Source organism: Zingiber officinale, chromosome 1A (assembly GCF_018446385.1).
Source record: "Zingiber officinale cultivar Zhangliang chromosome 1A, Zo_v1.1, whole genome shotgun sequence".
NCBI classification, from domain to species: domain Eukaryota; kingdom Viridiplantae; phylum Streptophyta; class Magnoliopsida; order Zingiberales; family Zingiberaceae; genus Zingiber; species Zingiber officinale.
The window spans coordinates 28,774,692-28,846,780 of record NC_055987.1 but is presented as its reverse complement, the minus strand read 5'-3'; the positions used below and the strand labels follow the sequence as shown (position 1 = coordinate 28,846,780).

General features: G+C 39.4%; 2 protein-coding genes, 1 long non-coding RNA gene and 1 other non-coding gene across 4 annotated transcripts; 2 read left to right on the top strand and 2 right to left on the bottom strand.

The window, feature by feature from the left end:
• Positions 1-19,597: 19,597 nt before the first annotated feature.
• Positions 19,598-21,162, bottom strand: LOC122022019. Its single transcript, XR_006122774.1, has 2 exons — positions 20,278-21,162; positions 19,598-20,153 (listed from the first exon to the last, which is right to left on the bottom strand). It is a non-coding gene; the product is annotated as an uncharacterized LOC122022019 (long non-coding RNA).
• A 3,130-nt stretch (positions 21,163-24,292) lies between these two features.
• Positions 24,293-31,839, top strand: LOC122022003 (nifU-like protein 2, chloroplastic). The gene is made up of 4 exons (XM_042580186.1): positions 24,293-24,496; positions 24,567-24,645; positions 30,474-30,784; positions 31,478-31,839. The coding sequence occupies exons 1-4, from the start codon at positions 24,395-24,397 to the stop codon at positions 31,667-31,669; spliced, it is 684 nt and encodes a 227-aa protein (XP_042436120.1). The 5' UTR covers positions 24,293-24,394; the 3' UTR covers positions 31,670-31,839.
• Positions 31,840-32,467: 628 nt separating this feature from the next.
• On the top strand, positions 32,468-32,540 carry TRNAR-UCU. The gene has a single exon. It is a non-coding gene; the product is annotated as a tRNA-Arg (tRNA).
• Positions 32,541-33,252: 712 nt separating this feature from the next.
• LOC122021989 (protein LIKE COV 1-like) lies at positions 33,253-39,611 on the bottom strand. The gene is made up of 7 exons (XM_042580185.1): positions 39,381-39,611; positions 38,526-38,578; positions 35,757-35,866; positions 34,558-34,725; positions 34,397-34,494; positions 33,774-33,900; positions 33,253-33,666 (listed from the first exon to the last, which is right to left on the bottom strand). The coding sequence occupies exons 1-7, from the start codon at positions 39,531-39,533 to the stop codon at positions 33,566-33,568; spliced, it is 810 nt and encodes a 269-aa protein (XP_042436119.1). The 5' UTR covers positions 39,534-39,611; the 3' UTR covers positions 33,253-33,565.
• Positions 39,612-72,089: the final 32,478 nt, after the last annotated feature.

The following is a 72,089-nucleotide window of genomic DNA, read 5'->3' as shown; positions in this document are numbered from 1 at the left end:
TCTCGAAAAAAAAAAATGAAACATGCCAAGTTTTGAGGATAAATTTGATCTTTAAGTGGCATGAATTAATCTAGAGTTCAAGAAGTGTCAAAATTAGGATTTTGGCATTTTGGGGCAATCTAGGATTAAATTTGAAGTTAGCCAAGTGGTTAAGGATACTTAGATAGGTAATCTAGGTATATTTATTTATGCTAAATCTTGCCTTGATTGTTTGCTCTCACAAGTCATGACATCATGTTTAGTTTTATTATCATTTGAAATGTCATGATAATGCTTAGGCTAGTTGTTATGTCATGTTTATTTAAGTTTCATACTTTATGCCATGACATCATGACATTGGCACATGTTTTCATTTATGATACCATTTTATGCCATGTCATCATCTCTTGCATTAATAATCAATTGAATTGATTTAAGGATGAAAAACACATTTTGATATTGAGATCAAATTTGTGTTTAGAAAATGCATGAGACCTTAGTCTAAGATACCTAAACCCATATCTCACATCAAAATTACCATGGATGTGTTTGATACACTTTAGATGTGTGTGAGATATTAGGATCATGAATTAGGATCAAGGTGCATAGTTCTTGTACCTAGATGAGCCTAATTCAAGAAATGGAGGATCATAGGGAAAGCTTGTGTACAAGTCATGTACATTTAGCCCTAAGATTATGGTCCTAAATTAAAAGGGTTTAAAATCATTTCAAAATTGATTTGAAAAATCTTGATGAAGCCATTCTAGTGATAGCATTCATCATTGAACATTGTGATATAAAGTTTACTTAACTTTGAACTATTTCAAAGTCTTTTGAACTTTGTATCAAGATTGAAAAATGGAATCTATTTTCATAGAAAACTATTTTTCCTTGATAGTATATGTTATGAGGAGTGTATAATCAAAATTTCATAATTTTTGGAATTTTCTGGAATTTGTTGTGAGTTTCTGAATTTCGGGAGAAGGAAATCAGAACTCGAATCTGTCCAAAGTTGGATCGGTCACTGGACCGATCCAGGGAAGGCTGGATCGGTCTGGGGACCGATCCAGAGGGGTCCTGATCGGTCCGGTGCGTGCCAGTTTCTGAATTTCAGCTGTGGTCTGAAATTTCAGCTGTGGGAGTTGAGTTTCGGGTTTCTAAAGGTTTGAAACTCTCCAAGACATTGTTGGTGCAATGGTCAAGGGGGAGTTGACCTTTAGGGGGAGTCTTAACTAATTGTCAAGGGGGGTTGACTTTTAGGGGGAGTTTTTACTCCTTAAGACTTTTGAGGATTAGTGATATGGGATTGTCACTAAGTTGAGTGTTGACTTTAGTATCAAGGGGAAAGTTAAGGGTTTCAATGAAAGGTATGGGACTTTCATTAGGAAGAAACTCTTGACCTTGATTCCCTCTTTTGATGTGTGTCAAAAGGGGAGAGATGTCCCAAGGGAGAGTGTAGGTTTTGGAAGAATGTTCAAGGAAGAACATTGGAAAACCTAAGTTAGGTTATCGGGTTAACCTAACTTGATTTTGGATTTTGTCAAACATCAAAAAGGGGAGATTGTTGGTGCAACCTTAGGTTAAGGTTGACCTGGTTGACTGACTCGAGTTGACTGACTTGAGTTGTGTTTTGATGTTTGACGTTCGTGGAAGAGTTGTATTCTTGATGTTTGACAAGAATAGGTGTTTGGGAGATTGTAGGTGCAACCTTAGGTCAAGGTTGACTGATTGGAAAAGTCCAAGAAGGGAGCTTGGCACGCGAAAAGTCCAAGTATGGAGACTTGACCTGGAAAAGTCCAAACGGAGACTTGGCGGGAAAAGACCAGCGGTAGCTTGGCGGAAAGTCCAAGTATGGAGACTTGGCAGGAGAAGTCCAAGCAGAGTTGGCGAGAAAAGTCCAGTGAGTGAAGCTGAGCCCTAGTGAGTGAAGGTGGAAGTCCAGTGAGTGAAACTGGGAGTGAAACCGGTGAAAATCCTAGTGAGTGAAGCTAGGTGAAAGTGGAAGTCCCGTGAGTGAAGCCGAGCGGTGGGAAAGTCCTAACTGGGATGTTAGGCAGTGTGGAAAGTCCAGTAAGTGAAGCGAGGCGGTGGGAAAGTCCTAACTGGGATGTTAGGCGGTTGGAAAGTCTGGTGAGTGAGCAGAGGCAGTGAGAAAGTCCTAACTGGGATGTTAGGCAGTGTGGAAATCCTGGTGAGTGAAGCTAGGTGAAAGTCCTGGTGAGTGAAGCCGGGCAAGGGAAAATCCAGATGGATCAAGGGTGATCGGACATCTGGTGTTGAGAAGGTCAAGTAGGTCAAGGGAGTGACCGGATACTTGACACGAAGAGAAAAGTCCAAGTGGGTCAAAGGGATTGACCGGACACTTGGTGGGGAGTCTTAGCAGGTCAAGGGAGTGACCGGAGGCTAAGCATGATGTACCAACAGGTCAAGGTTGACCGGATGTTGGTTTGGAAGGCTTGAGACTTGGTTTGGGCGAAAACCAAGCTCTGGATCGATCAGTGGATCGATCCAGTGATACACTGGGTATCCGGATCGGTCTGGTGACCGATCAGTAACCACACAGTGAGCTTCTGTGTGTTATCTGATCGGACTGGAGACCGATCAGTGATCGATCAGTAGCATACAGTGAAGTTCCTGATCGGTCTGCAGACCGATCAGGAGACGATCAGAAGGAGACGATCAGAAGGAGGGAAAGGCCCTGATCGGTCATGGGACCGATCAGGGAAGGACCTAATCGGTCACCATGACCGATCAGGGAAGGTCCTGATCGGTCCTGTGACCGATCAGGACCCTTGTGGACCGATCAGGATGAAGCCTGTTCGGTCCACATCCTAGCTGTTGCGTAGCAACGGCTAGTTTCTGTTGTGTCTTCTTCGCAGGTTATAAAAGGGGTTGAGGAGCTACTGTTTACTTCTTCTTGGCTACTAGAACTTCTGTTCTTCTGCTGCTGAAGCTTCTGCTTCAACTGAGCTTTGATTGAGCTCGCCTCCGAAGCTTCGCGTGAGCTTCCAGTCGTCGACTAGCTGCTGCATTTGGGTTGTGAAGTTGCTGCTTCACCTCCAGTCGACAAGAAAGCAAGCAATTGGTAGAGTGCTATTGTATTCATATTGTATTGCTTTTCTTACTGTTCTTGTACTCTTTGTTTGCTGTTGCAAACGTTTGTGGCGAGGTTTCTCCACCCACAAGGAGTATATTGTATTAGCCGGTTCTCCGGGGGCTCATCCACCGACGGATTGACTGGACTCGTCCACCTTACGGACACGCCGAGGAGTAGGAGCCCTAATCTCCGAACCTCGTTACATCCTTGTGTTAAGGTTTGGTTTTCTTCTCTTTCGTTTCTTTGTATTTTCCGTTGCGCTAACACGTTTTGTAGAAAGAAACGACGATTTGGAGTCGGCTATTCACACCCCCTCTCTAGCCTCCGTACGAAGGATCCTAACACTTAGCCGGTTATCTATTGCAAGAGAGAACCGGCAACTTTCTACAAGTGTTTGACAATTGAGGGAAAAGAATTGGTGAACCATTTACATTCAAGAAATCTTACAAAGAAACCTAAGCTCCTAGAATCTCCTTTATCATAACCCAAAACATTAAACTCTTGTTTGTTGATATTTAATATTAGATTTGTTTACCCTTACTTTGCATTTGAAACGATTGGATAGTTGTTTAGCTAATTCGCATTGAGACATTTCTAGTGCTTATTCCAGTCCCTGTGGATACGATAATCTTTTATATTACTTGCGACATTTCCGTACACTTGCGGAGCGTAACAGCCGCTCGCCCGAGAAGATCAAGAGAAGGTTAGCTTCGTTACAGCCGACGGCACGTACTGCTACAATGTGATGTCGTTTGGACTGAAGAACGCGGGAGCAACTTGTTAGGATCGACGGTCGAGGCTAGAGAGGGGGGGGTGTGAATAGCCGACCCCAAATTCGCGTTTCTTCCTACAATTTTAGTTAGCGCAGCGGAAATACAATGTAGAAATGAAAGTGGAGAAGATCAAACCTCAAACACGATGATGTAACGAGGTTCGGAGATGATACTCCTACTCCTCGGCGTGTCCGTAAGGTGGACGAAGCTTATCAATCCGTCGGTGGATGAGACCCCGGATAACCGGCTAATATGAACTCCTTCTGGGTGGAGAAACCTTGTTACAATCTCTCTTGCAACAGCAAGAATGGAGTACAACAAATAGAGAAAGAAAACAAGAACAATATAAATGTAAAAACACTTTGCTTGCCTTCTCGTCGACTGGAGTTCGATGAAGCAGCAACTTCACGATGTCAACAGCAGCTGATCAGCAAACCAGCCGAGGGAAGCTCACACGAAGCTTCAGAAACACAGAGCTCAGCCAAGCTCAGATCGCAGTGAGAAGGAAGAAGAAGAAGCACTGTAGCTACCCTCGACCTGTTATATAACCTGCGAAGAAGAAGACACATAAACTAGTCGTTGTGTCGCAACGGCTATGGCCTGGACCGATCAGGCTCCATCTTGATCGGTCCATACCTTCTCTGATCGGTCTTGGGGATCGATCAGGACCTATGCTGATCGGTCCCCAGACCGATCAGCACGCTTCACAGAGAGTTGCCGAACTCTCTGATCGGTCTGTGGACCGATTAGGACTCAGGTGGATCGGTCCACAGACCGATCCCCCTCTTTCTTCTCCCGATCTTCTTGGGATGCTGGATCGGTCACCGGGACCGATCGGGTAATCACTGAAACACCTTTGTTTGGTTCTTGATCGGTCACCGGACGATCGATCAACAACGTATCCGGATCGGTCACGGGCCGATCCGGGTTTAAACTCCGGCCCTAAACCCTACCTAGTCACGAGAACTAGCTACCGAGGCCCTCTCGGACCTAGTCAGGAGGCAGCTACGGCCCTCTCACTTCATCCGGTCCGAGCGAGCTCACGAGGCCCTCTCGACCTGAGTCGAAGAACGAGCTCACGAGCCCTCTCCGACTTGTCGGTCCGGAGAGCGAGCTCAGGGCCCTCTCGGCCTAGTCAGGAGAGAGCTACGAGCCCTCTCCGACCGTCCGGTCCGAGCGAGCTCCAGGCCTCTCGACCTAGTCCGGAGAGCGAGCTCGAGCCCTCTCCAGGCTTTCACGTCCGGTCCGGAGCGAGCTCACGAGCCTCTCGGACACTAGTCGAGCAGGCTCCAGCCCTCTCGACCTAGTCCGGAGAACAGTGCCGAGCCCTCTCGGACGCTTATGCAGTCGAGAGCAGCTCCCGAGCTCTCTCGACCTAGTCCGGAGAGCATGCAGGAGCCCTCTCCAGGCTTCCATGCCAAGCTCCTGCTTGGACTTTTCGTGCAAGTCTCCATACTTGGACTTTTCCGTGCCAAGCTCCTGCTTGGACTTTTCGTGCCAAGTCTCCATACTTGGACTTTTCCGTGCAGTCTCCATACTTGGACTTTCTGAATCAGGTCAACTCAAGTCGGGTCAACCAGGTCAACCTTGACCGAAGGTTGCACCCACAATCTCCCAAGTTTGTATTCTTGTCAAACATCAAGATACAACTTTTCTATTCTCGTCAAACATCAAAATACAACTCGAGTCAGGTCAACTCGAGTCGGGTCAACCAGGTCAACCTTGACCTAAGGTTGCACCAACAATCTCCCCCTTTTTGATGTTTGACAAAAATCATAATCAAGTTAGGTTAACCCGATAACCTAACTTAGGTTTTCCAATAGTTTGCCAATGCTCTTCCTTGAGCATTCTCCCCAAACTCCAATGTTCTTCCTTGAACATTTTCTAAACATTCTCCCCCTTTTTGACACACATCAAAAAGAGTGAATCAAGGTCAAGAGTTTCTTCCTAATGAAAGTCTCATACCTTTCATTGAAACCCTTAATTTCCCCCTTGATACTAAACACAACAATCAACATAGTGATAATCTCATATCACTCATCCTCAGAAATCGAGTAAAAACTCCCCCTAAAAGTCAACTCCCGCTTGACCAATAGGTAAAACTCCCCCTAAAGGTCAACTCCCCCTTGACCATTGCACCAACAATGTCAACAATGTCAACAATGTCTTGGAGAGTTTCAATCCTTTAGAAATCTAAAATACAAGCTGAAATTTCAGACAATCAGTCGAAAATCAGCATTTTGGCACGCTCTGATCGGTCACCAGACCGATCAGAACTCCTCTGGATTGGTCACCAGACCGATCAGACTTCCCTGGATTGGTCCAGTGACCGATCCACACTACTCTGGACCGATCAGGCTCTTCTCTGATCGGTCCACCACTCTCTGATAAGAGTTCTGAATTTTTTCCTCCCGAAATTCAGAAACCCCTAAAAAATTACAGAAAATTCTAAAAATTGTAAAATTTTGAGGATACATTCCTCATAACATATACTATCATGGAAAAATAGTTTTCTATGAAAATAACTTCCATTTTCAAATCTTGATACAAAGTTTAAAAACTTTGAAATAGTTCAAGTTTACCTCAACTTTGTATCAACTTGCTCAATGATGAATGCTATCACTAGAAAATCTTTATCAAGGTTTTTCAAATCAATTTTGAAATGATTTTAAACCATTCAATTTAGGACCACAATCTTAGGGCTAAATGTACATGACTTGTACACAAGCTTTCCCTATGATCCTCCATTTTGAATTAGGCTCATCTAGGTACAAGAACTATGCACCTTGATCCTAACTCATGATCCTAATATCTCACACACATCTAAGGTGTATCAAACACATCCAAGTCAATTTTGATGTGAGATATAGTTTAGGTCATCTTAATCTAAGTTCTCATACATTTTCTAAACAACAATTTGATTTCCATGCCAAATTATGTTTTTGTCCTTAAATCAAATTAATTGATTATAAATGCAAAAGATGATGACATGGCATATAATGATATCATAAGTAAAAACATGTGCCAATGTCATGATGTCATGGCATAAAGTATGAAACTTAAATAAGGCATGACATATAGCTAACCTAAGTATTATCATGACATTTCAAATGATAATAAATTAAATATGATGTCATGACATGACATATGGCAAACAATATATGGCAAATAACATATAAAGGTATAGAAAATACCTAATTCTAGCTTTAGTTGTCATTTTTGATAATTTTGATCATTTTGCCATAAATTCTATATTCCTAAGTGTAATAGATCTAAAATCATATACTAAAGATTTTTAGATCACTATGTGCCAATTAGATTGACCCTAGAAAATTCCTCAAGTGTGGTTGGCACATCCTAATTCCCTTAGGAATAATTTCTTAATCTCATTTTCAAGGCTTGATTACACCTTGAACATTCCTAAAGTGCCACCTTTTTCCATGATTAGGTTAACTACCTATTCAATTAAGGTTGGCACACCCTAATTCATCTAGCGTGATGGAATCACGCTCCTAGGAACCCAATACCTATTTGAGCTCATTGGGTTCACTAAATATTCACTAGGGATGACTTCCCTAGCAACCCTCCTAATGACCCTCCTATGCTTTAAAGCCTTGGTCATTTGAGACTCATCAAGATCAACTCTAGGGGTGACTCCCCTTGTGACCTTGGTGATAGTCTTCCTAGCCCTAGGTCTTGTTCCATAATCGAATGGAACATTATGGTAAGTGGGCTTGACCACTTGAGACTTAGGTTTGTGACTCAAACCTCTCATGTCCTTGGGCTTTTGTTTTTGACCCTTAGACCCTAGAGTTGACTTCTCTAAATTCTTAAGGGTCTTTTCTAAGGTGTCAAGTCTTGACCTCAAGACTTGATTTTCCTTCTCTAATACCTCAAGTTTTAATTTGTCATTTTTCTTTGAGGTATTCCTAGGCATATGTCTAGTTGTTTTGGGATTTCTACCTAGGTTCTCCTTAGCCTTAGATGAGTTAATTCTAGGGTTAGCATTTCTAGAATTATCCTTACCTAGGCTAACATGTTTGGCACCTAAGCACATGTATTGATTTCTATTGTTATCATGCCTATCTTCATTGGCAATTGCAATAAAGCTACTAGCATGTTTCTTATGAGAATTGCAATAATGTGCCTTAAAAGATACCTTAGGGTTTGCCTTAGCTCCCCCCATAGATGTGCTTGGTCTCTTGTCCTTGTGAGGTTGCCTCCCCCTCGGACATTGGCTCCTATAATGTCCCCTTTGCTTGCATTGGAAGCACACCACGTGCTCCTTGCCCTTGCGTATCGGGACTCCGGCTTCCTTGACCTTTGGCGCCGGTGGAGTCTTCCTAATCCTCTTTGGACATTTACTCTTGTAATGCCCAAATTCCCTACACTCAAAGCACATTATATGTAATTTACTTGAAAGTAAATTGCTTGAGTTACCTAGGGTTGAGGATGGTTGTATGCTTTCTTCTTCATCCCTTCCGGAAGTAGAGGCTTCTTCTTCTTGCTCCAATCTTGAAGAAGAATTCTCCTCCTCCTCTTCCTTAGATGTTGAGTAGCCCTCAACTTCTAATTCCTTTCCTCCATGATTTGAGCTACTTGGCTCACTTGACTCCTCTTCATGACTTGAAGTGGAGCTCTCCTCATGGAACTTAGCCAAGTTGTTCCACAACTCCTTGGCATCGTTGTATCCACCTAACTTACACAAGATATCATTAGGTAATGAAAATTCAAGGATTTTCGTTACCTCGTCGTTGATTGTGGATTTGTGGATTTGTTCCTTTATCCACTTCTTCTTCTCGAGAGGTTCTCCCTTTTTATCCACCAGAGGAGTAAAACCTACTCGTACACAATTCCAATTCACTAGGTTAGTCATAAGAAAATACTTCATTCTTACCTTCCAATACGCGAAGTCGTCGCGATCGTAGAAGGGTGGAATCGTGATGTCTTCTCCAAGTAGATCCATTCTCTAGCTTGTACTCCCCCGGGTGTTAATCCGACGAAGAGCAACCTTGCTCTGATACCACTTGTTAGGATCGACGGTCGAGGCTAGAGAGGGGGGGTGTGAATAGCCGATCCCAAATTCGCGTTTCTTCCTACAATTTTAGTTAGTGCAGCGAAAATACGATGTAGAAATGAAAGTGGAGAAGATCAAACCTCAAACACGATGATGCAACGAGGTTCGGAGATGATACTCCAACTCCTCGGCGTGTCCGTAAGGTGGACGAAGCCTATCAATCCGTCGGTGTATGAGACCCCGGATAACCGACTAATATGAACTCCTTCTGGGTGGAGAAACCTCGCCACAATCTCTCTTGCAACAGCAAGAATGGAGTACAACAAATAGAGAAAGAAAACAAGAACAATATAAATGTAAAAACACTTTGCTTGCCTTCTCGTCGACTGGAGTTCGATGAAGCAGCAACTTCACGATGTTAACAGCTGATCAGCAAACCAGCCGAGGGAAGCTCACACGAAGCTTCAGAAACACAGAGCTCAACCAAGCTCAGATCGCAGTGAGAAGGAAGAAGAAGAAGCACTGTAGCTACCCTCGACCTGTTATATAACCTGCGAAGAAGAAGACACATAAACTAGCCGTTGTGCATGCGGCTGGGCACTGGACGATCGGGCTCCATCCGATCGGTCGGACCTCTGATCGGTCTTGGGGACCGATCGGGACCTATCTTGATCGGTCCCGGACCGATCAGCACGCTCCGAGAGTTGCGAACTCTCGTCGGTCTGTGGACGATCGAGACTCAGTGGATCGGTCCCGGGCCGATCCCCTCTTCTTCTCCCGATCTTCTTCGGCACGATGATTCGATCGGTCACCGACCGTCGGGTAATTCCTGAAACACATTTGTTGATTCCGATCGGTCACCGGCCGTCGATCAACGTATCCGGATCGGTCACGGGACCGATCCGAGTTTAGACTCGCCCTAAACCTCCACGGTCCCGAGAACTAGCTAAGCCCTCTCGGACCTAGTCCGGAGAACGAGCTACGAGCTCTCTCATGTCGGTCGAGCGAGCTCACAGGCCCTCTCGGCCTGAGTGCGGAGAACGAGCTACCGAGCCTCTCCGGCTTCATCAGGTCGAGCGAGCTCAGGGCCCTCTCGGCCTAGTCAGAAGAACGAGCTACAGAGCCCTCTCGGACTTCGTCCGGTCCGGAGAACGAGCTACAGGCCTCTCGGCCTAGTCCGAGAAGCAGCTACCGAGCCCTCTCTTAGTCGGTCCAGGAGAGCAGGCTCCGGAGCCCTCTCGCCTGGTCAGGAGAGCGAGCTACCGAGCCTCTCCGACTTCCACGTCCGGTCCAGAGAGCGAGCTACAGAGCCCTCTCGACTGTGCGGTCAGAGAGCAGCTCAGCCCTCTCTGACCTAGTCCGGAGAACGAGCTGTCGAGCCCTCTCCGACTTCCCATGCCAAGCTCCCTGCTTGGACTTTTCCGTGCCATGTCTCCATGCTTGGACTTTTCCGTGCCAAGTCTCCATACTTGGACTTTTCCCGTGCCAAGTCTCCATACTTGGACTTTACCGAATCAGGTCAACTCAAGTCGGGTCAACCAGGTCAACCTTGACCGAAGGTTGCACCCACAATCTCCCAAGTTTGTATTCTTGTCAAACATCAAGATACAACTTTTCTATTCTCGTCAAACATCAAAGTACAACTCGAGTCAGGTCAACTCGAGTCGGGTCAACCAGGTCAACCTTGACCTAAGGTTGCACCAACACAACTTACCATCGCTTGATGAACAAAGTGTTCAAGGAGTAGATCGGACGCAATTTGGAAGTATACGTGGACGATATCCTCATCAAGATCGTCCGATCGGCTGATCTCTTTAAAGACATGGAGGAGACTTTCCGATCGGCTGATCTCTTTAAAGACATGGAGGAGTATGAGGCCCTTATAGTTGGCTTACAGGCCGCCCGGCATGTGGGGGCGGGCCGGGTGACGCTGCATTCAGATTCTCAGTTGGCCGCTCAGCAGCTCTTCGGCCGCTCAGAGTTGGTCTCCAATGAGCGTGAACCGACCGACTCTCCTCCTTAATTGCTGGGCTGCTTCCCGATCGGATGGTGTTACCCCCGACCGAAGAAATTTAATGATTGTTGTCCTCCAATCGCTTGGAAACTCGAGGCCCTCCATCCGGTCGACGTGTGCCCCCAAAGATACTTGTTCAATTGGCTGCTGGATGACGACCGACGTTATTGAACTTGCTAGTTTGGCTAACTCATCTGCCGCCTGGTTTTCCACTCAGGGTATCTTCTGGATGGGTAAGAAGGTGGGTATAGTACTCTATAATTAAGAGGCTACGATAGGGACCGAGAGGATGAATTGGTTTTTGTCTCCCGATAAAATTAAGCATCCCGTGTTCGCCCCGAACACACAACTTAATTTTATCAATAATAATTCATTCCACTAGAGAATTATTATTGAACTACCACACCAATCCCAAATTACATTTTTGGGCTCCTTCTTATTATGAGTGTGTTACTCTCCCTGTGTTTAAGATAACAAATGTCCACTAATTAAGTAAGTTACTGACAACTCACTTAATTAATATCTAGCTCCAAGAGTAGTACCACTCAACTTCATCGTCATGTCGGACTAGGTCCACCTGCAGGGTTTAACATGACAATCCTTATGAGCTCCTCTTGAGGACATTATCAACCTAGTATCTCTAGGACACAGTTTCCTTCTATAATCAACAACACACACTATAAGTGATACCATTTCCCAACTTATCGGGCTTATTGATTCATCGAACTAAATCTCACCCATTGATAAATTAAAGAAATAAATATCAAATATATGTGCTTGTTATTATATTAGGATTAAGAGCACACACTTCCATAATAACTGAGGTCTTTGTTCCTTTATAAAGTCAGTATAAAAGAAACGACCTCAAATGGTCCTACTCAATACACTCTGAGTGTACTAGTGTAATTATATAGTCAAGATAAACTAATACCTAATTACACTACGACCTTCTAATGGTTTGTTCCTTTCCATTTTGGTCATGAACTGCCATTTATAATTTATAAGGAACCAATAACATGATCTTTTGTGTGTGACACCACACACCATGTTATCTATAATATAAATTAATTGAGCAACTACATTTATCATAAATGTAGACATTTGACCAATGTGATTCTTATTTCTAGATAAATATTTATACCAAAAGCTAGGCTTTTAGTATACACTCTAACAATCTCCCACTTATACTAAAAGACTAAGCTGCCATATATGCTGCCATACATCTGATTCCCAACCCTTCAACATGCCCATCAAAAGCTCTTGCCTTAAGGACCTTAGTGAAAGGATCTATAGGTCATCACCTGATGCAATCTAGGCAGCAACAACTTCTCCTCGTTTATACGATTTCTCGTATTAGGTGGTATTTGCGCTCTATTGTGTTTACTTGCCTTATAGACTTATGGTTTCTTCGAGTTTGCTACTACACCAACATTATTACAATAAATTGTAACAATCTTTGGACAAACCAGAAATCATATCTAAGTCTATCTTGAGGTTATTGAGTCATTCAGCTTTTATGGCTACCTCAGAGGCTTGCCATATACTAAGCTTCTATGGTGGAGTCCAGAAAAACACCTATGTTTATCACTCTTCCATAGTTATGACTTTACCTCCTAAAGTAAACACAAAACCCCGAGGTTGACTTATTATTATCCCTATCCGATTAGAAGCCAAAATCCATGCAACCCACTAGGACCAAATTAACTGCCTTGTAAGCTAGCATATAATCTCTAGTGCCTCTAAGGTACTTCAATATATGCTTTACTGCAGTCCACTGTCCTTGTCCAAGGTTACTTTGATATCTGCTAACTATGCCCTTGGCAAAACATATTTCAGATCTCGTGCATAGCATATATTAGGCTTCCGATAGCCAAAGTATAAAAAACTGTCTTTATTTCCTTTATCTCCTTTGATGTCTACAGAGACATATCTTTAGATAAAGTTACTCCATCCTAAAAAAGTAAGAAATCTTTCTTGGAGTTTTGTATGCTTAAAACGAGCAAGGATTTTTCCGATGTATAAAGCTTGGAATAAGTAAAATATTCTTTTCTTGCGATCCTTTATTACTTTGATCTCAAGAATATATACATTCTCCCAAGTCCTTTATATCGAATTGTTTGGACAACCATACCCTTACTTCTGACAACATTTTGATATTGTTTCCAACTACCAAAAATGTTATCTACGTATAGTACAAGAAATATCACCACGCTTCCATCACACCTTTTGTATACACAAGACTTATCCAGTTACTAAATGAATCCAAAGGTCTGGATTACTTTGATAAACTGGATGTTCCAAGACCTTGAAGCTTTGTATCAGTCCATAGACTGATTGATCTTACACACAAGATGCTCTTAGCCCTTTGCAATGAACCCTTCTGGTTGCTTTATATGGATGCTTTCTTCAAGACTTCCATTAAGGAATGCTGTCTTGACATCCACTTACCAAATAGATAAAAGAATCCGGATAGACTTAAGCATGGCTACCGGTGAAAAGTTTCCTTTTCATCTAGCCTTGCTTTGAAAGTTTCTACCTTCTGTCATCCCTCTTTTCCTATTATAGACCTTTTATACCCAAGGCTTTTACACCATTTGGTGGTTCTACAAGCTTCAGTTTTATTAGAATACATATATTCTAATTCATTATTCATTACTCTTTACCAAGATATTGCATCTTTATCTTGGAGGTGCTTATGTCCGGAGATCGGTTCATGTCCTCCGGGATCGAGTCCAAAACTCTCCCAAAACATGAATCTTTTTAGGTTGCCTAACAACCCTCCCACTATGACAAGGCACTTTCTGCAATTGTGTATCATTTGTGATACGTGTTGCAGTTTCCTTGTGGTATCTCATCTTGTACAATTGGTACTAGATTAGACATGTCTTTTATTATTTCCTTAAGAACAAGTTTTCTTATGGGCACATGGTTTATTACATAGTCCTTTTCTAAAAATCGGTCACTGATGCTAACAATGACCTTCTGATTTTTAAGACTATAAACCTACTTTCATTTCTCTAGGATAACCCACAAACAAGTGAATTCCTGTCCAACTTATCATTGTCTCTCTTCTGCATATATGCTGGACTACCCGAATCCGAACATGCTACGAAATAGGCTTACGCCTATTCAGCAATTCTATATGAGTAGAGAGTTCTGTCTTTGGAAGGTACTATATTCACTTCCGTTTCCAGAGTATATCCTTAAAATGATTTTGGTAATAATCTAAATAACTCATTCAATCTACTTATTTCCATAAGAGTCCTATACCTTCCTTTATCTTACACCATTCTGTTGGGGTGTACCAAGTGCAGTTAGTTGGGATTGAATCCCTACTTCTGATAAGTGACTCCTAAATTCTCCAAGAGGTACTTGCCACTACGATCTTACCATAGTGACTTTTACTTTAACATTTCTCCGCATCAGCCTTGTACTCTTTGAACTAATCAAAGTACTTAGTCTTGCGGTACATTAAGTAAATTTATTTGTATCTTGAATAGTTGTCTATAAAATAGACGAAATATTCAATACTACCTCTTGCTTGGATAGTCATAGGATCACACAAATTAGAATGAACCAATTCCAACATATCTTTGGCTCCATATCCCTTGGACTTAAAAGCTTCTTGGTTATTTTCCTTCCAAGTAAGACTCGCAGGTTGGAAAGATTTCCACTACTAATGAACCCAAAAGTTCATCAGCTACCAATGAATCCTACTCAAGTATAACCTAGCTTTAGATGCCAAAGATATAATTGGTTCATTTCTAAAGGTTGCTTTCTCTTAAAATTAGAAGATGTGTTACTAATTTCCATTTGTTGCATCGTGGGAGTTATTGGATTATAAATTGTCAACCATCATACCAGAATAGATAACTTCCCTATTTTTCTTGATAACAAATTTGTTATCAAAATAGACACAATATCTATAATAGTTTAGAAACTGAAATCAGGTTCTTTCTAAACTTGGTACGTAAAGACAATTACTTAAAATCCATATTTTATTCTTATCGAAAGATAAACATCTCCCACTGCAACAGCTACCACTTTTACAGTAGTGCCCATGTGGACGGTGATTTACCTTTCATTTAGTTGTCGGGTTTCCTGGAACCCTGCAATGAATTGCAGACATGATTAATGGCATCTTGTATCTACACTCTAGGTTCTGGTAGATAACACCACTAGACATGTTTCAACTAATGAATTAAATACACCTAAATTGTTCTTAGTTCTAAGAAGGCAGTCTACATTAATGTCCAAGTCCTATTTCCAATCATTACAATTGGGACTACTAAGTCTTTTCTATAGTATGACTACTAGGGATTGACAAACATCCTAAGAATCACAAAATATTTGGTCAAGATCAACTCCTTAAAATCTCAATGAATTTTATGTATACAAAATCAAAGAGGAGATTTTATTAATTTTATTATTATCTCGTCAATTTTACTTTATGGCGAATAAAATTAATAGTTGATCTATCTTTGATCAAATATTTGGTCAAAACTTTAATTTAAAATAACATTGATTCCTCAAACAATATTATTTAAATTCACCAACACCTCAAACACCGTGAATTTTGCATGCCACGTTAGTGTGGACGTATACAAATTCATCATTTATAAGAGGAGGGTTTTACCCATTGATTATCTTGTCAATATAACTTTTTGACAAATAAAATTACCTCAAACACCATGAATCTTGTATGCCACGTTAGTGTGGACGTATACAAATTCAAACATTTGTAAGAGGGGTTTATTAATTTTATTATATTGCCAATCTAGTTTTATGACAAATCAATAGTTGGTTTCCCTTTGGTCACACAAGTGATAGTAGTGACTCCGTTGGGGAGGATACTATTAAATGTGTCTAAGTGTATACCATTACTTGACACTAAGTCCATTAATAAGATTATGCCCCTTCCGTTGGGGAAGATCACATGTTCTTAATTAACTTCCTATAGTCATCCAAAATGGAAGTCTATCAGTGATCCACAAACAAGCTCATCCGTTATGGAGGAAGGCACTCGAGCCAGCAAGCTTGTTTGCATCACTTACAAACCAGATAATGGAGACCATGGGATTTACTTAAAATCCCTCTCCACTTAGTTATTTATAAATGAGGAATTTTAACTATGCTAGCCTACTAAATATGTAAACCAACATGCACACACACGATATAAAAGCAATAAATAGAAAATCTAATTTTCAACTATTATGGCTTTTATCTCTAGTTATCCTCCGTGTGTTGTCATCCCAATTTGCTGCCATATTTGGCCACCGGGTCTAGTAGTCGCATCCATCTTGCTCCTAGTTCATTGCGCCTCTGGTCCTTAGAAGGTTCCGCTTTGCAAGATTCGATTCATGACATAAATAAATTTTACATTTTGATTCTATATTCCATAAAAGGAATGTACATGTATCTAGATCAAAATAAAATCTAATAAAACTAAATACAGCTCTGCTGTATTTATAATACAATCATGCACACACGTATAAATGCCCTTGACATGTCCAAGGGTCGATCACACACATAATAACTAAAAGTCATAATAGTTGGATCCTGCGTCCACAAAGTTAGCACATACTATTATCACGCTTAAATTATGTATGACATGTGCGTAATTAAACTAATACCAAATACACAGAGAAAACCCTAGCTCGATACCAATTGTTGGTTCTACTCGGAAAACCTAGAGGTTCCACTGTACAAAAATTTTGTACAGAGGTCTGAACCTTTTCTAGCTACCATGTGTTCTTTTAAATTAAATTTTGGATCGCTGGAACTTAACACGTTTGATCCAAAACTTAATCTATTTGTTCTTTAGGTTTTGACTTGGATCTCCTGCGGAACTTAACACGTTCGACCCAAATCACCTTAAGTTATTAATTCCATTAAATATTAATTTCCATAATTGGTTCCCAGTACTGACGTGGCGAGGCACACGACCTTCTTGGATATGGGAGCAACACCACCGACTAGACAAAACCTTTTATAGAAAGCTAATATTTAATTTTCTAAAATAACTTTAGGTTAACCGAAAAGAACAATCAAATCACAAAGAAAAGAAAAAACAAAAGAACACAACATCGAAAAACATATTCGAAATTCTAGAATCGTAAGCCTCTTGTATTTGGTATTATTTCCATAAATAACTAGTATGATGCGGAAAGAAAAATTACTAGTTATACCTTGTAGAAAAACCTCTTGATCTTCTACCGTATTCCTCTTCTAACCTCGGACGTTGTGTGGGCAACGATCTTCCGAGATGAGAACCACCTAGCACCTTCTTCTTCCTTACAAGTTTCGGCAATCAAAACTTCTCCTAGGATGAAGAGGTTCGGCCACCACCACCATGCTCCAAGGGATGCTAGAAACAAAGCTTTCTTTCTCTCCTTCTTCTTCTTCTTCTCTAAACTTGATCCGGCCACCATATGAGTCTCCACAAGAAGGATGAGATTCGGCCATCAAAGAGAAGAAAGGAGGAGAGGATGGCCGGCCACACCAAGGAAGAAAAAGAGAGAGGAAAAATAATAGAGTTGTTGGCCATGAAGGCACCTCTACCCTCTCTTTTATAATCCTTGGCCTTGGCAAATAAGGAAATTTAAATAAAAATTTCCTTAATTATTTTGCCATTGATAAGGAAAACTTATTTAATTAAAAATAATTTGTTCTCATCAACAATGTGGCCTTTAAACCAAACAAAGGAAATTTAATTCAATCAAGAATTAAAACTTTCTTAATTTGTTTCGAAATTTTATAAAAATTTCTCTAATAATTTTCCTTCATGATGGTCAATAAAAAGGAAATTTTATAAATTAAAATATTTCTTTTAAATATGTGGATAAAAGAAAGTTATCTTTAAAATTAAAATCTCTTTATCTAAATAAGGAAAGATATCTAATCTTTTCTTAATCTTTGTAGAAGCTTTATAAAAGAGATATTTAATTTTTAAACTCTCTTTTAAATTATGAACATGATTAAAAGGAAAGTTTTTACCAAAATTAAAATCAACCTTTTAATCTACAAATAAGGAAAGAAATTTAACTCTTCTCTTAATCTTTTGTAGAATCTTATAAAAGGAAAGATTTAAATTTTTAAACTCTCTTTTAAATTATGTTATCCACATAAGAAAATTTTAAAAAATAAAATTCCTTTTTATTTTAATAGGGTCAACCACCTAAGCTTGAGTTCAAGCTAGGGTCGGCCACATGAATTCACCCATGAACCAAAACATGGCCGGCCCTAGCTTGGTCGACCCCCTATATGATGGGTAAGAAGGTGGGTATAGTACTCTATAATTAAGAGGATACGATAGGGACCGAGAGGAGGAATTAGTTTTGGTCTCCCGATAAAATTAAGCATCCCGTGTTCGCCCCGAACACACAACTTAATTTTATCAATAATAATTCATTCCACTAGAGAATTATTATTGACACCAATCCCAATTACATTTTGGGCTCCTTTATTATGAGTGTGTTAGTCTCCTGTGTTTAAGATAACAAATGTCCACTAATTAAGTAAATTCTTGACAACTCACTTAATTAATATCTAGCTCAAGAGTAGTACTACTCAACTTCATTGTCTAAGTCCACCTGCAGGGTTTAACATGACAATCCTTATGAGCTCCTCTTGAGGACATTATCAACCTAGTATCTCTAGGACACAGTTTCCTTCTATAATCAACAACACACACTATAAGTGATACCATTTCCCAACTTATCGGGCTTATTGATTCATCGAACTAAATCTCACCCATTGATAAATTAAAGAAATAAATATCAAATATATGTGCTTGTTATTATATTAGGATTAAGAGCACACACTTCCATAATAACCGAGGTCTTTGTTCCTTTATAAAGTCAGTACAAAAGAAACGACCTCAAATGGTCCTACTCAATACACTCTGAGTGTACTAGTGTAATTATATAGTCAAGATAAACTAATACCTAATTACACTACGACCTTCTAATGGTTTGTTCCTTTCCATTTTGGTCGCAAGCTACTGTTTATAATTTATAAGGAACCAATAACATGATCTTTTGTGTGTGACACCACACACCATGTTATCTATAATATAAATTAATTGAGCAACTACATTTATCATAAATGTAGACATTTGACCAATGTGATTCTTATTTCTAGATAAATGTTTATACCAAAAGCTAGGCTTTTAGATAAATGTTATACACTCTACATTGCCTGACTTGAGCGTCGGAGGGTCGTCACCGGGAACCCTTTCCCCGCCCGACTTCCTTGCAGGTTCGCCGGAGGTCCGTACAACCGGTCGAAGATCTACGTCAGTAATTCGGAGAGCACCACGTGCCCAGTGTCCGTTGATTCAGCGTTCGGACAGGATCAGGGAGAAAGAAGCATAATAGAAATGTAATAAGCGGGATCAACTCCTAAGTCATAGGGGATATCCTATTATATTAGGGTCTAAGAGTCTAAATATTATAATATTATTTGTATTTGTTAAATTATATACTCTTTTTAAACTAACAAACACTTTCACTTCACCCTGGAATCTTATTTTTTTTTAAACCCAACTTTTTTTTAAAAAAAATATATCCTTTTCCTCCCTTAGGGTCTGTTTACTTGGGATGATGGATTCAAAAACTAAAGAATGTTTTCTGTACAGAAAACTTTCTGTTGTTTATTTCATGCAAACGGATGGACTATTAATCGTTTCCCTTGTTTACTTACTTTGAAATAGTCGAAGGATGGATTTATGAATCCATCCATCGATTGAATTGTTAACAAATTTTTATCCACCCAAAATCGGGCGGAACACCATTCTTTCCTTCTCGTCATCTCTCACGTCCTGTCCTCAACCTCGCGAGTCGCCGATAGTCCTACGCAATTGGCCAAAACACAGGTCTCCTCACGGCCACTCGCGAATAACGACGTCCCCTCATGACCGCTCGGTTTACTAGCAGCGTCTCCTCACGACTTTGCTCACGCCAAACCATTTCTCACTACTTGGGTTGTACCGCTTCTACCTCCGCCATAGGTTCTCAGATTGGGATTCCGGATTCCGGTTATCTGCCTCACCAACCATCCTTCGCTCTGTGTCTTCGTCACGGCGGTTCATGACCAAGAGGAAGGATTCCTGGAGCTAGGCAGTGCAACACACAAGCAGCTGAGATGGTTGTGGCTCTTGACGTCGGCAGTAATACAGGGGAAGTGGCAGTGGAAGGTGTGGGAACACTCCGCCTTAAACACCGGCGTCCCCTAGCTCACCTTCGGGCTTTGCGAACAAATCCGGCAACGACTCTACTAAAAGAACAAGCTGCAAACTTTAGTATGAGAACAAAAACCTGTAAAACGAAAAAGCTATCCAATGAAATCTCAAAGCCAAAAGCCAGGAATTAGATCGATTTAAAGAAAAAAAAGGAACCTTGGAGAAGTTCTTGAAGAGGGCAAATTTAGAAGGGGATCTCGGAGACAAAGGTGTAGAGAAGGCCTTTCTATGAAACAGAGCAGTGTTGCGACTCCGACGGTAGTACCGGCTGCAATGACTGGGGCTCGCGAAGCTCTGGCGCTAACACAAGCCGCGGCGTGGACGGATTACTGTGCCTTTTGCCGTCGGATAAAAATCCAAGCTTGGCACAACTCCTCGAACTAGGTACAGGACCGAGCGTGACAACCCTCTCGGTTGCTATGGCTTCCGCCACCTCTCGCCGGGCCACCGTGCAAAAAGCTCTCCGCCCCTCTAGTTCCCATACCTCTCCTCCTCTTCTGCACTTTTCTTCTTCTCCACTACACCTTAATTATTATTGTCCAGTATCTCCCTTCTCTAACCTTCTAGTCCCCCTTGGAATACCTCTACCAGATCTGTCATCGCTATACAACAACACTTTTTATTTCTTTTGCTTCTTCATTTCTTCCGTTCTCTTCCTTCTCTTCTCTCTTCCTTCCCTATTCCCTAGGGATTCTCTTCTTTCTTTGTCCTTTTCCCTCCCCTTCCCCTAGAGATTTTTTTCTTTAGCTGATTCCTTTCCCTCGTTGATCCGTCTCTCTGAGTAAACTGACCCTTATAGTCACTAGTAATTCCACGCTCTTTCCCCTCTCTTATCGTAATCTGACGCTCTTTCCCTCTCTTATTGACGATCCTGCACCTTTCCCTCCTTCGTCAATGATCACACTCCCTTTTCCTCTCTCGCCCGCGATTCAACTATCAAAGGATTTCTTTCTCCTCCCTCGCTGAGAATCTCACTTCCTTACATTTTTTTATAGGAATAGAAAATAAGGATTCTTGTCCATTAGACACAAATTAACTGTCCTCTTCTTCGATAGCAATAGGAAGCAAGGGGTTCTTATCCATTCAATGCAAAAGCATCAGTTAGTCCTCTTCTGAGATCAGATTCTCTGGTTTATATGTTTCAGGGATGATCCTTTAGTATAGATTGGTGAAATGAATGATCCTCATTTATAAAATAGATGGAGATATTCATCCCCATCAATTCACATCAAAGGACCATCCTCTAGATTACAAAAAGTGATCGAGAGGATCCGAACAATCTCTTCCTCTATCAAAAACTTTAATAATTTAAGAAAATTAAGGAAGCAAAATTCATTCTCATACTTCTTAACATCCCCTTTCCATTTTAATATCTTCACCCAATTATAAGTTATTTGATTTTTACTATAGTTTATTATTTTTATTGATATTTGTAACTAAATCATTTATTTAATAAGATTCTAAATACGTGGGAAACTTCTGTGTATAGTTTGATCATCCTAAGATTAATTAGTTTGAAGAATTAGATATATAATATCAACTAAAAATATAAAATAAATATTTATTATTCTTTAATATTTGAGAATAATCTCTTACATAGTTTTTAAAATTTATATTTTTCTATAGGCTCATCTGTATGGATGCTCATTCTAATTAGTTTAAATAAAAGTTAATATATATTTATTATTTTATTATATTTGTGCAGGTAAGTAACAGTATTGATTCGGCGGTAAGAACAGGGACTTCCTCTCTGAGAGAAGTCAACGCCACGTACAGTCAAAGGGCCGAACGGTCGACCGGAGAAGGGGGAGCCCGGTCGGCCGGACGGGGTCTCATCAGAGTCAGGTACCCGGCGAAGAGCCAGGGTTCCGGCGCTCTGGTTGAAGAGAGGCATATGGCCGAGCGAATAGCCCACTCGGCTGAAGGCATAAGATAGTAATGCTACGAACAGTCTCCACAGAGCACACTACCAGGAATATCCTAAGTGGACCAGCACGTGTGACCGGCCGGACGCAAGGAGACTGCCGAGCTGTCGGACACTCGGCATAGAGTAAGAAGAGAACAGGACGAGGAAACATCCTTTGACAGCGGATATGGCCCACGAGCGAACCATACGTAGGATCTTATGACATGGTTCCGCTGTCCCATCAGAGACGTGCTTGGACTGTAGCAGTAAGGTGTCAGACAAGCTTTCTGACGAACCCTTACTGAGGTATGGGCTGGGGACACGTATTCACCTCGGTATGTGTGCATGAGCTTCTTCCCAGCTCTGTATAAGGAGCCTCACACTTCACCGGAGGTACGCATTCTTTGATATTCGGAGCCACTTCTTGGTTGTCCACTTGCCTGACTTGAGCGTCGGAGGATCGTCGCCGGGAACCCCTTCCCGGCCCGATTTCTTTACAGGTTCGCCGAATGTCCGTACGATCGGTCGGGGATCCACGCCAGCAACGCGGAGAGCACCACGTGCCCAGCGTCCGTTGATTCAGCGTTCGGACAAGATCAAGTATCAAATTTTAAAATGTCATCAAATTGAAACAAAATAATAAAACTTTATTTACACTTAATAATATCTAAAAAATAATAATTTAATAATTTTATTTGAAAAGATTTATTATCAAAATTTAAATATATTAATAATTTTACATTAAAAAATTAAATTTTTATATAAAAATTTATCTTTTAAAAACTGATATTTTTTTCGGACCTCTATAATGATTGAGACGTATGATAATAAGTACTTGAATACGATTTTAGTAAAATTAAGGTAGGGTAAATTTTTTAATGTGACTGGACCCATCGCTCTGCGGTCTCATACATGAGAAACCCCCGAAGAGATTTTTTGAGGAGCCTCAGTATCACGTATCTGAAGGATAAAGAGTTGATAAGAGCACTCGAACCGAACTAGGGGTGCTCTGGTTATGACGTTGTTACCCCTAGTTGATAAAGAGTTGTAGTAAAACAATCGAACTAGGGGTGCTCTGGTTATGACGTTGTTACTCATTGACTGAGGTGTCAGGTTCGAGCTCCCACCTGTGCATGCTCTTATCAATTTAAGTCCCTATTTTGGGCACTATTGACTGAGGTGTCGCGTTCGAATCCTCTTATCAACTCTTTAAAAAAGTTTACCCTACCTTAGTTTTCCTCTAAATGGGAGCGCAATCAAAGGATACTGGATGATTGGTTGCCGCGTGTGCTTCCTGATTTATTCGGATCGGACTGATCATATAATTAATGAGGTTAACTGATATTATTATTTTTTTTTACTACCATTTTAGTTTCATATTTTTTTTTAATCTGTTATGATATTAACACTTCTCGTTGTAACCATTTAACTTTATTCTTTATATTTAAAATTTATTTTTAAAATTTTATTTTATAAAATCTATTCATTAACGGCTTTCAACATATTCATACCCACGTGTTAACATCAATAAGAATGTTCTGATAAAATTAAAAAAAATTGAATACGCGACTTTTACTCGTGTTTTTTTAACCAGGAATGAATTACGGTTTCTCTGTAGGTTCATTTTCTTAAAGGCCATTGGCAGTAGACAGATGATCGAACTGAATGCCATGATTCGATTGTAAGTATAGTATGGACGATCCTTTAGTCCATAAAAGATAGACCGACGATTCGATCTCGAAATATGGATGATGTTAAAATTTATTTAATTTGAATTTTCTTTCAAATATCTTTTCTTCTTGTATCCTACTCGTCGTCCCTAGTTCATTTTCGGCGACTTCCTATGATCTACTCAGTCAGAACTATACTCTAGGAAATGTGAATATAGGGGATCACAATCAACATAATCGGTGTCAAAATTTGATCAGATCTTAGCAGGATTTTCTTTATCATCGATTTGATCTTCTGTTTAAATTTAGCTGAATTCTGACGTCGATCATATTCGACATGGATCTTCCAGGATATAATTCTAATTAGACCGGTAGGCTATAGGGAACGAATGGGATACATAGACCGACATAGACCGGGGATATTTGGAAGAGGATCCGGTCTCTCGTTCATCAAAATGCCGTACTTTTGTTCTTTTTTATCTTGCTTTAGTTAAACTGCCTTTACGTGGCTACGGGTCAACACCAACATGTGGTTGCGGTCCGACCGGCGGAGGCTCCTTTATTATCAATTTTAACTAGTTTATATTTTTGCTATTTTATTCATTCTGCCAAAACAAAACGTTCTCGATTCCTCTCTTGTCTCTCTTTCAAGTAAACGGACGTCAGAAGTTCGGAGGAGTTAGGATTCCTGTTTGCTATGATCCGAACCTTGGTGTTGACGAATCCCTCACCTTGCATGGAAGCCGCATGCTCTTCCGCTGCCGCCTCTTTCTTACCGCTCTGTCTTCGCTTCTCCAAGGTATTATTTTTCGTGTTTAGGTTTGGTTTGGCAGCCCTGATATATGGGATTTGATTGGTTTTATTTACAGGAGTTGGGCCTCGTGCGAACTGGGATTCCGCTGAGGAGTTCCTCTTGCCGGTCGATTTCTAGATCTAGGAGGACAATCGGTGAGCTTTCGATGCCTTTCGTCTTCGTTCTGGCGGATGATTTGCGTTTCTTGGGTTTCTATTGTATAATCATCATTCAAGATTTAATTTTGTGGGGGGAAGTATCTGATTCCTCGGGGGAAAGAAGGCATGGGTGCTCGGAAGGGATTGAGTACCGAATTTATGATGCGATATGTTTTTGGAAGAGACTTATTAACTTATTGACATAACGTAGTTTTTTTTTTATCTCGCATACACATCAAATTGATCCAATATTTCTGGTTAACATAGATAGTGACTTTTGGTTCTTTGCATCAATTCTTTCTTTAACATGATAAAGCTGTCACTAGGGTGCAAATGAATTACAGCTAGTGTTGCGATTTCTGTAGTTTGTATGAATGCTAATTTTCTTAGAAGCGGCTTACTTAGAGACAAATTAGTAGAAGATAAGAATATGCATTTTCCAGAAGTGTAATTCCACATGGCTTCTTTTCTAGTAGCATTTTTCTTTCAAATTAGTCTTTTTGTACAACGTCAACATAGTTTCGAGCTAATCTAGATTACTATTCAATGAAGGACATTAAATTGGAAATGGAAAATTGTCAAATGAATCTTGTATGAGAAAATGTTTGTCCCCGTGGATGATAATCTAATGGTAGTTGGATGATGAGATAAAGTCAACAACAGAATTTCTTCACTTTATCAAAGGCAATAGGTTGGATAGGTAACAATGATTTTGATCTTTTTTTATGTACAAATAGAAGTCAAAATTGTCAATGTTGAGCTAGGATGTCTTGATTTAAAATAATTTCACCACAATTCAGGTAAGATTATTAGATTAGGTTAGCAACTTGAGATACAAGAACATTTCAGTGAAAGGTCTAGAATTAGTGGATGGCCGTGGTTAGGATAAAAATTAGCATCACGGATCACATCCAAGTCCTTATCTTTTCTATATTAATACCAGATGAAAGCTTCCAGAGTCTTGTATGATTATCATTTCACCCTAACACAAAAAGGAAAATTTTACAAGAGCATGGTATGATTGTTGTACTTAGCGAATCAGAGTGTTGGGCTATTAAGGCAATAATTACCCAAAGTTACTATAGAAAATATGAGGATGCTAAGAGGAATATGTGGAGTTACAAGAAAGAATAGAATAGTATTTATATTTAAGAGTGAGTAATTGTAGCTCTAATATATATAATTAAATGAGAGAAAATAAGTTGAGATGATATAAAGAAGTTCAAAGACCTCTCGTAGATTCTATATATAGAAGAGTTGAATCTAGTGTAGAGGTAGTGTGAAGTCCAAAAATAGGTCAATGTAACAAACATGATTATTAATTTGAATGTTACTAGGGATATAGGCTTTTATAAACTTGGTAGAAGGCTATTGTAGTTAAACCCAAATAGGTGAAACAAACATAACATGTGGATGATGATCTACATTTTGAAGCTAAACCCATGTGCTTTTAACAAATATGAGACGGAGAATCTTTCAGAATGTTGTGAATAATTGATTAATTTCATCCTAGTGAATTGATAAAAGGAGACTATAATGGGGTTATTGGAAAAAAAAGAATTAAAAATAGTACCTTCTAAGAACAATTAGGTGTAACGTCATCAGATGAAAAAAAATGATACGGTAGGATGGTTTTAGCATGTTAAAGAGGTCAATCATTATAATCAAACCATGTATAAAGACAATCAATAGGCTATAATTTGATAAGTTGACTTGATTAAAATTGAAGGTATGTGGATAAAGGGAACTATACAAAAATTTGATTAATAAATCAAGTGTTTTAAAAGATCTATTTATTACGAGTAACATAGTGTTGCATAGACTTCATTGGAAGGATATTCATGCGTTCAACCACAAATAGTTGAGGCTAATAGTACTTTGATAATGATGATACTATCAAAGTATTAGTATTTGTTGTTTCACCTAGAAGGTATTCTACACACAATAAAATTGTCACTCCATGTTAAGATTGTTGAATACTTTCAAAGATTCTTTTAATTGTAGGGATTATGATTGATTTAGATTAGCTTGATTATGGGGATTGTGATTAATTGTAATTAATGATTGATAGATATACCATAATTATAGGATTCTCTTTCCCTCCTTATGCATATAAATTCCTATAAATACTTACATGTAAGTGTGTGATGAGAAATATATGATCTCTTTCTCTTTTACATGGTATCAGAGCAGGGTTCTCCTTCATCTAATTTTTCTGCCGTCCCCTATTGTTGCTTCCTCTTGTTGCTGTCACCTCCTACTACTGCCATTGCTTTTGGCGTCGACATCCTTTTTTTGCCGATTTCGGTGCTGATGTACTTTTCTGTCGATTTCGGCTCTGATGCCTTGTGTTGTTGATTTCTACACCGATGTCCTTTTCTGCCTCGGGCTCTTCGTGTGATCATGGGCCGTCCTGACACCAGTTTTCCTTATCTTCCGATACTTCAGCTATGGCTACTTGCGGTTGTGGGTTCTTTTGGGGTCGTAATAGTAGTCGTAGTTGTGGTCGTGGAAATGATACCACCAGGAGTAGTCATTTGTATGTTCATTGTGGCCGTTCCAACCATGCCTCCGAGAAGTGTTGGACGAAGCAGACATTGGCAGTCATGATGATATGATCTCGGTTTCTCGTACTGATTATGAGAAATTGGTTAGCTCTTCTGCTAGCATTCCCTCTGCCACTGCGTTTGTTGTGTCTCGTGATAAGTCTTAGATGCTGGATTCCAGTGCGTCTGCTTATATTTCTGGTAACAAGTCTGTTTTCTCTTTCTCTTTTGTTTCCTCATCTTTATTCCTTGTCTGTCTAGCCAATGGTGCCTATTCTTTAATTACGGGAAGAGGTGTTGTCAGGTCCACTGCAAATCCCACTCTTTGATAATATTCACTTTGCACCTAAATTTCCAGTTAGTTTACAGTCCATAAGCCAGCTAACAAAAGCTCACAATTGTTCTGTATCTTTTTATCCATCCTATTGTATTATTCAGGACCTACACACGAAAAGGATAATTGGTGGACATGAGAATAATGGCCTATAATATCTCGATTTGGTTACACCTGTAAGTTCCCTGTCACTCGCAACAACTATGTCTTCTTATCAGTGTCTTGGTCACCCATCGTCTTCCGCTCTCAAAAGTTTAGATCCCGTTCTATCTGTTGATTTCCAGTGTGAATTCCAGAGTTGATAAACGTGTTCTTTTGCTTTTGAACTTGTTCATTGTGATGTTTGGGAACCTAGTAGAGTTGAGTCGAGAGGAGGTTTTCAGTATTTTATAATTTGTTGACGATTATTCTAGCATGACTTAGTTATATTTACTCAAACATAAGAGTGAGGTTTAGGTGTTAATATCATTTTATAACGAAATAAAAACTCAATATTCTGCATTCTTCGTACCGATAATGCACTTGAGTTCACTCAGAAGATAGTGTCTACATTATGTAATTCTCATGGCATAATTTATCAAACCTCTTGTTTATACACTTCTCAACAAAATGGAGTTGCTGAACACAAACACTATCATATTTTAGACATAGCTCGTATTCCTCTTTGTCACATGCATGTTCCTAAGTTTTTGTAGAGTAATCACAGCTTGCTTTCTTATAAATAGGATGTCTTCTACTGAGTTATATGGCATATCCCATTCTCTTATCTTCACCCCTGTTTCACCTCACACATTCAGTTGTGTTTGTTTTGTTCACAATTTTACTCCTATCTTGGATAAATTGTTGCCTCACTCTATTAAATGCATCCTGCTTGGATATTCTCACACATAAAAAAGATACCGTTGTCTTGACCCACTAACAAAACGCAGTTACACCTATGCTGGTGTTACATCATGATACATTAGCATCTCCTCAATTACCGATTCCACTATACATGTCTCCCACTACATATGCTTTTGTCTCCTGAACCGTTGCAAGTGTACACGAGGCGTGCTCGGCCAGAACTAGATTCATGTCCCTCATCTCCTCTTCTTGCAGATCCCGATGCTCGCCCCTCCAATATTGATCTGTCAATTGCTCTTCGTAAAGATATTCGGTCTTGCACTATTCATCCTTTGCCTAATCATATTTTGTTTGATTACCTTGGTCCTGCATTTCGTGCTTTTGTTGTTTCTCTATCATTTACATAAGTTCTGACTTCTTACTCCGAGACTTATCAACATTGGGCTTGGCGAACTGCAATGAATGACGAAATGTCTTCCCTTATCTCTAGTGGTACTTGGGAGCAGGTGGTTGCACCGCCTTCTGTTATATTGTTGCCTGTCGTTGGATATTTATTCTGAAATAAAGTTGATGATACTATTGATTGATACAAAACTCGTTTGGTGGTCAAAGGATCTCTCTTGAATTCTATTAGAGTTATGTTCTCCTTGGTTATCAATCAATTTTGCCCAATGTATCAGCTAGATGTGAAGAATGCCTTTCTCTACGGCGATTGGCACAAGACCGTGTTTATGGAGCAACCTCCTCAGTTCATGGTCTTAAACAAAGCCCCAGCGGTTGATTTGATAAATTTAGTAATATAATCAGTGTTATTGGTTTCAAACTGTGCAAATTAGATCATTCTTTGTTTATACGATAGAGCATGAATGAGATTATCATTCTTATTGTTATGTTGATGACATCCTAATATCTGATAGTGATATATGTGGGATAGACGAAACTAAGAAGCATTTGTAATAACACTTTGTGACGAGGGATATGGGGCGCCCTAAGTATTTCTTGGGAATTGAAATTGCTCACAATAAATTTTGAGTTTCATTATACCAATGGAAGTATGCTACATATTTACTTAAAGAAACTAGATTGCTTGGAACGAAGCCTATTGATACGCCTATGAATATCAATTCAAGTGTTTGAGCAAAGCAAAGCCACTATTAGGATTCTTAAATACATTAAGTAATCTCTAGGAAAAGGATTTCCATTTAAGAGAAATGGACACCTAAAGATTGAAGCTTATTCTTGTGCCGACTATGTTGGATCTAAGACAGATAGAAGATTCACTTCTGGGTATTGTACTTATGTAGGGGGAAATCTAGTAATATGGTGAAGTAAAAAACAAACTGTTGTTGCTAGATCGACTGCCAAAGTTGAGTACACACTGTAACTGAGATATTATAGTTGAAGAATATGCTTGAAGAATTAAGGTTCACCTACAATGAACCATTGCTAATTTACTCTGATTACCAAACAACTATTCACATTGCAAGTAACCTAGTTTAGGACTAAGTGTATTGAGGTTGATTATCACTTTATTCACGAATGTGTAATGAGCTAGAAAATTATCACTCCATTCACATCATTATCCAACCAAGTTGCCGATGTCTTCACTAAAGCATTAGGAGGAAAACGATTCTCGGAACTTTGTGATAAGCTAGATATGATTGATATATATATATATATATATATGCTCTAGCTTGAGGGGGAGTGTTGAATACTTTCAAAGATTCCCTTAATTGTAGGGATTATGATTGATTTAGATTAGCTTGATTATATAAATTGTGATTGATTGTAATTAATGATTGATAGATATGCCATAATTATAGGATTCTCTTTCCCTCCTAATGCATATAAATTCATACATGTAAGCGGATTATTGTGATGAGAAAAATATGGTCTCTTTCTCTTTTACAAAGATATCCCAATCCCCACATATTTATCGTAGAAGGTATTCTACACAATAAAATTGTCAATCCATGTAAGATATCCCAAGCCCCTCTCATTTATCATAATTTTGCTAAATCAAAGGATGCCCTTATTTTCATTTATCTGTTTTAGTTGATTTTGTGATAAACTGATGAACATCCTTGCTTCCTTTGCTACAGTGGTTAAATCAGTTGCTGCTCCGAATCAGTTAGTGGAGTTGCCCCTAACTGCTGAAAATGTTGAGTTAGTATTGGATGAAGTACGGCCATATCTTATTGCTGATGGAGGGAATGTAGCACTTCATGAGATTGATGGAAATGTTGTAAGGCTAACATTGCAAGGTGCGTGTGGGTCTTGTCCAAGTTCTGTAATGACAATGAAGATGGGAATTGAGCGCCGCTTAATGGAAAGGATTCCAGAAATTGTTGCGGTTGAACCAATAGCTGATGAGGAGACTGGGCTTCCACTAAACCAAGAAAATATCGAGAAGGTAATTGGCTATTTGCATCACCTCATAAATTATATTATGACTTCTGAAATTCAAGTGATCCGATGATATGTATTAAAAATTTGCCTTCTTTTTGACGGCTAACTTTGTTTCTTTTTTTTTTAACTTATTGAATTTCGGGTTTTGGATTTTTTTTTAAACGTTTTTTTTTCCAAATCTTATCTTTTCCAATTTTGTTCTGTGCTCAATCTTTAGAACCTCAAGGAGCTAAGGTGTGCTTTCATGAGAATGAATCAATTGAAGAGACATCATTGATGCTAGGACTATCATGCTAACTTTCCTTGGGATTATCAATAGACTCTTCCCCGGATCCCGCATTGGCAGGAGCTTTGTGCGCCGGGCTGGCCTTTATGAAATATACACTTGTTAAAGCAATGCCACTCTTTATGATAGCTTATTATACAAGTCATGGAGATTTTTTAGGGAAGTCGTAGAATCATACATTACTGATCTGAAGTTTCATTCATAGTTTAAGTTTAGTTAACCTTTTCAGTTTTTTTGGGTTAATATCACTTTCATGGCCACTTTTGATCTGTTGGGTGGTTATTTCTATCATATATGATACAAACTGAGTATTGCCATTGTCTCAAATGGGGTACATACCTAATTCAACCTGTGAACTTGTAAGATAATAGCTTGGAAGTGTAATTACTAGTTAATTTGGTTCGATCTTAGGTACTTGATGAGATCAGGCCATACCTTACTGGAGCTGGTGGGGGAGAGCTTGAGCTTGTTGAAATTGAGGAGCCTATTGCCAAGATTCGACTGACTGGCCAAGCTGCCGGTGTCATGACTGTTCGAGTTGCGGTAACTCAGAAGCTGCGAGAAAAGATACCTGCCATCGCAGCTGTCCAGCTTTTATCATAGATCAGAAGGAACAACTCTAATTTATTTGGATATAGTGTGATCGACGCTGTATAGCATAAATTCCTCGATGAAGAAATTAAATAATATTCGTCGTATCTGAAATGAAGCATTTGTAGTTACTTTGAGGCATCAATGTACATCCATCCAAACTCTCGATACTGATTGTCACATGGCATACTTGATTTCAGTGTTGCCTTTTCTCATCTATAGTTCGATGTTCCTCTGTGGTTGTACAAATCACTCCATGAATCTCACTGTTGTTCCTCACTGCCCTACGATTTTCTCTTGGCGTTTTTTTTATGAAGAATTTTGTTCCTTGTGGAAGCTTGCTTCATTGCTTCATTAAGAATTTTGCTTCCTCACTTGCATGAGCATTCTGTCAGTACATCATAGCCCTAAACCCTAACCTTTCATGTTTGTTTTATAATTGAGGGTTGTTGTTCCACAGGAGAAAAATTATTATAATGCGCCGCAGCTATGATTTGACCCTAGATATTTAGTTAATTCTTCATGTTATTGTTACGAAAGAAGCATGATTAAATTAGTCTTCCAGGGACCAAATTATATTACATAATATTGTAATCATAGGGAAAAGTTACTAGAATCCTAACTTGATGTTTACAAACTGATAACACGGTTATTGAATAAATACTGAGAGAAAAAAAATTGAGATGAACTTAGCCCAGATCGCTGTATTAACTTATTCAATCAGCTACAATTATGCTCGAAAAACGTACAAGGGTTATTTTTATTTATAAATATTAATATATATTGTATCTTTCGAGTACTTAAGCAAGGGCGCCCGTGGCCTAATGGATAAGGCGTCTGACTTCTAATCAGGCGACTGTGGGTTCGAGTCCCACCGGGCGTGTAATTTTTTTATAGTCTATTATTATTATTTTTTAATCAATTTTCAGAAATAAATACAAATACTTCATAATAATATTTACCTCAGCATTTTCTTTATATATAAAAATCGTTCTTCACAAACGTCTCAATACCAACTTAAACCTTTTCTGTATCCTCAGAACATGTATCTGATCCCACCGAGCCTGTTATAATCACAACAAGAGGTTCTACTCCTCCCAAACCTGAATCTGAAACCACAAGTTTCAATCTTCACCTGGCACGCCACTTGGGTTCACATTCAAAGCATTGCAAGTAGCAACTGATGGATTCACTGATCATAATCTTCATAGTAAATGTGGTTTTGATCGGTGTCCACTTTGGCCCGCTGATCTCCCTGACAGATTTTACTTTTCACTTGTGTTTAAGGTTACCAACAGTTTCTACCTTAATAGAAATACTTGTCGAAGTCGATCCTTCAATTGACCAAAGTGCGACGTAATTATTTGAAGTATGAATCATTGGTTTCAGCCCGGCTGCTCTTTCGCTGTTTATTTTGATTTTGTATAAGTTGGCACATCCTTCTCGTGTTTATGGATGTGCAAGGTCATCGAGACTAACGACTGTGAATTTTTTGTATGATAGAAAACAATCTACCACAACACATTCTAATGCTCAATTATATCACTACTTAATGAGATCGAACAAAAAATAATTTGCAAAACAACAGCTTGAAAGAACATATTGGTGAACAAATTGTTTGGTGAAAAAGAATTTTACAATGCATAAGTACCAGAAATGAAATAGTTGACTGTCATAAATTACAATGTTAGTGAATCTAAATTGGCAAAACTGGAAATTGAGGTCAATCGGCACGCGTGCAGAATTCTACCAAATTTCAATGACCTATTTACAATAAAAAAAAATGAAACTAAAAGAAGTATGCTTATAGCCAAAACAGCTACAAGTTAAGAAAAACCTTTTTTTTTTTTTTTCAAAAAACAAAGAAACAAGAATACAAAAGAAATCAACTCAGACGTATTGCTACAACTAAGTGTAAATTATGCTGGATCTTGCTCTTTTATGTGCTGTATGTGGACCCAAGGTTGAGAGAATTTGCGGCATCGACATGCCACCCGAAACAACAATTTCTGCATTGAAGAACATTGGCATAAAATCACATCGTGAGAATTCATATAATTGCATAATATTTGAGTATGTGCAAGGTGGATTGACAGTGAAAAACAAACAAGCCTACCAATTCCTTCGCTAACAGAAAGATTTGGTCTAATGACATCAGTTGTGTTCACTAAAAAAATGTCGCCAATGTAAAGATGGTTGGTTGGTACATAGACGCAGCAGAGTTCCTCTTCGCCAGAATAACTCTATTGATACATCAAATGAGAAGGAAACATGAGGTCCTCGACAAGAACTCATTTGCACAAATACACAAAATTGTATTAACAGAGATAGTTAGACCAAAAGTTGTCCACAGAAAAAATATTTGTATACATTTGATGCAACAAGAGCAAAAAAAAAAAAACATACAAAGATAATAATACAACTACATATGATATTTCAGCAAAGATCCACGAAGTGCAGCCAAAACTTATAAGACCTTTATATGGTGATACCAATAGAATGGAGATTGAATTACTTAGCAATGAACCTGGTGAGACAAACATTCTATAATGCAAATTGCAAAAAAAACAAAAAAGAAAGGTAAATGTGATCAGGTGTGTGTATGTGTGTGAATATATATACATATATATAGGCCAGGGGCAAAACAATTAAGCACATAACAGGAAAACGTACTGAAGAAAAAACTTGGTATAAAATTTGAATCATCATGTATTATTAGTGGAAAAAATTAACAACTACCTGAAGGATAACAGTGGAGGTGATGAATCCAAAAGCATATTCACCAACTCTTGGGTGTCTAATAATTACAACTTCCTTGAAAGCTTGCTTATTTTGATCTATAGATAGGGAGGACATCAGTCATAATTATTAGGTAGAAAATAGTGATCAAGAATATATACCAGGCGATACAGCAGAACTAATCTGCTTAGAGGCATTGTAGATATGACGAATAAATGGCATTCTCTTGATAAACCATTCACCAAGACTAAGAACAGAAGCTCCCAGCCATGAAGACATGAACACTCCAACCAAGAAGATGAATGTTACGGAAGTCACAAAGCCAAGTCCTGGAAAGACAAAATATGTTGTTCCGCAAAAAACATAGACAAGTAGAATACATAAAGTATGCTTCAGCTACAGTAGTTGACACCTATATTTATTTCAAAATACGAAAAAGGTTTATAAGCTTCAAAATGATCAACCAAGAATATATTTAATTGCAAGGATGCATGCATGTTTTTTATGCACACATCTGTGCAAATGTGGTACTCTCAGTCAAGTAGATGTTTACATATCTGGAAGCTGACGAAGATATCATGATTGTTTGCTAGAATACAAAAACACAAAACAAAGATAGCGGCCATAAAATAAAAAACATAACCAAGACAGATGACAAAGTCAAAAACCAGGATTCGTTTGTGCATTTGAAGGCAAGTGAAGTTTGGTAAAGAAAAGAAATAACATTTCGTAGGGGCTGACTTGTATTTTGTCTCGAAGAAAGTGAATAACAGAATAGCTTGATAGTAAATTATATCACAAAGCATCACTTAAAGCTCTCCCTCCCTAAATGTGTTACTCTAGAACATGGATTTTCAAGCTGGTATGACAATGATTCACTGGAGATGCCAGGTCTTGCAGAGTAAGATTAAACATCTAGATATCCAAAAGATACATCTTGCTTGAGCAATTAAAGTTGAACCACAGTTATAACTCTTCCACAGGAAGCAGTGAATTTCTAGAGATATGAAGCATGACACAAGCCAAACTGGTTTGAGCTTAGATAACCAAAGGAGGGAAAATAAGAAGAAATAATATATTAACATGGAAGATCTAAAAGAAAATTGATTACAAAAAGGTAAAAGGCAAAAGAAGAAAATACAAACCAGTCTTAATCTCAGAAACAAAGCAATAAGAGAAATTGATTATTGCAGTACAGACAGTTATGCAGAAGTAACAGAAGAACAATGGTGAAAAAAACATAGCAATGCTTAACATGGGGAGGAAAATGCTTAAAATACAGCAAATCTGCAACAATTAAACATGTCATTAGAGCATTAAAATAATGGACCAAAAATATAACAAATAACAATTTCCATACCAAATATGTTTATCCCAAGTTGAGCATAGATCGGAGAAAAAAATCCATCAACGAAATGAATAAACCACCATGTGATGTAGAAGGTGATTGCAATTGGAAAGAGGATCACACTGTAAAATGCCAAAAAAGGAAGGAAAGGTGATTATAACATGATTAAACCAAGATAAATATGACACTTCATAATAAAACTAGTGAGATAATTGGAATACACTAGAATGAATAAAAATAAAAATATTTGTATTAGATATGCAAGCATGTATTAGACATGCTCAAGTAGGTTGGCATGCTAGGGACTAATATGGTAGGCACTCCCATGGATCTTTATTGTTAGATAAGTCCCAAGATAGAAGGAGCATCAAAGTCATGCAAGTACAAGTACAGTAGGCTAGTGGGAAAAGTGAACCATCTCATAGTCACTCACAAAAACTCATGTCAATTTTTATAGAACTCATGCCATGATCATTGGCTTGAAACCCTAAGGGCAGCCCAGTGCACGAAGTTCTTGCCAATGCAAGCTCCCAGAGTTGGACCACATTGACTTACACCCTAAGAATCTCAAAATGCTCAAGGAAAAGATATTTTGTTTTCAGATTATTGGTTATTTAGATGCAAATTAGGCAAGCTCTCCTACGATCAACGATCTACATTAGGTTATTATATCCTCTTAGAAGGTAAACTTATTTTTTGGAAAAGAAAAACAAAAAGAGTGGTTGACAAGTCAAATGCAGAGGCAGAATATAGAACTATGACCATCGCAACATGTGAACTTATTGGGTTAAACATTTAATGACAGAGATAGGATAAGCCTTTCCGAAGTATCTAAAGCTTTACCATGATAATCAAACATTAATGCATATAAGCTCAAATCTAGTATTCACAAAAACAAAACATATAGAAATTGATTGTCATTTTATCATGGAGAAAATATAAACTAAAGAAATTGTTAATTCCTATATAATTCTAACAATTAGTTAGATAACTGGATCATTATAAGGACTTAGAGTTGAATATATTTGTAACAAGGTAGGTTTCTCTAATATATTTGAACTAACTTGAAAGGAAGTGTTGGGATCCATTTGTAATTATATAGAACTAAGATTGTGGCATCTACTTAAGGATTTGAGAGGAGAAAACCCTAAAGTTCCACTCAACAACTAATAATATTAAAAACCTAATGGCCAAAAGTCAAAACGGCGCACCTTTTTTACTAAATCGTCGCAGGATCACCCTATGTTGATTTTTTATCAAAAGGGTGTCCCACCCCCTATAAAATGACACAACTGCCCTTTGTTCTCATTATTATCTTGCCTATATCTCCCGGCTAAATCGAGTGAATTGTAACAGATACAAAGTCGTAGCTGCTTAACAATTGTAGCAACATCGAAATCATAGCGCTACAACATGGAAATTTTTTTTAAGACATTGTTCGAATCCTCCAAAAAGGCTTTAAACAGGGTTTCTTTTTTTCTAAAACCGGACCATTAACCCAATAATCAGTTGTAGATCTCTGAACGAGCTTCAATTTGATATATTATGTGCAACGTGATTCAACTAGAGATGCCAATTTCCCCATGGGAAATCCGATATCCGACCCGAATGGAGGAGGGTATGGAGAGTATTTTTAGACCCGATTAAATAATCGGATATTCGGGTATGGGTATTTTCGAGTTCAAGAATGGAGGTGGATGTGGTAAAATCTTATTCATATCCTACCCGATATATATATATATATATATATATAAAGCCTTGTTTTATTTTGTTGGAAAAGAAAAAACTTTAGCCCACTTCCCACCTCGAAAAAAAACTTAGCTGCTTCTTTACCCGGTCACCAACACATATCTCATCTTCTTTTCCACAAGAAATCCTCACCCAATCGAAGAAGCGTGAGTACAAGAATTTAAGAATTTAATAAACATTCATAAATTCATTGAAATAATTTAGTTATTTTCTTAAAAAAGAATTGCAGGTAGTAATAGGATGATGGATAGAGTATGGATACCCGATCCTCGGATCGGTATGGGGATGTGGATGAAAGTTATATACCTGATGGGTATGAAGATGAGTATGAGGATGGATTTAATAGATAGGGATGAGTATGGAAGATATGAAATCCAACCAAATCCTACCCATTATCATCCCTAGATTCAACCCAAATCAAAACTTATGGTCTCTCAAAGTTTAGGGTTCAACATTTACGTTGTAGTAGCTACGAAACCGTAGCCACTACACAAATTTGTACATTTTATATGCATTTACCTCACGAAACCTGAGGTTTTTTTATGCATACAAGTATTTTTGGACTGTTAAGAGAAGATTCCACCTCCACTGTTAAATCTACTTCATTTTTGGACTTCACAGTGTTGAGTCTTCAAAAACATGCATTACTCGAATACATAATTTGCTTAGGAACTGCCATTTACTATCAGCTCCCTCTACAGCTTCCTATAAATTTATGGATGATCCATAAAAAAGGAACTTTATAACAGAAGAACAAAGTGAAACCAAAATATGTCTGTGTGGGTTATATATATATATATATATATAATTGGGTCCAGTGCACTCATTGCAACGGCCCTTTACTATTCAATACCAATCTCAGCCTTCGATGACGACCTCCTTATGAGCTGTCCCATTTTAGGAATTACAATTGTTAAAGAGGAAAATGGGAAAACACAATGCCTAACAACAGAATATATTTGTTTTTTTTTGTTTAAGAAAAGATAAGAATGGAAAAATCCAATATCATACCGGACAATTGAAGAAGCTTACCATCCGGTCATGAATTTTTTTGAAGCCCAACTACGTATTACTTTATAGAATGCCTGCAAATTGTAGAGCTGGTTAATTTAGAAAGACCAAGTGTGTGAAAAATAAGCATTAGAAGTATAGAGTTTGCACGTTATCATAGTCCTTGACAAGATCTTCTAAATGTGAGCAATTGGATATCAAAGGATTTTCATCTTCTTGATATGATATTTAGCAATTAAAAATGCAGATCTATGTATCTACATATTAAATCAAGAATTCTTTAATGAATCCTTGTGATTATGCAGGTATGATGCAGACCTTTCATAGCAAGAAGAAAACAAAAAGGAAAAAAATAAGAGTATCAGGAATATTAGTGCAAAACATATCACAGTTTGCAAGTTTTCCTTTCAATTAATCTGAATCATTGATACAGTGAACAAACTCTCAACTTTTGCCTACATTTTCAGGTCAGGAGTACGACACAACTGTTCACAATTAACTGACCCGATTATACAACAGCTAGAATTGCTTCCAATGGTGTAGAATAAGTAGGCACAAATAGAAGAAGAGACGGATTTTTTTCCCCAATGCTAATTCCAAACTGTGTAAATAATTAAAAAAATTGAACAAAATCATGGGCATGTTTTGGAGTTCCAGCTCAATAATGTCAAACAAATAGCAGCAGCTCCAGAAAATTGGTATAAGGCTGCGGAGCAAACCCTAACACCCATGAAATCAACCCAAATCTGAGATACCCCCAAGCACAATACTCCCCAAAATTACAATGAACCCGCGGAGGTCGCAAATCAAATCGAGATAAAGAACATATCAGATCAAGCGAAAAAAAAAAATCATAGAAGAGGCAAAAGTCGTCACCTCTCTACCAGAGTGGTGCGGATGGTGGAGGCGAGCGGGGGAGGCGGAGGACGAAGCCTTGTCATCGGCTTCGTCATCGACGACGGGGATGATGAGAAGCTCCCGATCCCGCTCTCGATTCCCCATCGGCATCGTCGATTTCTCGTCGTCCATCGCACAGCCTCTTCCTGGCAAAGACTTTGACGCCGAAACCCCAACCCCGCGAATACTCTTCCTTGAGTAACGAGGAAGCGATCGACCGATTGAATGGTCGAGATCAACTGAGTTAAACAGTGAGTTATCGCCTTCGTGAGAGGGAAGATTAATCGATTTAAATCGGCGCAGCCTGACGAACTGGGCCAGCCGTTCGATCTTGTCTCATGCTTGCTTGTGGATGAGATGAAGAAATCCCAGCCGTTTGATGCATGATGATTTGAGTCGCGTATCTGGCGGAATGCGCCTGGTTAATAAGTATATCAATTGATCAATAATAAACCAATTTGAATTACTCAGCTGATTGATGCGAAGTACGGTAATTTTGCGCACCCAAAGTTTGGGATGGTTTAAAAGACGCCTCAAATTTTAAAAATGCCTAAACGGCACCTTAAGTTTTGTAAATAGACGCGTCTTTTTTTCCGTTTATGTTCGTCGAAGTTGACGCCTTTTGCCAATTCTCTTCTTCATTGTTCGTTGGCAGTGATATTTCCCTGTAAGCACTCTCTCCTTTTGTCATCCACTCCTTAATTTTCGTTGACATTTCCGCTTCTGCTTTTCGTTGCTTCTCCATAGCCGCCTCTCCTCCTCCTCTGCCTATCGCCAACTTGTAGTATACATCCACCAAGTCCGATTTTAACGACGATGAAATAATACAGATGCAAATTATTGGTGTAGTGAGCACCAAATGATCGAATCTATGTTTTGATAATGACAAAGGATTTAAAGTTAAGTTGTCTTATTATCTAACAAGTGTAATTGAGCTTATAGGAAAGTCCTATGTGTTCTTAGGTAAAAGTCCTAGTGGATACTAAGTAGGTGGAAACCCCTAAGGGGAGGTAACCCTAGGTTCTAGGGGTTGGTAATCCTAGATTATGGAAAGCCCTAGGGGGATGTAACCCTAAGTCCTAAGGGATGGTAACCCTAGGTGGAAAGTCTTGGCGGATCATGAACTTTGGGCAAAATCCTAAAGTCGGGGACTCTTGGTGAAAATCTTGGTAGTCGCGGACCAGGTAAAAGACTGGACGAGTTGTGGAGCGGACGCCCAACATGAAGACTTGAAGTCTCGGGCGCTGAGCAAAAGTCTAGATGGTCTGGAGGACTGGTCTACAAAAGGTAAACTCTCATGAGAGGAGTAGGTGAGGACGCATTCTCTAAAGAGGGAACAGTAGACCTCAGTTCGACCTAGGATTTCTAGTAAAATCCGAAAGTCAGAACTGAACAGTCCAATGACTATCAAAACAGATTTTACTTCACATGTTATCTACCTATTTTCTAATGTCTGTTTTGCAAGGAAACTAATAATTGTGCAGGGTTAGTTTCGACCTTAATCAGTTGATCGAACCGGGGATCGGTCGACCGAATCTCCAACCAAAAAGATTGGATTTCCAGTGAGCTAATCAGGTTCGACTAAACCTAGGGTTCAGTCGATCGAATAGTGGATATGCATCGACGTGGTCAAGCTGAGTTGATCTGACCAGATGAGCTGGGGATTGATCGACTGAACGACCGGATCGGTAAACCGAACGAAGACACTTATCCGAGCAGAAGCATGTGGACGAGAAGCTGGGTAGGTTTAGAGGGTTCAGTTGACAGAACACTTGGATCGGTTGATCGATCAGTATCGATTCAAAGACTGGTCCCGAGATCAGTGGATCTGGATCAGGTCTGGCTCAGCTATAAAAGGAGGGTCAACCAACAGCTTTGAACAACACATTCAGAACGATCAATTGAGAACAATTCAAGCTCTTGCGTGCACTCCGGAAAAGTCTAAACGTTGCTCCGACGACGACCAAGCCAGAAGATTGATTTCACCAAGTCGTCGGTAACAAGTTGCATTTCAATATTTGTAAAGCTTATTACTTGTACCATTCTGTGTAAAGAATTTTAGGATCTCTAGTGATTGCCCAACGTAAGTAATCAATGATCACGGACCTTGGAGTAGAAGTCATCACGGTCTCCGAACCAAGTAACCAAAAGTGTTAGCGATTGTTCTCATGTTTCTTTCTATCTTTCGTTGCATTATTCTGTGTTTTTCAAAACAAGTGAAAAAGTCACGAGTGCTATTCACCCCCCTCTAGCACGCATCGATCCTACAATTGGTATCAGAGCAGAGTCGCTTTGAATTGGTGAAACCGCCATTCAAGCAAATTTCTTTTTCTTTTCATGGTAATTTTTAAATTTTTTAGAATCAATCAGAGTCAATAAAGTTACCGCCTTCCGATCAGTTTTATTGATAGAGTTTTTTTAATTCTCGAAGTTGGTACAAAACACCACTCGAGTTTTACTATATTTTATCTCTCCCGTAGTACTAATCCAAAGCTAAGTTTTGGAACATTCGTTATTTTTTTTGTGTGTGAGATTTCTCTTTAATAATGGCCAACCAAGAAGGCTATAGTACAATCCACCTGCCTCTTTTCTCCAGCGAGGATTTTGGCTACTGTAAGGGCCGAATGAAGTACCACGTCAAGACGAAAGTAGAAATGTGGATGATCATCCAAACCGGCCTCACACTTCTATTTGACGGCACTGGAAAACTAGTATCATGCAAGAGTTGGGACACAAGTCTGATTAAGAGAATCACGGCCGACACTAAAGTGACGTGCACTCTCTAATGTGGCTCAACAAAAGAAGAGTTGAACCGAGTCGCCCCATTCTCAAGCGCTAAAGACTTGTGGGAGAAGCTAATCAAGCTGCACGAAGGGACCTCTGATACTAAGCTAAGTAAAAGAGACCTAATTTTAAATAAGTTATATAACATAAAAATACAGGATGGTGAATCGGCGACTCAACTACACGCACGCATCCAAGACCTTTTCAACGACCTCCACGCAATCAGTCAGAAGGTGGAGAATCGCGACATCATCAAGTATGCACTAAATGCATTTCCTAGGAACACCTTATGGGCATCAATGGTAGATGCTTACAAGGTATCTAAGGATCTTTCCTCAATTAAATTAGATAAATTTTTCTCAGAATTTGAATTACACGAACAAACTAATATACCTTTTGACGAGAAAATTATTACTCTTGTTGCAGGTACAAACAAAACAAAGGGACCAAAACTCAAGCGCCAAACCGAACCTGAGCCTAAAGACGAGTCAAACTCAAAGGATGACGATGAGATCACTGCCGAACTCGTCAACCTTGTACGAAAACTGTACATAAAAAAGAAGGGCTTTATAAAAAGGGAAATAAAAAAGGTAATCTAGTCAAAGACGACACAACCATGCCCAAGCTCCAAAACAAAGGTTAAAGCCACCTGCTATGGCTGTAATAAGAAGGGCCACATCAAAGTCAACTGTCCCAATCAGAAGGAAGCAAAGAAGCAATGAAGAAAAAAGATGCTACAAGCAACGTGGGATGAATCTTCATCGGAAGACTCCGATGAAGACCTCGAACAAACAAGTTTCCTCGCACTTCTGGCCCGAGAGCAAGTCATTTCCGAGATAGAGTCGGAAGTTGAGTATGAGTGAAGCCATAAATCCATATCCGGTTCAGAAGGTTCCCAAACTAATGTAAGTATCTCTTTAACTAGATCACATAACTTAATCTCTTACCTATTGATATGGGTTAGGTTTCACGGATCCCCAGTAAGGAAGGGAAAGAAGATAGCCGTGTTGAGAAGATGAATTAATATCGGTCGGGATATACTTCCCAGAAGGAGGCCAATACCAGCCGGAACATGCTTTCAGGAAGGCAGACCCATATCGGCCGGGACATGCCTCCAGGAAGGCAGACCCATATCGGCCGGGACATGCCTCCAGGAAGGCAGACCCATATCGACCAAGATATACCTCCAGAGAGGAAGGCCAATATCGGTCGGGATATACTTCCCAGAAGAAGGCCAATATCAGCCGGGACATGCCTCCAGGAAGACTAACCCATATCGACCAAGATATACCTCCGGGGAGGAAGACTAATACCGGCCAAGATATACTTCTGAGAGGAAGGCCAATATCGGTCGGGATATACTTCCCAAGAAGCAGGCCAATATCAATCGAGATATACCTCTAGGAAGGCAGACCCATATCGGCCAGGACATGCTTTCAGGAAGGCAGACCCATATCGACCAAGATATACCTCCGGGGAGGAAGGCCAATACCGGCCAAGATATACTTCCGAGAGGAAGACCAATATCGATCGAGATATACCTTCAGGAAGGAAGGCCAATATCGGTCGGAATATGTCTCCAGGAAGGCAGACCCATATCAACCAAGATATACTTCCGAGAGGAAGGCCAATATCGATCGAGATATACCTTCAGGAGGGAAGACCAATATCGGCCGGGATATGCCTCCAGGAAGGCAGACCCATATCAAGTAAGATATACCCCCAATGAAGGAAGGCCAATATCGGTCGGGATATACTTCCCAAGAAGCAGGCCAATATCGATCAAGATTTACCTTCAGGGAGAAAGGCTAATATCGTCCGGGCCGAATTATACCTTGAAAAGATATACCAATATTGATCAAGATTACATACTTGACAAAATATAGCCCAATGCTAGCTAGGATAACAAACTCAGAAGGGCACGGACAGGCAGTACCCAAGGAGCCTCATGAGAGGTAATGATAATTGATCAAACCTAGTTAAACAAGAGAGGCAAGTAGGAACGATAGAAACACTTTGAAAGGAATTGTGAAACAGGATAGAAGTAAATATTTCAAATAAAGTAATCCATGAAGATATTTGTAGTATGTGATTGTATAACATGTGTTATATATTTGGCGGGAAATGTGTTTTTAGACTGTTTTGCAGATACTAGACGCCAAAGAAGGTACATATGAGGTACAAAAAAGATTCCTTAAAAGTCATTTATCACAAGTACGCAACTTACGTCATCTCATAACAAACTCTAATAAACCGGGGTCCACTTCATGACTACGGAGGTTATATGAAGTGGTATAAAAAGGGGAATCCTCTCCGTTGGCTGGGTAAGGACACATCATTTCGCACATTCATAACCCTAATTCTCAGCTACTGTTCATCTTCTTCTTCTTTCCTTTTCCACACCGAGAAAGATCACTAACTTGAGCGTCGGAGGGCCTAGCCAGGGATTCCCACCCTGGTCTTAGGTCACTAACGATAGTGTTGGTTGGTTTCTTGTGCGTAGGAAGCCTTGGAAGATCCGGATATGGGTTTTTCTTCAGTTAGATTTCTTTCTCTCCATTGGAGCTTTGCACTAGGAAGGTATTATGTGATTCTACTCTTACCAATCCACTTTGGGTTTCTTGGATTGGCATTTAGTCAGGTACTATTCTTCATCGATAGTAGGTTTTCTTCCAGCTTTTCGTTTTATCCAGCTTCTCAGACAGGATCACCTGTCAAGAAAGTTAGCGAAGTCCAACCTCCGGGTCAAGTCACTCCAAGAGGAGGTCAAATCCCTCAAGGAAGTGACTGTCCTAAGTTCCTTGACAAAATCAGTTCAGAATGGAACTTCAACTCAAGTCCAAAAACTTGAGGAAGAAAATTCCAATATGAAAAATCAAGTCAAGGAACTGAAAGATACTTTGGAACGGTTCACCGTGGGTTCCAAGAATCTTGATTTGATTCTTGAAAAATAAAGAGACGTATACAATCGATCAGGACTTGGATATAAGGCTAACCGTTAGTTTAGATCTTACTTATCACTTGTTAACCGAACAAATAGAAAAATAGTCCACGCATGAGTCCCTAAGGCTAATTTGATTAATAAAGTTGGACTTGGTCAATATTGGATCTCCAAGGATCAAATCCATTATCTTGATAGACCCTATCGAGGCTATGATCTAGGGGAGCTAATAGAAAAACTATATTCATTAGATAAATTTATTTGATGTATGTTCTACTGCTCTTTATTATTCATGTTTAGATTAGGGTAGATAAGGACTTATGTTTGGTTAACACTTGACTAGTTAGGACTAGGATTTTCAGAAAGAAAATTAAATATTCAATTTCATTAAAAAGCTTTATCTAGAAGTGGTTGATGATCCAATACCCAAGAAGGCCTAGTGCTTGACCATAGCCTGGAAGCCAATTATTGAAATGGATATTTAATTAACTAACTGCTAAACCTTAGCCTAACTCAAATGTGAAACAATTCCTAAATTTTAATCTAAAGTAAAGATAAAATTAACCATCTTACAAAAACTTATAAGGTTCCCAGATTGAAAATCTAGAAAAGGATGAGATGGATCTAGGTTTAAATTAGTTGACAACTTAATAAACTTAATTAAAATTAAACTAAATTAAAATTACTTAAACTTAATAAAATTAAACTTAATTAAAATTAAACTAAATTAAAATTAAACTAAATTAAAATTACTTAAACTTAATAAAATTAAACTTAATTAAAATTAAACTAAATTAAACTTAATTAAAATTAAACTAAATTAAACTTACTTAAACTTAATAAAAGTAAACTTAATTAAAATTAAACTAAATTAAAATCACTTAAACTTAATAAAATTAAATTAAAATTAAACTAAATTAAAATTACTTAAATTTAATTAAAATTAAACTTAATTAAAATTAAACTAAATTAAACTTACTTAAACTTAATAAAATTAAATTAAAATTAAACTTACTTAAAGTTAACTTACTTAAATTTAATAAAATTAAACTTAATTAAACTAAACTTAAATCAAATAAACTTAAAGGAAAAAAAAATTATTAACCATCTCACAATCACCTATAGGTATAACCTGATTGACAATCTAGACTGGTGAGATGGAAAATTAAGGAGCTGAATTCAATCAAACTATCTTTTAATTCATCAAAATTGGATCCAAATCAAATACTTTGTGTAGGAACATAATGATTTGGACCAATGGATGTTGGATAGTGAATTCTCCAGACACATGACTGGAGATAGATGAAGTTCACTAAGCTAAAACTCAAGAACTTAGGGTTAGTTGTTGGTACCCCGTGGTAGTTTTGATGTGATCAACAAAGTTAGGTTAGGTCCTGTTAGTGTTTAACCCTTGTGTCTAAGTGTACAGGAGCTTAGGAATACAAGAAGTCGAGGGGAAAACGCAACTAGTGAGAAGGATGACACGAGAAGGGAGTCGACGGGCTTGGTGGAGGGATGAGGTGCTGCAGAAGAGTACACCGGTGGACGAGAAGGACGTGCACGATGTTAGAGGGATGAGAAGCCAAAATGGAAGCCTGCTCGAGGAGAAGGCCAGAAATTAGGTTCGAGTGAGCCCTATTTCGGTTGGCTGAAATCACCCAAGCAATTGGAGCAATATAAGAGCTAAAATAGAGCTATCGAGCTATCGGAGGCACCTTCAACAAGAGTTGAAGGTGCCTCCGCGACCTTCAAGCTGAAGGCGCCTTCAACCAGCCATGGAAGGTGCCTTCGACCAGGCAGATTTTGCCGTTGGCAGTGGATAAACTTTTATCCACTATGCTTCGCTGGAGGCACCTTCCAGTTTTGTGGAAGGCACCTTTTAATCACGGATAAGATTTTCCAGGGGCTATAAAAAGACCCCTGGACCTAGGAAATAGGTAACAACTGCTGAATTCACTTCCTAGTTACTTTCTGAGCTTCCAACGAGTATAAGAGGCTTCTCCTCCTTCAAAGAAGGAGATCTTTATTGTGTTTACTTGCCTTAGATTACCAACCTCCCCGGTTGTAACCAAGTAACTCTTTTGACCTCATTTTTTTGGTTATTCATTGATTCCATTTTCTTTTTAATCTGAGTTAAAAGTCGAGGAAGATTTTTCTTAATAGCCAGTTCACCTTCCCTCCCTCTAGCCTACCTTGGACCAACAAGTGGTATCAGAGCCAAGTTTCCTTCAGGAGGACTAACCGTCGAACGAAGCACATGAGATGGCCGAATCAAGCATCTACCCACCGAAGTTTGAGGGGGATTTCACCAACTGGAAGAAGGAGATGGAGGTATTTTTCAAAACTGATTTCAATTTGCTTTTAATAATGGAATTTGGTTTTGTAGCACATGAAGGCAAAGAAAAATACCACTGGACCAAAAATGAGCATGCCGATTTTGTGGCAAACGGTAAAGTAGAGTTCCATCTTCTAAGTGTCTTACCACCATAAGAAGTCAATCGAATCGGGGCCTACGAGTCTGTAAAAGAGGGCTTAGTGCTTGACATTTCACACAACACTTTTCATACTTCGATTTTCCATTCTGTTTTTCAAATTCTATGTTATCAATGTTCTTTATGAGGCTTCTCCGTCTCTGACTTGTGTCGAAGGAGTCTACTAGTTGAGCTTCATTTGTCTTAAATTAACAACCTCTCTAGTTGCAAACCAAGTAAATGTTAAATCGAGAAGCGCTAGAGGGGGGGAGGGGGGGTGAATAGCGCTCGTGGCTTTCACTTGACGTAATCGAAAAACTCGACGAGTAACGCAACGGAATAAAACAAAACACACACACACAGAAGGACCCAAGTGTTTTACTTGGTTCGGAGCCTTGGGCGACTCCTTCTCCAAGACCCACGCTCGATGAACGTTTATTTTGGGCAATCACTATAATATCATGAAAGAGTACAATTATGAAATAAGTACAGCTGTAAAATAAAGAATACCGACAACTGAATTAAGAAATTAAAGCACCGGGTCGTTGGGGACTTGTAACAACACTTCTGGGTCGCCTTGTTAGCAGCACACAGGAGTCAGAACACTTGAGAATTGATTATCCAAGGCTGCTGGTCGAGGCACCTCAAACCCCCTTGAGGGCACCTCCAACCGCCGAGTCAGCCGCGTGTGGATAAGCTGAGAAGAAGTCTTCGTCTATCTTATTGAAGGTGCCTCCATAAGCCTTGAAGGCGCCTCCAATGCTGTCCGAGGTGCCTCAAGCTACCACGAGGGTGCCTCCAGCTTCGTTGTACACAAACTCTTCTCCTTTGCACCCGAGGCGCCTCAAGCTCCATGAGGGCACCTCAGATACTATTCATCCGAGGCTAATCTTGCTCCTTTGTCCTTGCAAAACATGTTAGTCCACAAACCAACCATATATCCTGCAAAACAAAGTTAGCACACACAATAAACATAATAATATGAAAGTATGACAGTCACGGACTGTCCGGTTCTGACTTCGAATTTCCGACCGGAAACCCTAGGTCGAATCAACGCCTACTGTTCCCTCTTCCGGGGAACGCGTCCTCACTTACTCCACTCAGGAGAGCATACTTGATGCCAGTCCGATCCTCCAGACCTATTGGTCTTTCTGCCTAGGGTTACAACCCCCCAGGACCTAGGGTTACCACCCCCTAGGATTTTTCGCCACCTAGGGTTACCACCCCCTAGGACCTAAGGTTACCCCCTTAGGATTTCCTCCACCTAGGGTTACCACCCCCTAGGACCTAAGGTTACTGCCCCTTAGGGTTTTCCTTCACCTAGGGTTACCACCCCCTAAGACTTAGGGTTACCACCCCCTAGGGTTTTCCTCCTGCCTAACCGCAGTTAGGACTTTCTTGAAAAATCTCATTCACACATGTTAGATAACACATAATCTTAACTTTGAATTCTTTGCCATTATCAAAACTTGGGTTCGATCGTCGGATGCTTCCCGCACCAACAATCTCCCCCTTTTTTATTATGACAACTAAAATTCAAAGTTAAGCAAAAAGACATAATAAATAAAGTGTTGTAAAGATAACAGTGCAAGCATATCTGAAAATAGCGCAAGCATAAATTTAATACAAGCTCCCCCTTAATAGTAGCTTACAAAAACTCTCCCTTAATAAAAGCTCCTTTTAAAATTTTATTTTGAATTTTGAATTTTGAATTACTATCCCCCTTTGCCATATATCAAAATAAGTAATAAAATAAAGAGAGAATTAGGAAAGTGATCAATGACCTTAGCTAAGAATAACTTCTTTTTGAGAGATATTTTATCTTTTTAGAATTTTTGAATAGAGAGTTAGAAATACTTTGATAAGCTGATAAGCTTTTTAGAATAACTTTCCTTGTAACACTTTTAGCTAAGTGAAAAAGTTAAAAAAAAACTTTTTCTCTTAAATTAAATTTTGGAAAGCCTTTTTGAAAAGTACTTTAGATAAATTTGAAAGACTTTTGAAAAATTTTCAGCCAAATTTGAAGTACTTAGCCAAATTTAAAAATCTTTTGAAAAATACTTAGTTAAATTTGAAAAGCTCAAGAACACTTAGCTTTTTACCCAAGTGAACTCAAAATCTCAAAACTTAATTTTAGAAATAGATTTAGCTAAGGGAAAGTTTTGATTTGAAAAGTAACTTAGCTAAAAAGTTTGTAAAAATAGATGATAAAACTTTAAAGTGTAAAATGTTAAAATAAACTTCTAGAAAAGAACTCTTTTAGGGTTAAAAAGTTGATTTAAGCACTACCAGTTGATTTAGGTAATTATAGCTAAGGTCACCCTCACAAAAAAATTCAACAAGTCCTATAGTCCAAACATGAGTAACAAAAAATAAAACTCAATACTTAGTTTTCTTGGCCACATATCTAACCATTAGCTACTAGCTGCTTACCTAGAGGGCAACAGTTTTCACTTGATTAGTCAAGTTAAGTTAGTGATCCAGTTATATTTGACTAAATCTGGATAACTTAACTTGATTAATGTAAGTTAGGTATTTTATAGCCCAGACTTATGTCAATGCATAGACATAAGTGTTGGTGCGGTTTGCACTAACGATTTAACCCAAGTTTTGATGAATGACAAATCAGGTTAAGTTAGCTTGTTGTTGTCTAACACTCTGATCGAGTGTGCAGGAGAAGTCCAGACAGGTCGACGGGCTGACCGGATGTCTGGCACGAAGCCCAGCTAGGTCGACGGACTGACCGGATAGCTGGCGAGAAGTCCAAGCGGGTCGATGGGCTAACCGGACGCTTGGCGAGAAGTCCAGCTAGGTCAATGGGCTGACCGGATAGCTGGCGAGAAGTCCAGACGGGTCGAAGGGCTAACCGGACGTCTGGCAGGTAAGTGAGGTAAGTCACTGGAGGGGAGTGACTGCGAGGACGCGTTCCCGGGAAGGGAACATTAGGCGTCGATCAGGCTTAGATCTATTTCGGATATCTAAGTCGAGATCGTGACTAGATTCCGGTCTCGGAAAGACGGAATCTAAGTCATACTCTTTGTTATTACTTTGTTGAACTTTAATTATGCTAACACTTTGTTTTGCAGGATCTATTTTGTCTCGAACTAACCTTGTTTTGCAGGAAAGTTGTTCGCTGGAAAAAGGTGGTCCGGGCGCCCAGAGGGGATCCGGGCGCCCGGAGGTCCGGGCGCCCTGGAGGCAAAAAATATCCTGACCGCGCGTCACCACTTGGAGCTCACTGGTTGGACTTGCCACGTCTCACCAGGGCGCTTGGAAGGGATCCAGGGCGCCCCGAGCTTCATATAAAAGATGGGGCGGAGGCAGAGATCAGAATCAACTCAGAACTCTCAGACTGCCTGCTCTACTGCTCTGCGCTCCTGTGACGCTAACGAAGATTCGACGATATACTCCTTCTCTGTTCTTAATTCTTGTCGGTATTTTCGTTATTTTGCTAGCATTACTGTACCTTAAATTGTAATCATTTTTGAACTGCTAGTAATTGCCCAACGAAAGTACTCACGGAGTACGGGCCTTCGAGTAGGAGTCGTCACAGGCTCCGAACGAAGTAAAATTCATTGTGTCCAATTTTTATTCCGCTGCGTTTATACTCGTTATTTTTCGAATCGATATTCACCCCCCCTCTATCGACGTTTCACGATCCAACAAGTGGTATCAGAGCAGGTACCGCTCTGATTTGGTGCAACCACCAATCAAGCAAAGGGGGGTCGTTTTTTCCCTCCAAAATGGTTTTTGAAAAATACATCGCCATCTTTTCACCATTATTTAGTATTTAAAAAATATTACATTTTCAAAATTTTGAAATAATATTTTTTCAAATATTTTATTAATATTTTAATAATATTTTATTATTTTTTCCAAAAATAGTGAAATATTATTTTTTTCAGCACTGCTAATCCAAGACCAAGTCTTGGGATTTTTTTCTGTTTCTCTGTGTGCAAGAATAATGACTCTTCAAGAAGGACGGAACCCCTGCGAACCACCACCATACGATCATGAAGACTTCAACGACTGGAAGCGATTAATGGAATGCTTCTTAGGAAGCGTAGACATCGATTATATGCTAATTTTGAGGAAACTTTCTCAAAACTCGGAACTGAACAAAAAGGTAAGTAACATTATCTGTAATGTTTTACCTAACAATATTTTATGCAGATTAGAAAAGTACAAGAATGCATATGAGCTGTGGACCCAGTTGATCAAGCTTCACGAGACGCCGATAGAGCTAGAAGATCAAGTTAAAGTCAAATATGGACTCGATTCAAATCCAACGGAGAAGCCTACTGAATTAGGGGTTGCGCTCAAGGTTAGTAATATTTATCAAAATACCCCTGCTAATAGTGGTTTAAATAATCAGCATGATGATAAGTATGAAATTAGTCCAAGTATGGTGCATGATAATCTAGATTTAAATGATTTAAATTCAAAATCACAAAATAATCTAGACTCTGATCAAGTCAATCAAGACTCTGATCAATTTGGCATCAATCTTGACTTGGTCAAACAGAACAATGACCAAATCAATTTAAATAATTTAATTAATTCAGAAAATTTAAAATTAGGTGAGCATTTAGACATAAATAAGTCAAACATTAAAATAAACTTGAATTTAAATGCTAAAAATGAGAAAATGGATAAAATCAATAAATACCCTGATAAAATATTTAATAATCAAGATAAAATCAGTCTAGGAAATGCTATCCAAAACCAAGATAATTTAATTAATAAAAAATTAAACTTTAAAGATAAAACTAATCTAATAAATTCAATTAACCATATCAATTTAAAAGGCAAAGAAAATATAAGGATAAAATCAAACACTTTGATAAAATCAAAACGGAATTTAACAAACTTAAAATTAGATGTTAAAGATAACAAATTAAACAAAAATAATCTAGAAATTTCAAAATTAACAATTAATAAAAAGCTAAAAGATAAACCGTTAAGAAAATATAATTCAAACAGTTTAGTTAATTCAAATTTAAAAATAAATAAAAACTTAAACTTTAAAAATAAGCTAATAAAGAAAGATAATTTGGCCAATTTAATTAATTCAAAATTAAAAACTTAAATTTAAATTACAAATTAAACATTAAAACTTAACTAAAACCAACTCTAATTATACAAAAATCTTAAATTAATGGCCAATAATTCAGGGGGAGGCTCCAGAATAGCTGGCACCTCTAAAACTAATCTACCCAAAAAGGTAACCCCAACCAACCTACCCGACAGGGTAATTAGGACTAGTTAAAGAGGGTTCAAGTTTAACTTGAATCATAGTACTGGTGAAGTTTTTTGATGATAGTACATTGGGGAAGCTTGGGCATCGCATGTCTAGAAAGATATGACTTCAATCTGGTGCATTTGGCCAAGTGGAACCGACCGAAGCTACCTTTAAATGGATCCTAACTAGTTAGACCAAGGTTTAGTACTAAGCTCCGTGGATAGGACTATTCGGAAAACCTCGAAAGGTTGGTTACTTCTAATGACGTCCAAGTGACTCACCAAGCTTAGAAGTTTATCCGAAGAATGTCTATTTGTTGAGACCAAAGCTAAACCTGAATCTAACACAAGTTAAACCAAACTCTGTAATTAAATCTAATTCATCTCACAAAATTATAGGATTCCCTGATTGATAATCTAGATCGGGTGAGATGAATAAGGATTAAATTAATTAATTTTCAAACTAAATTTAAATTAATTAAAATTAAATTTTGAATTTCAAATTAAAATTAAATTTTGAATTTCAAATTAAAATTAAATTTCGAATTTCAAATTAAATTAAAATTAATTAAAATTAAAATTTGAATTTCGAATTAAAATTAAATTTCGAATTTCAAATTAAATTAAAATTAATTAAAATTAAATTTTGAATTTCAAATTAAAATTAAATTTCGAATTTCAAAGTAAATTAAAATTAATTAAAATTAAAATTTGAATTTTAAATTAAATTAAATTAAATTAAATTAAATTAAATTAAAATTATTTTTTTAAAAAAATCTATTTTAAAAATTAAAATTTTTTTTAACTTAAAAATTATTTTAACTTAAAAATTTATTTTAACCTAAAAATTATATTAAATGAAAATTTTATTTTAACCTAAAAACTATTTTAACTTAAAAATTTATTATTTCAACTTAAATATTTATTTTAACCTAAAAATTATTTTAAATTAAAAATTTATTTTAACCTAAAAATTATTTAACTTAAAAATTTAACTTTAAAAATTTTATATTTAACTTTAAAATCTTTATTCTAAACTTAAAATTTATTTTAAAATTATCTTCAAAATTCTTTTAAAACTATTTTGAAAAGTATTTTAAAAAATTCTTTTAAAAATTATTTTAAAACATTTACAAAATTGTTTTAAAAAAAAAACTCTTTTAAAAATTATTTTAAAAACATTTTAAAAATTATTTTAAAAACTCTTTTAAAAATTATTTTAAACCATTTTAAAAATTATTTTAAAATTACTTTTTAAACTCTTTCAAAAATCAATAAAAAAAAATTAAAAAAAAATCTTTTAAAAAATTAAATCTTTAATAAATCATTTTGAAAAATTTTTCTTAAGATTATTGTTCACTTTGATAAAATGTTGTTAACTTACAAAAAATTATTCTTATTGATTATTTAAACTTTAAAAATTATTATTTAGATTTTAAATTTTTTTCCCTTAAACATTATTTTAATCTTAAATTAAAACTTATTAAAACTTAATTTAAACATTACTTTTCAACTTAATTTAACCTAACTGAAAATTAAAACTTAAATTAAAACTTAATTACAATTAAAATTTAAAAATTTAACTTAAACTTAAAACTTAAACCTAAATTAATCACTGATATTAATTTAAATCTAAAATCAAAACTGAATTGAACGTATTGCCATTAAATAATTATAAAAATCATTTTAAAATCTTGTTAGAAATCCCTTAAAAATAATAATAATAATAATTCTTTTAAATTCATTTAAAACTTAGACACCTAACTTAAAAACTTAAATTCCGTTAACTTTAACTTTAAACTTAATTATGTAATTAATAAGTAGAACTTAACTATTTAAGTTTAACTTTATTTGAGAACTAAGCTTGATTTGATTAGCACCTAGGTTTAACCTTAATAAAAATATTAAAATTACTCTAAGTCATTTTTTTTAATCAACCTTTAAAATATTAATTATTTTTATTAAAACATAATTAAAGTTTGACTTAAATTGAACCTTACTTAACCTTGTTTAATAACGAGTTTAACTTTAAATTACTACCAACTTTAAACTAAGTTAATCCAACTTAAAAGGAAGTAAATGAAAAGTTAAATCATAACTAACACCTTCATCAATTAATACAAAATTTAGATTATATTAAATTATTGAATCAAGCAAAATTTAATCAATAAATTATTAATATTGATTAATTATTGAATTAATAACAACTTATCTTACTTAACATTACACTAAAGGTTAACTTATTTCAACTAAATCTAACGTTAATTACGTTTAGTCAAATTTAAATGAACAATTTTATAAAGATAATTATACAATCGCCTAAAACACTTAGGTACGAAAATATGTTACGGTTGTAAAATTTTATATTAAGGGGGAGTAATAAATAAGGAGGATTAATAAATTAAAGGAGTATCAAATTCAGGGGGAGGTTTATTTTTTAATTATCTCCTTAAGTGTTATTTTTTAATCTTCTCTTTAAAATCTCTCTAGAAAATTCTACCTCAATTTTTTTTCTACTTTAAATATATTTAGCAAATATTTTCAAAATTTTATGTTAGGTTCAAGGGGAGAAATAAAACTAATTCAGTTTTTCAAATCGAATTTTAAACTTAATTTTGAAAATCAAAGTTTAAAAATCAATTTTCAAAATCAACCTGTTTAAAATTGTGGAATTTTTTTTAAATCAACTCACAATTGTTTGTTTTAAATCACAAACTTTTTATCCTTTTTACTTAGTCCTTGAAAACTGAACTTTTCTAGTATTTTAAACCATGGTTTTGAAACTAGTACTTTTGAACTTTGAAAATTTGATTTTGGAAAAAGAATTCTACAAAATTATTTTTGAAAACTAAAAGTAAAGTTCAAAATTATTTTTCTTAATGTTTAACTTCACTTTGAAAATTGTCCTGAATCCAGTTTTGAAAAATTAGATTTTACTTAATTTTGACAATTTGATTTGAAAGTTAAAATTTTACAAAAATTAGTTTTAAAAATTGCTTTGTTATTAAAAATTGTGGAAATTAGATTTTTCATACTTAAGTTTACAAACTAAGCTTCTCAAAATCATTTTCGTTAATTTTGAAAATTGAATCTTTTACAAACTTAGTGTTGAAAAATTAATTTCAATCAGTTTTGAAAACTGGATTTTTCAAACTTAGTTTTGGAATTTTGATTTTGAAAACTTATGTTTGAAAAGCGTTTCAAAGTTGAAACGTGTTTTGAAAATTTAAAACTTGATCTTGAAATTTAGAACTTATACACTTATGTTTGAAAGCTGTTTTTCTAAAAGCTAAAAGCTAATGCTTTAAACAAGTTTTTCAAAAATTTAAACTCCCCTAGATTATCATGACATTCTTTCTCTTTATCTGCTTATCTTGACATTTCAAAAATCTATGTTTACTTAATCAATGCTTATTTTTGATGAATGCCAAAGGGGGAGGGTTAGGTGGTTAAGTTAGCTAAACCTATTTGAAAATACAAACTAACTTAAAAACCACATTAAATGCATGTTGTTTTATGCATATGTTTACACTAACTTAACCAGGTTGTCATTTCATCAAAAAGGGGGAGATTGTTGGTGCGGTTTGCACTAACGATTTAACCCAGGTTTTGATGAATGACAAATCAGGTTAAGTTAGCTTGTTGTTGTCTAACACTCTGATCGAGTGTGCAGGAGAAGTCCAGATAGGTCGACGGGCTGACCGGATGTCTGGCACGAAACCCAGCTAGGTCGACGGGCTGACCGGATAGCTGGCGAGAAGTCCAAGCGGGTCGACGGGCTGACCGGACGTTTGGCGAGAAGTCCAGCTAGGTCAATGGGCTGACCGGATAGCTGGCGAGAAGTCCAGACGGGTCGAAGGGCTGACCGGACGTCTGGCAGGTAAGTGAGGTAAGTCACTGGAGGGGAGTGACTGCGAGGACGCGTTCCCGGGAAGGGAACATTAGGCGTCGATCCGGCTTAGATCCATTTCGGATATCTAAGTTGAGATCGTGACTACATTCCGGTCTCGGAAAGACGGAATCTAAGTCATATTCTTTGTTATTACTTTGTTGAACTTTAATTATGCTAACACTTTGTTTTGCAGGATCTATTTTGTCTCGGACTAACCTTGTTTTGCAGGAAAGTTGTTTGCTGGAAAAAGGTGGTCCGGGCGCCCGGGAGGCACCCGGGCGCCCTGGAGGCACCCGGGCGCCCTGGAGGCAAAAAATATCCTGACCGCGCGTCACCACTTGGAGCTCACTGGTTGGACTTGCCACGTCTCACCAGGGCGCCTGAAAGGGATCCAGGGTGCCCCGAGCTTCATATAAAAGATGGGGCGGAGGCAGAGATCAGAATCAACTCAGAACTCTCAGACTGCCTGCTCTACTGCTCTGCACTCCTGCGACGCTAACGAAGATCCGACGATATACTCCTTCTCTGTTCTTAATTCTTGTCGGTATTTTCATTATTTTGCTAGCATTACTGTACCTTAAATTGTAATCATTTTCGAGCTGCTAGTAATTGCCCAACGAAAGTACTCACGGAGTACGGGCCTTTGAGTAGGAGTCGTCATAGGCTCTGAACGAAGTAAAATTCATTGTGTCCAATTTTTATTCCGCTGCGTTTATACTCGTTATTTTTCGAATCGATATTCACCCCCCCCTCTATCGACGTTTCACGATCCAACAATAAGCATACTGAAGTCCAGGCAGTACCCTATGCATCTTATACTATTCTAAGTGTTTTCAACATAAGCAAGTTCATCCTAGTGTGCTTATGAGATGCTCTGGTTGAAACTAGGGGTACATGATTTCTAGGGGGTAAAATCCTATGCTAAACCAGTTTTTTGAAAAACTAAAAAAATTTAGAATTTTAAAAAATTATTTTTCTTAGGATTTAAAACCAATTTTGAAAATAAGTTGAGAAAATATAGTAAGCAAGTTCTATTCAATTAAGCACATCCCTATTTGTCTTCTAAGTGAACTGAACTCAAGTTCAGGTAAGGACTTTGTGAATATGTCAGCTATGTTTGATTTTGACTCAACATAGTTAAGTACAATATCACCCTTAGCTACGTGATCCCTTACAAAGTGGTGCTTTAATTCTATATGTTTAGTCCTTGAGTGGTGAATTGGATTTTTAGTTAGATTAATTGAACTTATATTATCAATAGAAATTTTTGTTTTCTTATATTCTAGTTGATAGTCTTTATCATCCATAATAATTGAGATGCACATTCACCTAGGGCTATATATTCCGCTTCAGTGGTAGATAAAGCAACATAATGTTGCTTTATGCTTGACCAGCTTACTAGGCACTGACCTAGAAATTGATAGCTACCACTTGTGCTTTTTCTATCTAGCTTGCACCCGGTATAGTCTGAGTCAGAATAGTCGATTAGATCAAGGGTGCAAGATCTAGGGTACCATAATCCTACATTTAGGGGTCCCTTAATATACCTAAGTATTCTTTTAACAAAGGTTAAGTGAGACTCTTTTACACAAGATTGTTATCTTGCACACATACCTACTACAAAAAGAATGTCTGGTCGGCTTGCAGTTAGGTACAGTAGACTCCCTATTACACTTTGATAGTATTTCAAGTGTAACGACCCACCTCCTACTGACTAGGCTGTGAGGCCGAACGTTACATTAATCTGTGCTAACTATTCCATGACCATCATTAAATCTAAGTGCGGAAGCTGTACTAATTGAGATTTTACTAAACTACCATCATTTCTTGGTTCTACAGGTGCTAAGGGGTGTAATCTAAACTATCCAGGACATATATTACATCCCCCAATGGTCAAGGAACTTAACTAAGAGTTTCTTGCTGATGTCAGGCCTCCCAATCGATCCACGGATCGATTGGAATTTCCGGATCGATCCATTGATCGATCCAGGTGGCTACTGTATACGGAAGTCAGGTTGGATCGATCCAGTGATCGATCCCAGAGCCTACTGTTCGCGACAGAATTTGCTGGATCGATCGGCTGATCGATCCAGAAGCCTACTGTTCGCGGTACTAACTCCCCAATCGATCGGCTGATTGATTGAGAAGCCTCCAATCGATCGACCGATCGATTGGGGTTTCTGATTTCATACCAGAACCCTGATTTCAGCACTGTTTCGTGCCAAATTCATACACGTGAGTTCTAACATGGCTATAAACATACTAACAACATTTAACTGACATTCTAAGCATGATTACTAACACCCTAAACAGGTCTTTCATGATTCATGCATCAAAATAACTAAAAATGCGGAAACAACGTGTATATAAAACTAAAGTTTTAGTTTGCTAGTTTCTCTAAGATCTCTACTCCAGGTTCCTTCCACACACATCTTCACCATTGCATTGACCTCCAGCCTCCACTAGTCCATCTTCCCTTTACCTTTATCTGCAGTATAAGGAAAATAGTATCTGTAAGCTTGAGAGCTTAGTAAGAAACCATCTACATCATAAAAACATGCATACGATGCTATTTATGCTTTGAAAACATGCTATTTGAAAAGAACATACTGAATATACTAAGCATGGCATGGCATACAATGTATAGAAGCAAAACTGATCATGGCAATAAAGCTAATAACAAACTATCATGTTGTATTAACAGAAAGCTACACTGATATAAAACTGAGCTAAGCTAATACTAATCTGATTGCTAAAGCTGAACTGAATTCACATAACTATTTTGTGATGTTTGAAAACTATATTCATAATAGATTAAAATACATAATCATGTTGCTGTTTGGGCCCGACAATTGTACTTGCTGTGCGCGCATCCCTAACTAAACCCGGGGTTGTAAATTTCGAATCTAGTAGGGTTACTAGGTTAACTGAACCTAGGGATGACTATGGGAGCCCAACCCAATGGATATCTAATCCAGTACAGTGCTACTAAGAAAATAAAATACTGAACATAAGCTAATAACTCTTGTCTTGCTTTTACTAGGTTGTCTATACCCAGAACTAGGTTATCTAAACCTAGAGGCGACTGTAGGAGCCCACCCATTGGACGTCTAGTCTTGTAAAAGTGGAAGTAAGACTAAATAAGCTGTAAAAATGCTTCTATTGCATTTATCTAGGCTATCAAAATGCCTAAGATGGCATTTAACTAAGCTAAGCATTTAATCAAACGCTTGGTGTGCGCTAATTCACACCCTATTGCTAAAAATCTGCATACGACTAAAACAATGCATACTGATCCGGCGGTAAGAATGGGGGACCCACTTCCTGAAGGGTCCCAGCCTGAGGACGGATGGAGGGCTGACTAAGCGGGTAATGGCCGCGTCAAGCAGTTGAGCAGGTCCGAGCGGAGCCAGAGATAACCCAGCCATAGGCTTGGGTTTCCGACGCCAAGGCGGGAGGACTGAATGGCCGAGCGGGTGTCTGCCCGGCTGGAACCGAAGGGCCGAGCGGGTGGTCCGTTCGGCCAGGATAAGGGCTAGGATACAAAGGTTAGCCGAGCGGCCTATTCGTTCGGCTCGGGATATGGGATGTCAGCAAAGGTATGTCTGATGATTATGCCGTACACAAGATTTCACGACAGAGGGTCTTGCCGTCACATCATGGAGAGGTTGATACAGTAGCGGTATGGCCTTATGGATGTCCTTCTGACAGACCCATACCTGGGCATGGTCGAAAGCAGGTGATTGCTTTGATTGGCGCGCCCAGGCTCCTTCGAGAGGTCTATATAAGGTCTCCATTTCTTCACCGGAGGTACGCTGGTCTGAATCTCTGAAGCCACCTCTTTGTTATTCCTCGCCTGACTTGAGCGTCGGAGGGCCGTCGCCGGGACACCCCTCCCGGCTCGGTTTTGTTGCAGGTTCGCCGGAGCACTCGAGGATCCAGCAGGGAGCGCCACATCCCCAGCGTCCGTTGACTCCTGGTTCGGACAGGATCAATTTGGCGCCGTCTGTGGGAACGCACCTGCATCCGAGCAGAGGCAATGGAAGAATACATACCGTGGCACTCTCACAAGAAGAGTTGGACGCTATAGTCGAGGCGAGGGCACCCAAGATAGTGGCGCAGCAAAAGGAGAAAGCACAGGCTGAGCGAGTGCAACAGCAAACCTCGGCTTCAGCAGGCCGGGCGGCACAAGCAGACCGCTCGGAATATGTTTCAATAGGAGGGTTCCCTCAGGCACTCTTCCGTACTCCCCCAGAAATCGCGCCCGCTCACGGGGAGCAAGGATCTTCATCTGATGAGCCTCCCGTTCGGGATCATAGGAAGGGCAAAGCTCCCCGAGCGAACGCACCGCTCGAGCAGGTTCACCGACAGTTCTCTGAAGCCATACATCGGGATCCGTTACCAAAATACTATACACCACCGCCGATCGGAGCTTACAATGGGACGACCGACCCCGACGATCATTTGGGGAAGTTCGACAGCATCGCCACCTTGTATCAGTACTCCGATGGCATAAAGTGCCGGGTATTTCTCACCACTCTATCGGAATCTGCACATAGGTGGTTTCGGAGGTTGTTGGACGGCTCTATCACTAGTTTCCAGGAGTTCCGAACGGCATTTCTTCATCACTTTGCGAGCAGCCGACGTTATCAAAGGACAAGCGTCAGCCTGTTCACCATCAAACAAGAACCAAGAGAATCTCTCCGGGCGTATATACAGAGATTTAATCAGGTAGCGGTGGATATCCCCACAGCCACCTCGGAGACAATGGTAAACGCCTTCACGCAAGGCCTCGTGGAAGGGACTTCTTCCGCGCGCTCATTCGCAAACCGCCCAGAGACTATGACCACATGGCGAATGAGTATATAAACGTGGAAGAGGCGGAGGCTGCCCGACGGAAGGGAACTCATGCCGAACGTCCGGCCCATGCCGAACGGAAGCAGCCCGCTGCCCATCAGCCACCAAGAGGACCAAGAGTTGAGGCATCCTGGGCACATCATGCGAAATCCCCGGTAGTCCAAGAGGTAACGGCCGAGCGGTCAAAGATGAAGAAAAAGAGGGTATGGACCCCCATGTTTTGCTCTTTCCATAATACTGACTCCCACAACACCCGCGACTGTCGGGGCCTGCCTTCAATCACCCATCCCGTACGACGGGGTGGCCCGCGTCGACCGCCGGCAGCGGCATCAAGAGTCCGGTCGGCGAACATATAGGAGATCTCCCGAACAGCGTTTCCCTCCAAGGCATGAAGATCGTTCTCGGTCCAATGAGCGAACTAGGCAGTCCGCTCGGGAAGAGGAGAATATAAACAACACCTCCCGGGGAGAAATCAATATTATTGCGGGTGGGCCGACCGGAGGAGATTCACACAGGGCAAGAAAGGCAAGCGCCAGGCAGCTCAGAATCCATGAGGTGGGTTGCAGTCAAGAAAAGGCGAGCGGGCCCGAGATCAGTTTCGGGCCCAAGGATCTTGAGGGAGTTGAAGTGCCGCATGATGATGCCCTTATCATCAAAGCGGTGATAGCCAACTACACCATCCATCGTATCTTCATTGATACTGGCAGCTCGGTCAACATCATCTTCAGAAAGGCCTTTGATCAACTACAAATCGATCAAGCCGAGCTGCTGCCCATTACAACCCCCCTCTATGGGTTTACGGGCAACGAGGTTCTCCCGGTCGGACAGGTAAGACTGGCTATCTCCTTAGGGGAAGAACCGCTCCGAAGAACAAGGACAACAAACTTTGTGGTGGTCGACTCCCCTTCATCCTACAACGTGATACTGGGGCGACCGGCGTTAAGCGAATTCCGAGCTGTTGTGTCGACGTTCTACCAAAAGATCAAATTCCCGGTCGAGGACAAGATCGGTGAAGTACGAGGAGATCAGTTGGCTGCTCGGAAATGCTATGTGGAAATGGTCCGAGCCGAATCCAGCGCAGCGCGAAAGGCTCCACGGATCGAGGTACACGCCATAACCGAGAAACCTCCTGCTTTAATTTATGATGAAAAGGAGGAGGTTCAGATCCATCCGAGCCGATCGGAGGATACAACCTTTATTGCCGCCGACCTGGAGGACGAACAGAAAGAAGAAGTGGTCAAATGCCTCCGGATGAATCATGACGTCTTCGCTTGGTCGACGCATGAGCTGCCCGGTGTCTCCCCCAGCATAGCCCAACATAAGCTTCACGTTCGGCCGGACGCTCGGCCAGTAAAACAAAGGAGAAGAGATTTCAGCGCCGAGCAGAATATTATCATTCGAGCGGAGGTAGAAAGACTCTTAGAGGCCGGCCACATACGGGAGGTTCAATTCCCAAGCTGGTTAGCAAATGTGGTGCTCGTCTCCAAGCCGGGCAACAAATGGAGGGTGTGCATCGACTTCAGAGATCTGAACAAAGCTTGCCCGAAGGATTTCTACCCTTTGCCCCGAATCGACCAGCTCGTAGATTCTACAGTCGGATGAGAGCTTATATGTATGCTAGACGCCTACCAAGGCTATCATCAAGTGCCGCTCGCCCCGGAGGATCAGGAAAAAGTTAGCTTCGTTACACCGGACGGGACGTATTGCTATACGGTGATGCCGTTCGGGCTGAAGAATGCCGGAGCAACATATCAAAGATTGATGAACAGGGTCTTCCGTGAGCAAATCGGACACAACCTGGAGGTCTATGTAGATGACATCCTCATCAAATCCTTCCGAGCGGCCACTTTATGCAAAGATATGGAAGAAACCTTCCGTACACTCAGAAAATATGGGGTCAAGCTAAATCCTCATAAGTATTTGTTCGGCGCCAAAGGAGGACGTTTCTTGGGCTATATTGTGACCGAACGGGGTATTGAAGCTAATCCTAGCAAGGTGAAGGCTCTTCAGGACATGCCACCGCCCAGAAACACAAGGGAAGTACAGAGGCTGACCGGTCGGATTACAGCGCTATCACGCTTCATCTCCAAGACTGCCGACCGGAGTCTTCCATTCTTCAAAATCCTCCGCAAAGCTGCAAAATTCCAATGGAATGAAGACTGCGATCGGGCTTTTGAAGAATTGAAGACGTACTTAAACTCCCTACCTGTGCTGGCCAAGCCAGCTGTCGGCGAACCGTTGTACATTTATTTATCCTCAACCGAGTAGGCAGTGGGATCAGCGTTAGTCCGGTCGGGAAGGGAGGAGCAACCTGTATATTTCCTTACTCATATCTTGAAAGATGTTGAAACCCGCTACACCGGACTCGAGAAGTTGGCCTTTGCTCTGATCCTTGCCGCTCGGAGACTTCGTCCTTATTTCTTGGCGCACACGATTATCGTCAAGACCAATAGCCCGTTGGGACGAGTGCTTTTAAATCCAGAAGCTTCCGGACGGCTCATCAAATGGACAATCGAGCTAAGCGAATTTGATATCCAATATCAGCCCCGCTCGGCCATCAAGGCACAAGCCTTAGCCGATTTTGTGACGGAGGTGCAGGACCCGGAACCCGAAGCTGTGTGGAAAGTGTTCGTGGATGGATCGTCCACTAGACACGGGAGCGGAATTGGCATAGTTTTGCTGTCCCCACAAGGAGAGCGGATGCAGCTCTCCGTCCGGCTAGATTACCGAGCGACCAACAACGAAGCAGAATATGAAGCCCTTATTGCTGGATTGCAGGCCGCTCGGCATGTTGGAGCCGTCCGGGCCATCCTCTATTCAGATTCCCAGTTGGCTGCTCAGCAAGTCTCGAGAATTTTCGAGATAAATAGTACAAGACTCAAGCTCTACGTGGAGGCCATTGAAAAACTTAAGCTCAACTTTAGGGAGGTGATTATTCAGAAGATCCCCCGGGCGGAGAATCAAATGGCGGATGAATTGGCCAAGCTGGCAAGCGCGTTATCCACGGTCGGCTATCAGAAGCCGATCGAGCAAGTATCTTTAGTAGCACATGTCGATCGGATGGAGGGCATCACATACCTGAGCGACTGGAGGACAACTATTGTGGAGTTTTTGCGCTCGGGAGCTACCCCCTCCGACCGGGAGGAAGCTCATTTGCTGAAGAGAAGGGCTAGTCGGTTCACCCTCGTAGGAGATCAACTCTACAAGAAGGCCTTCTCTCGTCCGCTCCTAAAATGCGTCAGCTGGGAAGATGCCGAGTACATCCTTCGAGAAGTGCACCAAGGTTCGTGCGGTGGACATCCAGGCGGACGGTCCTTAACCAGGAAGATTTTGCTAGCCGGGTATTTTTGGCCAACACTTCAAAAGGATGCCGCCCGGACCGTTGCAAATTGTCTATCCTGTCAGAAGTATCACAGCATGTCCCACCGACCGACAGAGGAGATGAAAGCATCAACTGTAGCCTGTCCGTTCGACCAATGGGGGATGGACATCGTGGGACCCTTCCCCATGGCTACCGGGCAGCGAAAGTTCTTATTGGTGGCGGTCGACTACTTCTTAAAATGGGTAAAAGCTGAGCCACTTGCAAAAATATCCGAGCATATGGTTAAAAAGTTCATATGGCAAAATATCATCTGCCACTTTGGCATCCCAAGATGACTCGTCTCCGACAACGGACGTCAATTCACTGGGAAGCTGCTCGGGAAGTGGTGCGAAAGTTATGGCATCGAGCAGCACATCACATCGGTGGCATACCCCCAGAGTAACGGTCAAGCCGAGGTAACCAACCGGGAGATTCTCAGAATTTTACGGGCTCGGCTCGACCATGAAGGAGGTAGCTGGGTAGACGAGTTGCCGGGCGTCCTATGGGCTCTCCGCACGACACCAAAGGAGGCAACGTGCGTCACTCCATTTCACTTGGTATTGTTAGTTAGAGCCCTAGAGCCAATCATTTGATGATTGTATGGACTCATGTATATCATATTTTTGTATATTAATAAAGGCATTGGTTTTTGGTTATTATGCTTATTTGTATTAGTGTCAGATAAAATAAGTATAGTAACGTCCTTGAGTAGAATGTTCATACCTATATCAATCGATTAGTTGAATCGATAGTGAGATGATATAGGGAACACTACTCTAAATCATTCCTAGTCGAGTATTAACATTCAGGGACAATGTTAATACAATAAGACTAGCATGTAGGTCAGCTCGATGACTTGATCTCACAAGTCATGGATATAGAGATATCAAGCTGACACATGGGTATGCATTAGAGAATGTATACTGAATGACCCGCCATGAGAAAGTATCATGGATCGTTATATGAGTGTCATATACTTTCTCATGTGGCTATTAGTATGACTATTAGTCCTTAGACCTGAAGTCACCATGGATCCCTACATAAGGAGTTATGTACTTTAGTTTCGTCAAACGTCACCCGTATCTGGGTGGACTATAAAGGCGATTAGTGGGTATATAACAAATTATGCAGAGGGATGTGAGTGATGTAGATGGGATCTATCCTCCTATATGACGGGAGAGACATCGATATTCTTGATAGAGTGAGACCACGAAGTGTATGGCCATACCCAAATGAGTCAATATGAGATATTGAGCTCATTTGATTGAGTGAGTCTACTCGGAGTTCAAGATTTAGATTGGTCAGAGGATGACACGGTCTATGCCTCACATTGATCAATCTAGATGTCTAGGATAGAAGGACACTTGTCACATATTGTGAGGAGTCACAATTAGTAGTCACAAGGTGATGTTGGATCTCAACATTTCTTGTAACTTGGGTAGCAATGATGTATTGCTAGATGTCGCTCATTGCTTATGTTTCTAAAAGAGTTTATAACATTGCCAACGTTACAAGAACCTATTGGGTCACACACAAAGAACATGTGCATGGAGATTAGGTTCATATGATGAACCAATAGGATTAGATTCATATGATGAATCAAAGATTGGATTCAAATTAGACTTATTGAGTTAGACTCAATTAGATTCAATTGTTGAATTAGTCTAATTTAAATTTGATTCATGAGTCAATTTATATTAATGAATTGAGATTCATTAAATTAAAATTGACTTGAATCAAAGTTTGGATTTAACTCAACAAGGAAGAAAAATTGGTCATGTTTGACTTGACCAAATGGAAGTTGAAACATCAAGTTTGACTTGATGTCTTGCCACATCATCATGAAGGTTGACTCATCCTACTTGGTATGACCAATCTAGCCACATCATCTCCTCATTTAATGGTGTGCCACCTCATGGAGGTTACACACCAAATGCATTAATGTGGCCGGCCACATTAATGTGGGAGTTACACTAGTGTGGCCGGCCACACTAAAGGAAAAATGGGTTTTGTCTTGTGGCAAATTAAGTGTGGTAAATGCTTCTTCTTCCTTGTGTGCTTCTTCCTCTCTCAACCTTGCTGATGGTCGTGGGTTTCATGGAGGAAAAGAGGAGTGTGAGTTAAATCCAAAGTCTAAGGGAAGGTGAAGGTCACAAAGGAGGGAACCAAGAGGTGTACATGTGTTTCCTCTTCTATATTCTCTCCTTTCTCACCTTTTAGATCCAATCTGAGAGCCCTAGAAAGTGCTAGCACACTTGTGGGTTCTCCTCTCCATCTTTGAGTGGTAGAAGACCACTCCTTGTTCGTGTGGATACCGCTAGAGGACAGTTCGCTTGACGGTCTCAAGATCCGGCTACCTTTGGACGTTGCGGGATTGCGAAGGGCACGCATCAAGGGTAAATGTTTTTCCCTCATAGATCTAAGAGTCGATCGTGTTTTAAACTCGTACTCGTATTTTTCGTTCGGTTTTACCTTGCATGAGATCCGTGGCTTGGGCGATTCGGGGTTTCCGCGACGTGAAAAGCGGTTTTCGCGGCTCGAAAAACCCAACAGTGGTATCAGAGCCACGTGCAAGGCTTGTACGAGTTTATTTTTATTTTTATGAAAAATAAAAACCTTCTGTGATTTTCTGTAAAAATTAGTTTTTTATGATTTTATGGGTAATTTTTCCGTAGAAGCAAAGCACAAGTGTCTCGGCACTTGTAGGCTTCGGCTACCGGAAAGATCTTTCAAAACCGGCTTCGTTTCGCCCCAAATCCGTTTGGGACAGCGGGCTTGGGTGCCATTAGATCGCAAAGGAGCAACTCACGATGGTTAGATCGTGGGTAGGGGTACTGCCCCTAACCCCGCAAGGGGATTTGCTCCGCGATCGCACCCGAAATCGCTTAAAACGAACCCGCCGGGAAGATTTTTCCGAAACGGCAATGTCTCGGCCCAAATCGTTTTGGGACAGCGGGTTTAGGCGCTGTTGGATCGCAAACGAACCCTCGCGATGGTTAGATCGCGGGTAGGGGCGCTGCCCCTGGGCCCCGCAAGGGGATCCGTTCCGCGATTGCGCCCGAAACCGCTAAACGGGACCGCCGGGAAATTTTACTCGTAAAATTGTAAAAATTATTTTAAAAATTATAGAAAATTATGAAAATATATAATTTTGAATTATATATTAATTTTGTGATAGTCATGGCCCAAAACCCAATATGATTGGTTGTGTTGTAATTCATAATACGGCCTGCGTGCCGTTATGTGTTTGCGAGTGTTGTATTGTATTCGCGACCTGCGCGCCGTGCCTTCTCTTATATTCTTGTTGTAAATTAGATTTAGACTCGAATGTAACTCGAGTTTCAAATTGTAATGTACAAATTGGAGCGGTGGAGGGTCCACACGAGACGGAGTTCCGAGGCGGGCACGAGCAACACATGGTGGTCAAAGGGAGGAGCTTGGAGAAGCTGTTGACCCTAGGTTGACCATTCGATCTTCTCATTGGCTTGAGAAGATCGTAGTAGGGCCATGACTAAATCACAAATAGCTTAATTAGTTAATTGCTTATGTATATGATGCATGTTTAATAAGTAATTAATTAATTAGTGCCTTACGATTAGATTAGATCTAAGTCGTGCACATGATGCACCCTTGCGATTAGATTAGATCTAAGTCGTGCACAAGATGCATCCTTTTCGATTAGATTAGATCTCGATCGAACCAACTCTAAATGCCTAACCGCATCGTGTTATCACTACCTCGATCACATGTATTGTTGAATCTGCCAAAGCAGAGCAATACATATTATCTTGGTAGGGTACGGAGGGACAATCTTGGTCCCGCCTATCAACGCATGGGTGAATACAAACTCAATTAGATTGAGTATTCCTAGTTACTCGGTTGGATCGAGTCAACTATAGGCATTATTCCAACGGTTGGAAAAGATAGATCAAAATCACATCTATATTAACTCTCGGGCGTATTAGCCAAAGCTAACTCGAGTTTTAATATAAATACGGATATTGATTTTATAAACAAGAGTTGCATAGAGATGTAATTGGTAATCGTTACCTACCGATCATACTAAGCCTTGGGCGTATTAGCCAAAGCTAACTCAAGGGTTAGTATGATGTGGATCTTGTCCCACAAGAATTATAGAATTCAGTGGGAGCATCATTTAATTAAAGGCCTAATTAAATGATTCTAAGAATATGATATTTATTTCGCAAATTTTTCGTTGTAGATAACCATGACATCAAATACATTTTCTCTCTGCGATCCGTCCTTGAGAAGGACAAGCTCAACGGAGCAAATTTCCGGGACAGGAACCCGAGAATAGTTCTCACCCAAGAACGTAAACCGTTCTGGAGCACCCATTCCGGAGGCTCCTCCCGCCAATGCCACGCGAGCCGATCGAGATGCTTACAAGAAGCATCAAGATGACGATTAGATGTGTCTTGTCTTATGCTTGCAACCATGAACTCGGAGCTGAAGCAACATGAGTTGATGAGCGCTACGATATGGTTGAACATCTTTGTCACCTATATCAAGGACAAGCAAGGAACTGAAGAGGAACTCCAAAGAATACCGAAGATCTTAAGAAGAAGAGAAATAAGATTTCTACTTCAGGTATAAATGTTATAGAAGTCAACCTCTCTATTTCTTCATCGTGGGTATTAGATACCGGATGTGCTTCTCACATTTGTACTAATGTACAAGCGCTGAGAAGGGCATTGACGAAGGGTGAGATAGACCTACGAGTAGGCAATGGAGCACGAGTTGCTGCTATTGCTGTAGGAACTTATCATCTATCTCTTCCCTCTGGGCTTGTACTAGAATTAGATGATTGTTGTTATGTGTCTGCCTTGACTAAGAACATAATTTCCGTTTCTTGTTTGGACAAGAAAGGATTTTCGTTTATAATAAAGAACAAATGTTGTTTCGTCTATTTAAACGATATGTTCTATTGTAGTGCACCTCTGATAAACGGACTCTATATTCTAGATCTAGAGAGTCCTATCTATAACGTAAATACCAAGAGGTTCAAGTCAAATGACATGAACCAAACATACCTCTGGCACTGTCGCTTAGGTCATATAAATGACAAGCGCTTATCCCAGCTCCATAAGGATGGTTTGCTGGACTCATTTGATTTTGAATCATATGAGATATGCGAGTCATGCCTACGAGGCAAGATGACCAAGACTCCCTTTAGTGGGCATAGCGAGAGAGCAACTGATTTGTTAGGACTTATACATAGTGATGTATGTGGCCCTTTCAATGTTGCTGCTAGAGGCGGTTATAGGTACTTCATCACGTTTACTGATGACTTCAGTAGATATGGTTATGTGTATTTGATGACACATAAGTCTGAATCCTTTGAAAGAATTCAAGAATGAAGTACAGAACCAGCTTGGCAAGAGTATTAAGATACTTCGATCCGATCGAGGTGGAGAATACCTTAGCCATGAGTTCCATGACTATCTAGCTGAGTGTGGGATTCTATCCCAACTCACTCCTCCTGGAACACCACAATGGAATGGTGTATCCGAACGGAGGAATCGTACCTTATTAGATATGGTACGATCTATGATGAGTCACACAGATCTTCCGACATATCTATGGGGATATGCTCTAGACACGGCAGCTTTCATACTCAACTGAGTTCCATCAAAGGCCGTGATAAAGACACCATATAGGATATGGATTGGGAGAGATGCCCAGGTGTCTTTCATGAGGATTTGGGGTTGTGAGGCTTACGTTAGACGTCAAGTCTCAGACAAATTAGGACTCAAATCCGACAAGTGCTATTTCATCGGATATCCCAAGGAAACTAAGGGATATTACTTCTACATTCCCAGTCAGCACAAGGTAGTTGTGGCAAAGACTGGGATCTTTCTAGAAAGAGACTTTGTTTCTAGAAAGACTAGTGGGAGCGCGTTCGATCTTGAAGAAGTTCAAGATGCGAACAATAGCACTGATGCCTCAATGGAAATTGAACTGGAACCACAAAGTGTTGTGGATGATGTTCCACAAGGAGTTGAGGAACAACAACCAGTTCAAGTAGACATTCCTCTTCGCAGGTCTGATAGGGTAAGTCGTCAGCCTGAGAGATATTCATTTCTCTTGTATGACCATGATGTCGTTATGCTCATAGAGGATGAGCCTACCACCTATCAGGAAGCTGTGATGAGACCAGATTCTGAGAAATGGCTAGAAGCCATGAGATCCGAGATGGAATCCATGTACACCAACCAAGTATGGACTTTGGTTGATCCACCTGAAGGGGTAAAACCCATTAGGTGTAAGTGGGTCTTTAAAAGAAAGACTGACATGGATGGACTTATCTATAAGGGTCGCTTAGTAGCTAAAGGTTTCAAGCAGATTCATGGTATTGACTATGATGAAACCTTTTCTCCAGTAGCGATGTTTAAGTCCATTCGGATCATGCTTGCTATTGCAGCCTACCATGACTATGAGATATGGCAGATAGATGTCAAAACCGCGTTTCTGAATGGAAACCTACTCGAGGATGTGTACATGACACAACCTGAGGGTTTTGTAGATCCACAGCATACTAGTAGAGTATGCAAGCTGCATAGGTCCATTTATGGACTAAAGCAAGCTTCTCGGAGATGGAATCTTCGATTCGATGATGCGATCAAACAGTTTGGTTTCATCAAGAACGAAGATGAGCCTTGTGTCTACAAGAAGGTTGTAGGGGACATAGTTGTCTTCCTCATATTGTATGTGGATGACATACTACTCATTGGGAAGGACATCCCTATGCTTCAGTCTGTCTGGCTAGGGAGTTGCTTCTCAATGAAGGACTTAGGTGAGGCAACCCGCATTCTAGGGATTCAGATCTATAGAGATAGATCTAAGAGATTGCTTGGCCTAAGTCGAGTACATACATTGATAAGGTACTCCTTGGTTTGCCATGCAGAACTCCAAGAAGGATTTCGCCGATGTCACATGGCGTGAGTCTTTCAAGACTCAAAGTCCCTCTTCTAGAGAGAGAGAGACCATGGATCAGATCCCTTATGCCTCACCCATAGGATCGATCATGCACGTCATGCTATGTACTCGACCCGATGTCTCGTATGCTTTGAGCATGACGAGATGATACCAGTCGGTGAAAGTCACTGGATAGCGGTCAAGA

Bases quoted from the DNA above. Each gene is read 5' to 3' on its own strand.
- LOC122022003 (XM_042580186.1), top strand. From the start codon at position 24,395: ATGATCCGAACCTTGGTGTTGACGAATCCCTCACCTTGCATGGAAGCC. The intron at 24,497-24,566 runs GTATTATTTTTC...TTTTATTTACAG, and splicing joins TCTGTCTTCGCTTCTCCAAG to GAGTTGGGCCTCGTGCGAAC. The intron at 30,785-31,477 runs GTAATTGGCTAT...GTTCGATCTTAG, and splicing joins ACCAAGAAAATATCGAGAAG to GTACTTGATGAGATCAGGCC.
- LOC122021989 (XM_042580185.1), bottom strand. From the start codon at position 39,533: ATGGACGACGAGAAATCGACGATGCCGATGGGGAATCGAGAGCGGGAT. The intron at 38,579-39,380 runs GTGACGACTTTT...TACAATTTGCAG, and splicing joins CGCACCACTCTGGTAGAGAG to GCATTCTATAAAGTAATACG. The intron at 33,667-33,773 runs GTAGGCTTGTTT...TCTTCAATGCAG, and splicing joins TTCTGTTAGCGAAGGAATTG to AAATTGTTGTTTCGGGTGGC.